Below are 57,970 nucleotides of genomic sequence, written 5' to 3'. Positions count from 1 at the left end.
AGGTCTTTCTAAGGAGGAAACTGGCCTCTGTTTAGGCTTTACAGACGTGGAGAAAAACCCGGAAAACTCCACTTGGCAGCCCGTCCGAGCAAGGCGGAAACCCACGACCGAACTTCCAGTGTTCAGGCTACGAAGACCGCTTGGCCACTGGTGGGTGCCTACAAGTTGTCTTTCAAAGTACAGTATTATCGATTTATTTAAAGGGTGGATGAAAAATAACTAGATATTAAGAAATCTCTACAATTTCTATAATTCTAAGGCAAAGACGATAAAAATGATTTCACAAGCACCTTATTAAATGGAAATATGAATGCATACTTTAAAATTGAATGTAGTACCAGCGCCATCCACCAATGACACATTTCCTCAGATCGTGATGTGGATGGACGGCCACTTCTCAGTGTGCCAGAAAAAAAAAAAAAAAAAAACTGGTTATTAGCTTAGAATAACAATTGTTGTTTGTTTTTGGACGGATTGTGTCAAAACGTCCCTTCATCGTGCGTACCATCTTTGTACAGCAACCACTGACTTCCATACCTCATAACTTGTAGCAATCTGCTCTCGTTTCTGAACAGACAAGCGATCGGCCATCTTTTTTTGCTATTGCTCTCTCTGTCACTGTGCACACCACCGCTGCGGGGATTATAAAATATCATTGATTGATGTACACGAAAACATAAATTTTATTATGATTTCATTATTATTGCAAAAATTATAGCGATTTCTCAATGCCCACTTTGAGCTTACTTTCCAAATACTCTGTACAATAAAAAGAAAAGTATTAAGCAATCTTATCTAAATAATCTATTGTAAATTATATACAGTATTTATAAATAACTGTTACTTTAAAAGGTAAAGTTGAAAAACAGAATGTACTTTTAGAATTATTGTCATATAATACACACATAAATAATACAAATACAATACATAAATAATAATAATTTTGTTGACTTATTTTTTTTCTATTAATTAAATATTACTTATTACTGAAAAACACCGTAAACTGTGTTATTTTCTGTATAAGTAGAACTATACAAAAGATCATTTAGTTTATTTCTTTACGAGATAATATCAAATACGTATATACAGGTAAATACAATTTTTCCAAGGAATAAACTCTAGATTTAGATCATCAATAGATATATGATGTTACGTACCGCTAATGAGTAAGACAATGTTCATAAAAATCTTAATAAAGTCGTAATGAAGTTGCACAAATTGTTGACTGTATTAAATTCATACATTTAAAATCTTATTTTACAAAAATTTGAGATCTTTCACTAAATTTTCTTGCATATAGTTTATTGGACTTTTTTGTGAAAAAGTGTTTAAGAAATATATAAACTGCACAATAAATTTTTAACTGCACAAAAGCTCAATTTATACGAGGGTAATCCCAAAAGTAAGATCATCTATTTTTTTTTTAAATACAAAGAAACTTTTATTGTTTTGCAAGTCTATTTAACATATGATTCAAAACTATAGAATAGCAGACCAAATAGTCAAGGCTTTAAGGCGTCAGCCTTACCTCTCCGAGAGATCCGTGATCGAATCCAGTCATATCGAAAAACCTAATAATTTTTCGGGGATGGTATGTTTCTGATGCATTTCATTGTGGGCCTGGCCTTTTTATTATGTTACATTGTGGGCATGGTCTTTGTGAATGGCCCACCAGTGGCCAAGCGGTCTTCGTACCCCGAACACTGGGAGGTCGGTCGTGGGTTCGCGCCTCGCTCGGACGGGCTGGCCACGTGGAGTTTTCCACGTCTGTAACGCCTAAATAGGGACCAGTTTCCCTTAAAAAGACCTCCCGGAAGGCATCCCCCTAGGCAGATCGCCCATGTGTTGCGTTGTCATAACTTAACAAACAACTTTCTGAATGAAGCCTGATATGGTCTTTTTATCAAGACTGTTCTTATGTAACGTAACGTAAGAACAGCCTGTCCGAACACAGCCTTAGTGTCCACACGACAAAAAGAGTAAAAAACAATGCTCACAGGGCGGAAAGAGTAAAATAAAAATTAAAAAAAATCCCAAAATTACAGATTTTAAGTTTAAATACTATTATTATAAATATTAATATAATTAAGCTATTAGTTTTAGAATGTTCTCTTCAAATTAAATTAAACATAATTTAGAATAAGATGGCAACACTGTGAAATCTGTCAAAACAATTCTTATTGTTTAGGCTACTATGACACTTCGCAGTTGCGAGTTAATGATAAGTTTAGCGTAAGTTTTTATTCCGCAATTATGTATAAAAATCTTGTTAAATCAAGAGTTTCAGCTATTGATTGTCTCTAATTAAACTACAGAATTTCATTTTCGATTTCTGTTCAGTTTTGAAATATTTAAATGTTAAATATATTTAATTGCAGCTGAAGTGATGTCTAAAAGAGAAGTAATTAATCAAGATACTGTAACCTGTTCAGTATGCCTTGAAATTTATCGTGAGCCAGTCACTATTTGTTGTGGACATGTGTAAGTGAAATGTTTTATTATAATGCGTAATAACTGTTATGTATCTTCATTTAAATTCATATAAAAGACAGATTCTACAGTCTGATACAAGAAGTTTAACAAGTAAGGTTTTGCAACTTGGTATTTAAATAGAAATTTAATATTGAGTCTAAATAAATAGACACATATACATACAGTGAATGAGATTAATTCAAAAATTCTTTAATAATTATTAACACCTTAATAAAATTGTACAATAAACTATGGCGCTTTTAACATGTACATAATAAAGAACACTCAAAATGCAATTCGGACACTCCTTGAGAGAGAAAAGAATAAAACAACAGAAAATGGCTTTTTAATTCCTTTGCTAGAGCTTTTGATATTCATATTTTGTATTCTATGTGATTAAAATTTTGTATTCTATTCAATTAACGTTGTTCCAATTCTGTACTTTAAAGTTTTGTTTTGAAAAAGCATTTCATTTGAGTTGCCTGATGATGATATTTATATGAATATCGAAAGCGCTAGCAAAGGAATTAAAAAGTCCTTTAACACCATTTTCTGTTGTTTTATTCTTTTTCTCTCAAGTAAATGTGTTGGCGTGACTTTATACTACGTTTTTACGTTATTTTATGAAATAATAGTTTTTTTTCAGTTGGTGTTCATATATTATTCCATTGTATTAAATAGAAAGATATTAATGTTATGATTAAAAAATAGTAAGAGAAATATAATCAACAATTCAAAACTGGGTATACGTAACAAACAGGGTAAATGAAACCAATTTCTAGCACAAGATTATGAGAGAGCAAACATTTATGACTCTTTTACAGTTTTGTGCTGGAAATTGGTTTCATTCACTCTGTTTAGTAATAAAAAAATAAATAATAATCAGGAAGGAAAGCATAAATTGTAACTTTTATCATTAGTTTTCTTAAAATGTTATTTGTCAAGTGTAAATTTAATTTAATTTATGCCATTTTGAGTTTTAATTGTAAGTTAATATGAATTTTTTATGTGATTGACTTGTTGAATTATTTTTTACAGGAATTATGAAAAGTATTTTATAACAATAATATTTTTATAAATTACTTGTAAAAATATATGTAATATTTGCAAATATATGTTGTATAAAATATACATCTTGATAAATGGTGGTACAGTACAAGGAAGCAACTGCACCCAGCCTATTACTATATCCATTTTATTTAACAGTTAAAATTTCTCTATATGTAGGTGTTAAAGTAAATTAGTCAACTGCCAAATAAGTATAAACCATTACAAATTGTAGTTTTCAAATATTTAGTAATGTAATAAAATATGCTTTTTCCTTTTCGCATTCGTATGAAACTAATGACTCAAAGCTGTCCGTGTGTGATTTGTTCAGTGATTTCATGTAACTGTTATTTATATATTAAATTTGATTGCTACAAGCCAGTCATTGAGAATCACAGCAGTAACTCCATGTCAAGTAAAAAAAGTCACCGACTGACTATATATTCAGGATTCAGAGTTGCCGATTTTTGGGGGTCAATTTCTCTGCCTCAAATGTCTAAAGTAATTCTGAATATATTGTTTGAAAGATAATTGGTTTCTAAGGTAGTGTGCAAAATTTCAGGATGTTCTATAAAGGAGTTGCTGAAATATAAGCAATTGGAAAGTGCAAATATCCTCAAAAAAAAAAGTTATAATTTCTCCTTTTTTTATCCAGCACTTCACATGCTCCTAGAGCATGTGAAGTGCTGGAAAAACTCCTGGGTCTAGAAAGCTCAAATTTTAAACTTAAGTCTCTCTTCATTATCAGTGAGGTGCTGGTAAAACTTCTGGATTGATAGGTTAAAGTTCACAAGGTCCCCACAGAGTGTTTTACTTTCATCACTTAATTTTAATTTCAATCAAAACTGCTGCAAAAATGGATTAATCAAAGCTAAGCCATGATCTAGAATCGCTTGAACTCCTCCTTAGGAGGAAAACAAGTCCACCATTGCATTTCTCTCTCAATTCTAGATCATTTCATATGATTCTAGATCTCAGTTAAATATTTTGAGGTAAATTCAAATTGGTGTCAAAGCCACTTAGGTATAACATATTTCTATCATGCCAAAATTTCCCTTATCCAACTCAGTTCAATTTTACAAGTGTGTTAAGTGACATTCGACTCATACTGTACTTTACTATCTTTGAAAATGTTTTTGAAGGCAAATTAATAATCTTCTGATAAAAGTTTTTGATTTAAATGCTATTACATTTTGTAAATTCAATTTGATGATTATGTTCAATTAAAATAAACTTTAAAAATAAATCAGACAATATATATATTTATAATATAAAATATAAAATAAGGATAATTACAACGAACATGAATTTGAATAAAGCAGAAGAAAAATTATTTAGAATATTATTTTTGAATATCCTATTTCATGAATAATTGATTAACGTATTAATATTTGTTACTCATTCACTTTTAGTAATTACTCTGACAAGATTTCTCATCAATGTATGGTACATTATTTCATCACAGTTTTTAATAGTTGTGTTGCATCATTAAGCATGCTTTCTGATCTGTCGTTAGTTTCTGTACTTCTGATTGTTTCTCAGTTAAAATGTTGTTTATATATTATTCGGAGACATTAAAATAAATCAGTTTTTCAGCAAAAATTAGGTATTGTTTAGTTTGATCTTTGGGCAATGAAAAGAGAATGGCAGTTCAACAAGATTATATTCTAAAAATGATTTGAAATAATAAAATAAAACTTGATTTATTTGAAGGAAGTGATTACAAGACAACTGCTCTCAGACTAGAGCTTGTCTTCCTGAACTAAATGGAAATAAAAAGAGAAAAACTTAATTGCTATGTTTCCACATTAATAAATTTACAGACGATTTTCAACAAGAATAATCGGATGCGTTATTTAAAGCCTTAATATTTTTATTCACTATTCATAAGATGAAAAATAATCAAGATGTACAGTACAAAAAATAAAATCCCTACTAATCTTTCCCTGGTTATCAAAAATAAAAGTATTAGGCCGCAACTCCACTAGCATAAAAACAGCCATAAGACCCCTCACCGTAAAAGCTTTTAATCACATAACCATGATATTGGGTTGTTCGGAAAGTTCGTAGCGATTTTTAAGAGAAATAAAAGAAATTGTTTTAAAACTAAAAATATACTTTTATTCCATTATGTATGCGCCATTGTTTTTAATGACGTGTTGCCATCTATGGGGGAGCTTCATGATACCCTCTTCGTAGAACTTTCTAGTTTTTCCCGCAAAAAACTGATCCACGTGGTTTTTGCAAGCTTCCAAACTATCAAAGTTTTTATCATGAAGGGAATTTTACAGAGAACGAAACAAATGGTAGTCCAACGGGGCAAGGTCGGGTGAGTAAGGGGGGTGGGGTAAAACATCCCAGCCTAGTTCCAATAATTTTTGGCATTTTCGTAAAGACGTGTGAGGTCTGGCATTATCTTGGTGAAACACAATGCCTTTTCTATTGGCCAGTTCTGGACGTTTTTCTTTAATTGCCACATTCAGTTTATCCAATTGGGAACAATACTTATCAGAATCAATTGTTTGATTTTGTGGAAGCAGCTCGTAGAACAGTATTCCTTTCCAGTCCCACCAGACAGTGAGCATGACCTTCTTTGGATGAAGACCGGCCTTTGGAGTTTTTAATGGTGATTCATTTTTCTTACCCCATGATCGTTTTCGGCTGATGTTGTTATAAATGATCCACTTTTCATCACCTGTCACTAAACACTTCAGAAAAGGGTCATTTTCATTTCGTCTTTCAAGAGAATCACAAATTGAGATACGATCCAGTAAGTTTTTTTCCGTTAAGTCGTGAGGTATCCAAATGTTGTAACGATTCACGTATCCGAGCTTCTTTAGATGTTGAAATACAGTACTGTTTGATGACTTCACTATGTCTGCAATCTCTCGAGTTGTGCAATGAGGGTTTTCATTCAATAATTTTTTGATCTGGTCCTCTTCAATAACAGGAGGTCTTCCTGAGCGAGGAGCATCTTTAAGGCTGAAATTACCCGTTTTAAATTTTGCAAACCACTTTTGAACAGTTGATTCTGAAACAGCACTCCCACCATAAACATCACATATCTTTTTTGCTGTTTGTACAGCATTTTTGCCTTTACGAAAAAAGAAAAGAAACAAGTGTCGATAATGCACGTTGTTTGCATCCATTTTTGCAATGAGACAAATTAAACGCTATTTGAATAATTGTAACGGTTTTTTGTAACGGACGCGTCTCAAGGTCATTTATCATAATATTCATTGGTTTGTACAATTCTAATCATTTTTGCATCAATCGGTGTCTCAACTGTCGGCTATCAAAAATCGCTACGAACTTTCCGAACAACCCAATATTTTACACCCGAGCAGGTCGTAAAAGCGTGTTGAGCAGTGTTCAACTTTTGAAGTGAATACGGCCATAAAACAGTACCATCCACCAATCAGAAATCAGTGAAATCTAGGTCATTGTGACATGGTGCAAAAATGGCGAAAAACACGCTTTTGTGTATGTTCTCTCGTGGCTATTCTAGAATAGATCTGGAAAGATTTGTCGAAAACATCCGAAAGTATTCATGTATCTATGACGGGAGGTATCCCGATTATAATAATGGATGCCTAAAACACGCGATATGGACGGCCAAAGGAAAATCCTTCAATTTTAGAGGAGTATATTATAAAAAAGCTAAGCTTATAAGTGCTGTATATTATCTTAATAATACGATAATAAAAGTTAATATATGAAAGAAAAGATATTATTTTTACTACATTTGTAATTATAGTACGGAAAAAACTCGTAGAATATAATCATTGTTTTTATACCGATATATCACGTATACAACCGTAATAGTACCATCGCTGTAAAAAGCTTCGCTAGCTGGACCTCCACCGCAAACCGGGCGCAAACGCAAATAGGTCACGTGATTAAAAGCTTTTACGGTGTGGAGTTTTACGGCCATTTTTACGCTAGTGGAGTTGCAGCCTTAACGTCAAAAAAATAAATAAATAATGACTTGCTGTTAAAATCTCATTTTGTGAGGAACAAGCAATTTAGTAGATTATCTAAAACACACATTCACAATTTTACTTTCTAAATATCTTTTAAAAGTCCAAAGTGATTCCACTCTAATAACATTATTCTTGAAATTCAGTTTTTGTAGTAATAGTTCATTGTTCTGTTTAGGAACTAAATTGAGTTACTAGAAAAATTGAATTTAAGGAATCACTGGTGGAATTTGGTGGAATCACTGAATTTCTAGAAGAAATTTAGAAAGTAAAATTTTGAATTCCTATGATTTAGATAATCTGATTATTTGCAAATGGCTTGTTCACAAGAAAACATTTAAATAAGTTTATTATTATAGTATTACCATCTTTTGAAGTTTTGCTAAATCAAAAGTATTCTTTTTCAGTGTCTAAGTTAAATGGTTATGTAGCAGCTGCTCAAATTAGAAACTCAAGAATGGAAAAGAACATATGTTTTCATGACTAAAAAATTATTTTTCTTGTAATGACTGTTTAATTTTTGATGATGGGGTTTAGCCTGAAGAAGGGTGACCATCCGTCCCTGTTTTTGACCCTCTGTTCCCAGCAAGAAAGTATCTCTGGTTTTGTCTTAGGAATGGAGTCTTGTCCCCATTTATTCTTTTTTTTTTGTTTCTTTGTGGTTAGTAATACAACTGTATTACTAACCACAAAGAAACAAAAATAATACAACTGTATTACTAACCAATTTTTTCTGTCAAAGGATGTGTCCATTGTCTTCAGCGTTTCCAGGTAATTTTTTAAAATGAAATAACCAATTTTTTGAGGAAATGCCAATAAAGCCCAAATTTTAAAATGGGAATGAGCAATTTTTTGTCAAGTTTTTAGTAGTCTTACCCCTGTACAACATACTTTTCCTGTTAGCAGTAGAGTTGTGCAGGTCATCTATCTAATTCCTTTTCAGGGGAAAATTTTGAAATAACATGACTTCTGATTTGCATCAGAAATTCATATATAGTTAATAGGGGCCTCCTGCTACTAAGCTTTCCATATCTGATCCATATCCAACTTTAATCTATCTAACTCCGTTTTTGAGATTAAGGAAGGATAGGCAGACAGCACTGATGACAGTGGGAATTTATAGATTAACAATTTTTTCAAATTGCAGCCCAACAAAAAATATAACTAGCACCAAACGCACCAAAAGTAAATAGCTATAAACCTTATTGGAGGAGAAAATTAAAATGTTCAGGTCTCAGTCATGCATATGTACACTTCACTTTGTAAAAGACTTTATTACAAATTGCCTTGGCACCGCAGTGCATTACCGAGGTGAGGTACAGAGAATATTTACATTTTAACATTTTTACTATATACAATGTAAACACAAAGATAATAGTCTATAAAAGCTCGCGTGTAGGTTACAACTGCAGAGATGACATTGAAAGTATACAAATCAGACCATATATCCCATAGATTACAGAATAAGGTTTAAAATATATACACTTTAGAAATACAAATCAACAAAGTTATTCGCTTTTGAATATAATACAGTTTAATATTTGAGAGCATATGCTTGTCAGACCAAAGTATATAAATAAACATAGCCAATATAATATTTAACAACAAAGTTGCTCACATTAAGAATATAGCATCAGAACAGAGTAATTCGCTTGGAGATTACAGTAACAAAACAACACTATCCATTATATTCCTATCTGACCATCATTCTTTTAAAATACATATTAACAAGTTTGTTAAAAGCTTGATTTATGTTTTTATCGTTGATAAGTACATTTAAATTGCATGGCCAGTTGGTATGAGCAGGCAACATGGTAATAATGTGATGACGCATGTCCTCGAGCATGGGGCACCAAAATAGGTAGTGCTCCACACCATCAGGGACATCGCACAAAAAGCAGTTCTGGTTTGAAGACTTGTTAAATCTGTAAAGGTAGTTCTGGAACCTTCCATGCGCTGTGTAGAACTGGGTGACATTATGTTGGATGAGATGTCCAGCAGTAGTAGAAACTTTGGGAAAGAAGTTTCTTGTTATTTTATTCTGAGTGTCCCAGATCTGCTGCCACTTGATAAGCGCACTTTCTTTGAGTCGACTAATTATGAAGCTTTGAGGGATTGCAGTGTAGCTTGGATTACAATTCATATTTGAAGCACACCGAGCCAGCTCGTCCGCTCGCTCATTCCCGCAGACTCCAATGTGTCCTCTTACCCAAACGATTGCAAAACTGTTGACATTCTTTGATATTTCTTTGAGGATTTGATTTACAATTGGGTGGCGCCAATTGTAGTTACATATGGATTGCGCAGAGGAATTGGAGTCAGTAAAGAGATTAATTTTCATACCACCAAAGTTATCATTGCACCATCTTATGGCTGAGAGGATACCCCAAAGTTCCGCTTGGAACACGGAACAGAATCTTCCCAACTTATATGAGGAGTGGTGAACTTCATTATTATCCTGATAGACAACGAAGGCGCTGCCTACCTGCTCTCCATCCTTCGATCCATCCGAGAAAATGGCCAGAGTTTGGTCTGCCCAGGGGTGACTGGCAATAAAGGGCCAGTTCTCTGGTGCTTCACTATACTTGCAGTGTAGAGTTTGCTCTATATTGTTATAGTTCTCATTGTTTATGAGAACATCCAAGCCATGTCTCATTTTCCATCGTTGCGAAACCATCTCGAGTTCCTGTGCAATTGGCAGTTTGCCTGCGATGACCTGCAGGGCTGCCGTGGAGGTTGTCGAGTACGCCCTACAAATCCTAAGGAGTGCTCTCCGCTGGGCGCTCTGTAGCTTCCGATGAATATGTACCTGGTTCTGGCCCTCGACCCAGACCGGGGCTGCGTATGAGATCATAGGAAGGAACACAGAATCATAGATCACACTCATAATTTGGGGAGAGAGCCCCCATTTCGTTTTCGCTACCTTTGTCATTTTATTGAATAGCAGATTAGTTTTATTACAAATGTTCTTGACATGAGGAAGCCAACTAAGCTTGTGGTGTAGCGAGATTCCCAAGTATTTTAATGTTGGTACTACCTTAACACTGGTGCCGCCCATTTTAATGGTCGGTACCCTTTTGTATAGATGTCGTGCCCTTGGTCTGGTAAAAATTATCTCTTTTGTCTTGCTTGGATTAAACTCAAGCCTGTTCCTCCTTCCCCAATTGAGGACCTTCTCCAGAATTCTGTTGGCCTTGTGTTCAAGTTCGGCCCTTGAATGTGCTGTTACCAGTATCATCGCGTCGTCGGCATAGGCCCCTGTCCAGACACCTCCAAAATTTTCATTTACAAAGCCATTGAACAACAAGTTCCACAATAGCGGGCCCAGCACGGAGCCCTGCGGGCACCCACGTGTGATATGCCGAGTATGGAACGTGAGCCCACTTGTAGTGTGACGGTACGATCATGCAAGTAGTTCCTTATCATGTTGAATATATAATTTGGACACTGGCTCTTTTTAAGACACATCAATATCATAGGCCACCAGGCCGAGTTAAATGCGCCTGCTATATCCAGACTGAGCCCCATAATGTATGGGTGGATGTTTTGCAGGGCTTTAATTTTATTAACCAGTGAGAAAATGGCATTCGTTGTACATGTCCCAGACCTAAATCCAAATTGCTGTACGTTTAAGTATTCTTCCTTCTCCAAATGCCAAACCATTCTATTCATTATTAGCCTTTCTAATGTTTTACCCAAAATGGGAAGTAGGGAGATATTCCGGTAATCTCCCGGAGAAGTGATATGGGCATCTTTGGTCTTGGGAATAAGTACCATCCTCGCTTTTTTCCAATCGGCAGGAAATATACAGAACTTTAGACAGAAGTTGTATAGTGTTAGTAGGAGATTCGGACGGTTTTCCCAAATTTTCCGAACAATGACCGCAGTTATCCCATCCAGACCCGTAGCCTTACGTGTTGCCAGCCTATTGACAGCTGCTTCAATTTCCATAACGGTAAAAGAATGCGGACTGTTATAATGCAATGGAGCACTACTCTGCTCCCTAATGGAGTGCTGGAAAGAATCATCGTCCGATTCGTTATCATCCGGGCATAGGGTCCCCATTATAAGATTGATTGTGTCCTCCATATTTTTCACACCACCATCAGACGAGCAGATACTAGTGAGGCAGGAGGGAGTCTTAAGTTTAGATGCGCAGCATTTGTAAACAAAACCCCATGGGTCTGTAGAAGCGGAGGAGCAGTATTCCTTCCATGATTTAACCTTAGCGTCCTTTATAGCCTCCTTATAGATGGCCTGATAGTTCTGATACCGTAACTTTAGAGAATCCCTGTCATTGTTCTTGCAGCGTTGGTAAGCCTTCCTGTTTTGGTTGTTTATTTTCCTCATGTTATCCAGATTTTTGTTCCACCAAGGTACCCCTTGTTTCCTTGGTCTATCAGTAGGGAAGCACTCATCACAGACTTGCGAGATCATTAGGATCTGGGTGTCAATGTAGTCCACAGCCTCACTCCTATTATTAATTGAGGGAGACAGATCTATCCGATCATCTAGGCATTCGAAGAAAAAGTCCCAATCCACATTGTTCGTTCTGTAGAATTTGATGTTGTTTATTGTGCTATAGTCATCTGTACAGCCAATATGGAAGTTAATGTAACTGTGGTCCGATAGACTGTCTTTAGTGCAGACCTTCCAGTTGTGCAACTTGTTAATTATACCAGTAGAGACACAGGTTATGTCTATCCAGGAATGCCCCCTGGGACCTTCGTACGTAGGAGGGGAATTAGAGTCATTAATAACAACCAAACCATTCACAGCCAGGAACTCCTCGATAGCCTCCCCCCTGGGGTCCAATTTCTTGCCCCCCCAAGTAGGCGAGTGGGCATTTAGACCACCAGCAATCACATATTGGCTATCCTTGAAGTGATTTATGATATCCTGTATTTGGTCCAGTTCATTAGTTATGTCTTCCTTGCCTGGAGCATAAACATTGATAATAATCAGACTGAGGTCCCCAAGTGTGGTTTTGATGCAGACTATTTTGTTCGTTGTATACTTCTTATGATGGAGTATGGCCACATTGTCTACTGCGTACCCTAAAAAGTGACGATTGACATGTGTCCCTGGATTTGCCAAAAAAAATCTGGTCACCCTACCTAAAGGCATCTGAACAATTTAGTCTAGTTATTACACTCTCTAAATATAGCATAACTGTTTTGTTATTTTAAAATAATTGTTAGCTATATATTCTAATATATAAATTACAATCATTCAACTGCTGTTTAAACCAGAATTTAAAATTTGATAATTTTATTAATTAGTATAGTCTAATGGTCTTTAAACTTTTAACATCTATGGAACACTGATGCTTGAATGTTATTTTTGCAGAACTGTAATAATAATATGTAAAAACGACTTTAGGGTTGTTTTTCTTTATAAATAATAAGGCTTCTTATAACGAGGTAAATTACAGTTTAGAAACGTTTAATTTTCAATATTTTTAGTGAATATAATGAAAATAAAAATTTCTTATAAATATCTATGTAGAACCCCAGGGTTTTACAGAATGAGGTTTGAATACCATTGGTATAATCTATTCAATCGGAAATTTTCCAGTTTCAGTTCTAAACAATTCTTATTGTGGATTGATGAATCATTGAAGCTTTTATACTGATTGATTCACTATACCAGAGATCACCAAACTACAGCCCGAGGGGCCGGATCTGGCCCATCGCGCACTGTGTCACAAACGAGCTAAAATATAATTATTTATATGGAAATATTATAGATTGTAGATAAACATACTATGTAGAAAAAATTAAAGTAAGTGTAAGTAAAAATGCCAAAATTGGTCCAATCTGATTTTTGCATCTGACAGTAATATAATTTTTAGGAAAATCAATGAAATAAAAATTTTGGCGACTTTTTATGACCTTGGATATCAGAGTGCTTTTTGTGTAAGTACTCAGAATGAAGTTTGTAAGAAAAGCAATTACGAGCTTGCTGCAGCAATCGTGTTTGTGTATTGATAATATGTTGGTTGTCTTTATTTTTTGTGTATTCAGTATAATGTATTGAACAAAATGGTTATGCGGCCCGCGCTTGTCATTCAGTTGTGTGTCCTGTGAAAAAAGTTTGGTGATCGCTGCACTATACTACAATCAAAAAGTTATCTCTTTCAACAGACTCCAAAAGTACACTTTGAAATTTCATTATACTGATGTTAGATCTAAGAATCTTACAAATTAGAAAATTAATAGTTTGAATTTTATTTAAAATTATTACATAGAAAGTTATTAAATTTTTGAATTATTATATAGGAGTATATAAATGTTTAAGTATCGTTTCTTTTACAATTGTTTTTATAATTGAAATGTTGTTAATGATTTTTATATTTCAGATTTTGTAAAGTTTGTATAACTTCTGTTGCTGACATACAGAAAAAGGAGAAGAATTCTTCTACTTGTCCATTATGTCGTGTGACTTTTGATCTTTCAAAAATAAAAAAAGCTACTGATATTCAAAAACAAATATCTTCACATAATGGATCATGTCCTGGCTGCCAAGAAACTGTAAGTTAATTTAACTGGTTACAGGAATACTTGCTTAGTGTGTAGTTTTAGTGTTTGATTCACTATAGTACAGTTTGTTGTGTGGTGTAGGATTCATTTAAACCACAGTGATTCACTAAAATGCATCCTAAAATATATAGAAGATTTAATGCATAACTATAGTTTTAAAAATAAATTTTAACAAAAAATAACATAAATGTAAGTTAGTTATAAAAAATGGATCAAAACCATTTTAAATGTGCCATTAACTTATACAGCTTTTTATTAAAATAAATTTATAATATATTATTTTAGAAAAGTACAGAGAAATGTGTACTTGCACATAAGTGTGGTACCTATTAAGTGATTAAAAAGTTGAAAACAAAAAAATACTGTCATACATACTGCTGGCAGCAATTTTGCATTTTTAATTGAGAAAAATTGTCAAAATGGCTAGTAGCACTTAATTTTTTATCCCCACTACCTATCTGTTCTCTTTTAGTGTCACACAATTTGGACTTTTTTTGTGCATATTTTGTAATTTTAGATAAAAAGTAAATTATTAAAAGTGATGCGAAAATTTTAAATTTAAGCATTAAAGTTAAAGTTACAACAAAAATTTAAAAATTTTTTTGCTTTAACTTTTATAAAATAAATTTGGTTTATAAATGATGATTATTCTAATAACAATAATAAGTCCACAGGCCTGTAGGACTGCCTCTTCAAAGGAAAATAGATCAAACGTGGCTGCAAAGCCACAGCACATTGTGAGTTTGGATGAGTGCAGAGGAATCTCTTGACATTGCATGAGGATGTTGGAAAGCCCAAATAAGAATTATGGATATCTGCTATTGTTAAGGTAAAATGTGCCTCATCAGTTCACAAGATCTCACAACCAAGCATCATTCACTTTCATTCTAGCAAAGAAGTTTAATGGAATAATCAGGTAAGTTTCCTTGTCTCTGTTAAACAACAGTTGAATGTGGTTGATCTTGTATGGGAAGAAATGCAAAACTTTTTCAGTATTTTTCACACAGTGACTATAGCACAACCAACTGCTGTGACATTGCATGTGCACTTTTGGAACCTGCTGTCGGTGCATTGAGTGTTACAAAGGCTGTGGCAACATCTTCCACTACTTGTGTAGCAATAGGCTTGTGCCCTTATTTTTATTTTACATACAAAAATCCAGTTCCTTCAAATTGAATGATCATTCTTCTGAGAGCACATAGTGTCAAAGAACCTCTGCACAATGGTACTGGAGTATTGGAACTTCATGTACACATACAACATCATCATTGATTTCATAAAACAGCTTTTAAAAAAAGAGCATTCCAGCAAAGTCCCTCTTGACCATTGCAGCTGATCTGTTTTAATGTGATTGTCATTTCACATGCCCTGACCAATTTTATAACTAGAAATTGCCTAGCATGTACCCATTATAAATATAGTACATGTTTTTGCGGTATGTAGTGCCAAAGTCTTGTAGAGGTGAGTTTTGGTACCAAATTTTTACTCGTGAAAATCCCTTTCACACGTCCTGAAATGTCAGCATACAAAATTTGGTTGCATTTGTACTGCTATTGCATTGAATGGAAATTTTTTAATTATAATTACCATGTATTTCATAACTGTTAATATATTTACAGAACTTATGAGTGAATCCTACTGTGATTAAATTAAAATAAATTCTAATTATTAAGATATGAGCTAATGATATTGTTAGTCCAAATTTCATAAAAAAAAATGCAAGTTTAGTTTTATATTTGCTTGAAAAATCTTGCATATTTGATTTATGTGATTTTAATTATAATCTATGTGATTGTAAAGCTTATTTAATTATTATTATTAACTAATTAAATCAATTCATGAAAATAAAGAAATTAATAATATCTTACTATTGAATAATATCAATATAATAATTACTATATATTTTATGTTTTTATTTTTATTAATATACATTTTTCACAATTGTGCAAGATTAGTAAAAAATTAAAAGATTTATGAATAAGTACTGTACAAGTAGATATTTTAAACATTTTATGGATCCTAATTTTGATTTAGAATTGATTTTTATAAGTTTAAACTTTACAGTTAAATTTTCTTATTAAGTTATTATAATAATAATAATTATAATACCTTTTAAATATTACACTAGATGTGTTTATCAAGATTAAGAACTCATATGAATAAATGCAAAAAAGTCAGTCCTAATGAGAACACACCATCTCTCCCTGAAAATATCACAATGCAATCTTGCAGTGCTGTACCCAATAGAAAGACATTTCCTTGTCCATATTGTGAAATGAAAAATTTTGACTTGCAATCGTTAAGAGAACATTGCAATAGAAACCACGAAATGGAAACAGAATCAGTGGTAAGTTCATTTGCTTTTTATAGTTATAATGTATACAATAACAAGTAATAATATAATCAATAATATATCAATATTATTATATATATATATCATAATTTCGTTGAAAGTGCTAGCAGTATAAAAGCTATTAATGCTATACTCAGTGAGTTTTCCTTCCTTTGATTTATTATTTGGCATGAGGATCAAGCTGTATTGTTAATCAATAATATAATTATAACAATAATTATAATTCGCCGGAATTATATTGTCTTAAAATACGGAATTAAAAATGGTGGTCTCTGTTTGAGCGAACTCTGTCTTCAAATTATTAAAAATAATTATAATTATTGAAACTGGCAATTTATTTATTAAAAATAAGTGATTTGCCGATTTCTTCAAGTGCAATATGTAAAAATCATTACAGCACAATAAAAGATCTCAAGGATTTTTTCTGTATATGACCTTTTTAATTTTTTAATTAATAAATTTTATAACAAGTTATTAATTTTCTTAATATTACTTACTACTATTCAAACTGTACATTTTGTTTAAAATTATGATGTTTGATTACTGCACATTTTTATGGTACATTCAATTGCACTTTGGCTTATATGAAGCAGTAGGAAAAATGATAAAATAATTCAATACTAACTTTTTGTGAGATTGAGCAATAGCATGAGTCATTAGATAAAACTATTTCTTATATAATTTTTCTGAAAAATGTATGCTGAAATTTGATTCTGAAGTTTCTTCCCTAAAAGTTATTCATAGATATTATATAATGAAAGATATAATGTCATTTAGTTTGTAACAAATTGGCATTATTTCCACATTAAATTGTTTTTTATTGAAAATCATTCAGTTTCTGTTCTTTTATGAATCAAGTTGCATTTTATTGTATGTAGAGACCAGATACATAAAATGAACATTTAATATTAGTGAGTTTACTTTAACTTAGTATGCTATTTTTTTTAATGAATAAATGAAAGAAAATATGTAAAAGATTTTTCATGGAAGAAAATATGAAAACTTTTTAGATAAAATACTAAAAACACATGACTTGTATATCAGCAAGTATATAACATTAAATATATATCAAACTCCCTTTAAATAGACTAAATGGATATTTCATATATATATGTTACAGTCAAAACCTGTTTTTAGTTAGAATGCGTTTTGACTAGTTGAAACTAGTTTATACTGGATGTCTTTGTTAAAACCCGTTTTGTCTAGTTAAAACTAGTTTTAACTCAAATTCATTTTTGACTAGCAGTAAATTTTAGTTTTAACTAGACAAAACGGGTTTTAACAAAGACATCCAGTATAAACTAGTTTCAACTAGTTAAAACGCATCCTAACTAAAAACAGGTTTTGACTGCAACATATAGAGTGATTTGGGGTAAGATGGTAAGCGGGGAAGATGCCTACTTTTTGATATTTTCAAACGGTGACGTCAGATGTTGTCATGTGTTTGTATGATGAATCGTTGGGCCAATATTGAGTGCAGAAAGCTGTAGTTGGCTACCGTTACCTCATTTTCTACATCCGAGAAGAATAAAAGCAAGATAAGAATGAAGTTTTTGTTGTGAAATGTTTCTAGAATCATTTTAAAACTAAAAGTTAAAATAGAATTTATCAAAAATTGTGGAATTAATGTGTGATGTAGTTAAGGTTCTAAAGTTTCCATTATGAGCTACCGCCGATCCCGATCGGACATGCTACACATACAACATAGGCATCTACCCTGACAAATGGAAAAGATGCCACATTTTTCATGGGGTAACATGCCTATTTTTTGTTAATTGAATTCCAATATGCCTATTTTTAATAAATTTTTGTTTTGTTGTTTTATTGCAGGATATGCATAGAAATTATATAAGGACTTCTCAAAAAGGTTTTTGGACTGAAAAAAGCTTTCAGCTAGCTATAGAGCATGTTAGAACGGGCAGAAACTTAACAATACTTATACTGTGGTGTTATACTTACTATGAAGTACTTTGTACTACATATACAATAAATTACATTTGGTTAAGATATTCAAAAATTAATTTTATGCAATTAGATTTGTTATCTTGCCCTAATGGCATTTGGCATCTCACCCGGATACTTAGGGTGAGATGCCTAAAATGCCAGACAGTAAAAAAGTCGTCATTGCAAACACAATATACAATTATTTTTCATATACTCCAAAGTTTTATTTGAAAAACATGCTCAAGAATATGATATTTTCGTTAGAGGCCTCCAAAACCCAAATTATCGTTATAATTTCCTTCATAAGCAAAATGTTAGGCATCTTCCCCCGAATCACTATACATAACTTTATTTCCCCAAACATATTTATGTAGCTAAAATTAGTTTTAACTAATGTTAAAAGATAAAACTAGTTTTATCTAAAATGAAAACATGTACAGCAGTAAATTGTCTAGTTAATTTACTGCTAAACCTGTTTTGTCTAGTTAAAACTAGAATTTACTGCTAGTCAAAAATGAATGTGTTAAAATCCATTTTGTCTAGTTAAAACTAGGTTTAACAAAGACATCCAGTATAAACTAGTTTCAACTAGTTAAAAACAAAAATGTATCATTTCAATGAAAAATTCTTTTTATCATGCTTTGTGTATTAATTTGTTGATATTAATTAAATTTATAATCTTTCATAACTTCTAAAAAAGAAGTGTTTGTAGAAAAAATTTTATATATCTTTCAACATAATTTTTTATTTGTGTATGTTTTATAGGTTTGTCCAGTATGCGCATCAATGCCATGGGGTAATCCTGACCAAAGAAGTATTCATTTCATAAGTCATCTTAATTATCGACATAAATTTGAATACGATACATTTATGGTGAGCGATATATACAAATAATTTTACAAAAAACTTTTAAACTGAAAATATTAACAAAGAAATTAATAATATCAGCCATATAAATGCCAATTAATAATTAAAATTATGAATTGGCATTTTCTATCTTTAATATTAAATTTGAAAGTTTTTCATCTTAAGAAGAAGCAGACTTTTTAAGAATGAAATTATTTCCTTAGTCAACTATTGTCAGCTGTTTAAGCTAATTTTTTATTGTGTATTTAATAAGGAAAAAATACAGTTTATAATTTTCAATAATATTCTAGACAACTACTTTGACAAAGATAAAAATTTTAAAACAAACTTTTTTTCAATCAAAATTAGCTGACTATAACAGATGATAAAAACTGTTTAAGGAAAAATTAAATTTAATTGATGTTGAATGAAATTATAGATATACTAATGCTGAAATGCATTTTTAAAGTTTCAAGAGATGAAAACAAAAGGTCAACATACTCTTGTTGACTAATAAAAAAATAAATTAGTCATAGCTGAAAATTATTTTAAAATATCAAGAGAGAACGTTGAAACTTTGAGATTGCATTTTCTAAGAATAAATTTCAAGAATAGTACATAAGAAAATAATGACTATCGATGCACAAATTGAAAAAAGTTCAGCAAAATTTTATTCTGGTAATTGAAACAATCAATTTAATAGCATAATTGATTGTTTTTGTGTGTACTTTTGCTAATCTGGCCCTCAATTACCTGGTATACCCTTAATTCAGGGTTGGTGAACCTTTTTGAGTCCGTATGCCATATAATGAGAATAATTATCCTTAAAAATGTTTATGCATGCCAAAGTTTTTGATTTTAAATAACAATATTTAAAAGAATGAGATGAATATGCTTTAATAATAATTAAATGTGAAACTGATTGAAAGCAATGATGAGGTGATAAATTGAAAGGATGATTGAAAAACAGTCCATTGGTGAAAGAACAAATATTTGGTGATATTATTAATGTTGCGTTATGTTAGTATCGGTTTAGGTTTGTTTTAGGTTAGGTTAGGTTAGTTTATGTTACGTTATGTAAAAAATGTACTTCAGACAAGCAGCTGCAACTAATTCGAGAAATGGAAGGGAAGGCTATACATGCTGTAATTGCAAAAAAAAATTGTTCTACGACTAAATGTTAGGAACAATATTTTTATTCAACGTTCACATCAGTGTATGCTGAATGCTTGTATAAGTGAGAAATAATGATATTTAGAAAATATTTCGTACATGCACGAAACGACTGTGTGAATGCCGACATTCACTGGAGAATGTTGACATTTGCAGGATTTCAGTCTTTCACAGTAACATATACATAGTTAAAAAAAAAAAAATAGCCATACTACTTGTTACATCTTATAAACATACTAAATTTTAATAAATTCTGTACTGAATAACAGAATAAATGTTTGATTACAGTCCAAGTCTTTGAAAAATAAATGAGTCTTGTGTCGAAATAAAGTTTGACACAAGATAAAAATATTCAATATTAAAGAGAGGAGGGGAAGAATTTGTGAAAAAATACTAAGTAAAAGTAAAGTATATTACTGTATTTGGTAAATATTTATATAAATTAATTAATCTAACACAGGTAGTAAGATGCAATTTTAAGAATAATTGATTCAAAATTTTTTATTAAATGTAATATTACAAATTTTAATAATACAATAATTAAACTACAAAGTAAGGCGATCACAAGAACAGATGACTTCCACGTCCGTTACACACATGTCCGGTCTAAAAAGTGGTGACCTTTCTCTCCTCTCTCCCCTGTCCAAGCTCTTCCTTCCCCTTCGTGACCCCTCAGTTCTCCGAATTCTTGACCCTCGCAGATGTGGAGTTAATGGGGAGGGGTGCTAATGAATAGCAGATTTTAAACTCTGCTTACACCCACCTTCTTAGCCTTGTCATCACCCCTATGATGATACAATTTTATATTGGTAAGGTGAGCTATCTTTTTAGTTCCATTTTCCGTTCTATACATCACATTTTTAGGAATGTTGTCGTAGTATATTATTTTATCGATACGATACGGTCCTTTAATGTTCGGATGTTTTCCCCTCATACCACTCTGAACTAAAATCCAGGATCCAACTTTAATATTTACCAATGGTCCTGCATGCTTCCTATCATAATATTTTTTGATAGATTCTCTATATTTCTTTCGTTGTTCCTCGGTACGCTCCTTTTCATACGATTGTAAATCTGTAATTCCGAATTCGCTGTCAGCTTCCAGCTTAACAACTGTTCGTTGCCATTTGAATAATGGAGAGCAACCTAAAAAAGAGTTGTAGCTTCGGTTTTCGTGGCGAACTGCAGCATCCAAGCAATTTTTCCACCCGCCTTTGAAATCTGGATAACAATTAAGGAATTTCTTGAGATCCCGTATCTTTCTCTCACACACTCCGTTCCCGGCAGCATGATAAGGAGATGTGGTTTTTAATGTGATATTCCTGTCTCTGGCCCATTGCTTGAAACTGTCCGATTTAAAGGTAGATCCGCAATCGCTGATGATAGTAGTTACATTATTGAATAATGGTAAATTATCCAAATAACGGATGACACTACGCACATCCTCCTTCATAGCTTTAGCATAAGTTATCCGTGTAGCTTCGTCTATGACCACTAGAAATGATTTAGTCATTCTTACCCCTTCACTGCGTTTCTGAAGCTCCGCAAAATCAATGTGTACCGTATTGAAGGGTATTTTCGATTGTGGGGGCAAATAGAGTTGGTCTTGACGGGGTCGGTATTTAAACTTGACGGATTGACATATCGGACAGGTCTGCACGTAACGTTGGATACTTTGTCTCATGTTAGGCCACCAGAACCGTGCCCTTAACTTGTAATAAGTCCTCCAAAACCCATCATGACCCCCACTGTCCGGATCATCATGATACCGCTTCATAATGCTGTTTTGAATATTTTTCGGGACAATCAACCGGCCATTCTTGGTCTTTTGCCACTTGTGTTTGTCGATTTGGTGGACTGGCATCGATTTCACGCGGGGACACAATCTGGAGATGGCATCTGCGTCTGTTAATTCTTTTCCAGTGCGATGGTTAATTTTCATATCATAGGTTTGTAAAAAGACTTGCCACCGACCTAACCTTCCTTTCGGTTCTTTTAATCCCATTAAAAAGGTAAGTGCTTGGTGATCGGTATGCACGGTGAATTTTCTTCCCTCCAAGAAACTTTGAAAATATTTAATCGCCTTGATCATGGCCAAGCACTCCTTTTCAGTTGTGCTGTAGTTAACCTCCGCTGATGTAAAAGTATATGATTGGTATCCTATAACTCGTAGTTGTCTTCCTCGCATCTCATCGGTGTCCCGCTGATATAATATAGAGCCGCTGCCATAATGGGAAGCATCGGTACAAAGCTCGAAGTTCAGTCTCCAATCAGGAGTTTGTAATATAGGATTCGATGTAATTCTTTGAATCAATTCTTGATATGCTTGCTCACATTCTTTCGTCCACTCGAAGGGAATGTCTTTCTGTTTAAGTCGATCTAAAGGTCGAACAATAGCGGCATAATTTGGAATAAATGCACGGAAGTGTCCAGTCAGTCCCGTGAAACACCTCACCGTGTGAAGATCATGGGGCCGAGGCATATTACGAACTTTTTCGATCGACTCTGTTGCCGTAGTTTTGCTAAAACCGTCTATAACTCTTCCCAAGAATTTGATTTTATTTACATTAAATTCTGATTTATTTAGGTTTATAACAAAGTTCGCTTTGTATAACCTCTCTAATACTTGATATGTGAGCTCCGCATTACTTATTTCATTGTCAGCCCCTGTGCTTATATCGTCGATATAATTCCGAACTTTTTCATTTTCCAACAGATCCCCCAGTACCTTATTCATAACTCTTTGAAATAATGCCGGAGAATTTTTCCAACCTTGAGGCAAACGAGTATACTGATAATATCCAAATGGGGTGACAAATGCCGTATACTTCCGAGTCTCCTCACTAATTCCAATCTGCCAAAATCCATCTTTTAAGTCTAATTTTGTAAAATATTTGCATCCTCCGAATCCATTGATAATATCGTCTATTAAGGGAAAGGGATGAGGATCCAATTCGGTCACTTCGTTGATTTTCATATAATTGTGAGCCAATCTGTAATCGCCATTCCCTTTGGGAAGAACAACACAAGGAGAAGCGTAAGGAGATGATGTTTCTTCTATTATGCCTTGTGCTAACAAGTCTTTTATTTTGGTCCTTAACCACTGATATTTGTCACGAGACAACCGATATGGTTTACATTTGATCACTTTCGTATCTGTTATATTAAAATCGACAGTGAACTTAGGGGGTCTGGTATAATCGGGTTGATCGATGCCCGGAAAATGCCGCAAAACGTCTTCTTTCTGTAATATAATTCTGTCGGTTTTAGCTAATAAAACTTCCTGCTTACCAAAATTCCAGCAGATGTTAAGTTTTCCCAATGTGTGAATCCCTAACAAAAGATCGTAGTCTATTTCCTTAACGATAATTGCTTCTATGAGTTGGGTACGGTCTCTAAACTTTATAGTAGCCAAAACACCCTCCCTATATACAGTAAGTGCTCCATTAAATGACTTTAAGACTGTATGTATAGGATGGGATTCTAGTTTGCATTTATCTACCAATTTCGGACTAATAAGGTTGACCGTGGATCCTGGATCTAGAAAAACTGAGCAATACACGTTGTTCACTTCCATTGAGAATATTCTAGGATCATTATGATCTGTGACTAGACAATGATCCGATTTTGTCAGAGGGATCGGTAAACCCTTCCTTACTCGTTTTTTGGACCATTATCAATTTCATTCACGGAGGTAAAACTTCGGTTATCATGAATATTATTATTCCTTCTTTCGATTTTCTTCGGTACCGAGTTTTTTGTAGGTACCAATTTGCTCAATCCGACACGTAAGTTTTCTTTGTCGTTTAAATTGTGTTGAAGAAGAATAGCTTGCATATCCGCCGGTAGTCCACGTATTACCATGGTGATAAAGCTTTGTTCCCCAATATCCGGATATGCAAGTTGAATACGCCGTTGTTTTTCAAAATAATATTCCAATAGTGAACCACCACGATATTCCCACATATCCGCTAATATGGAAAGTTGGATCCGATTCTGTCCGAACGCACTAAGAAAAGAGTTTTTCCATTCCTCCCAATTATCACCGACCTTATCTAATACTCGAGAATTGTACCATTTCACGGCAATTCCTTCCAAATAATTTCGAAGGTTACAGATCTTTTGTTCGTCTGTAATCCAATTGTGAGATGCACACGCGTGTTCGTATGAAATTATCCAAACACGCGCTTCCTCCGATTTTCCATCATATTTTTCTATGTTGATCGTATCGCGAGATGAGTTTAATGACATTTTTTCGATGGTTTGCCGAAAAGAGTTCATAATCTTCAACGTCTCGGCTTGTTGGTTCATGTACAGCTTTTGCAACTGAACCATTTGTGCCAACACATCCGACTTCGGGTCAGACGAACTGTCCGAGGCGACCGGTCGTATTAAAGTTTTGTTAAGATAGAGCTCACCTTCTGTCTCCGATAATGAAATAGATAGTGTTCGATAATTCGTCATCGTCCGGATAGCAGTTTGAAAAACCGACGAGGTCGAAATTGCGGGATGATTTTCGATTCCTTGAAATTCTTGGTCGATTTCCGTCCATTCGTCTTCCCCTTCTAGTTGATATCGGGAGATAATGTAGGAGTCTTCGGTCTTCTGAACCAAAAATTTAAAAAGCATGATTCTACTATATAAATACAGCTGTGTACTGAAATCCTGTCGACTGCGCCAATTTGTAATATTACAAATTTTAATAATACAATAATTAAACTACAAAGTAAGGCGATCACAAGAACAGATGACTTCCACGTCCGTTACACACATGTCCGGTCTAAAAAGTGGTGACCTTTCTCTCCTCTCTCCCCTGTCCAAGCTCTTCCTTCCCCTTCGTGACCCCTCAGTTCTCCGAATTCTTGACTTTCGCAGATGTGGAGTTAATGGAGAGGGGTGCTAATGAATAGTAGATTTTAAACTCTGCTTACATTAAATAAAAACTATACTCAAGAATTCAGATTATAAACAATTATTAATTAATATGGTAGAATGCAAGCATATTTATATAATAATTAATTTAAATTTTATTCAAAATATTTATTTGTAACATCTTTCAAAACAATTACATTGGATGATTTTTGTATAAAACCATGTAATACAATATGTTGGATTGGTATTGTGAGAGTCCGAATCGATCGACAAAACAAAAATTTTTAAATTTTGTTATTTCATATTATTTTATTATTTTCTTTGTTCTCTACACAAATTTTGGGATTTTTCCACTGGAGGATGTTTATATTTCCTTTCCCACCGTTGTTCTCAATCCGACACGTAAGAAAAATCTGAGTCAGAGGGGAACTAAAGACAAAATTCGCCAATCGGCGAGAAAAGTAATGCGACCAGATGAAATAAAAAGAGGGGGCGAGAGGACAGAGGGGTTGTTCGTCGTTCGTTGCTCCAGCCTTACGCTGAGCCCGAAGTCCTCCGCATCCTAAAGACGTCACATATCCACCGACAAGTCTGTCCTCGATGCTGTCAGCCACCCACTCCAGGGACCCACTGACGACCACTTCACAGAGGTATGATGACCAATATTATGTAAGCTCTCTCTCGGGTTAGTAATCCCCCCATATCAGTACGTACGACTAATATATCCATATTGATGTTGGCATTTGTAATCGTTCTCTTTTGTTTATTAATAAATTCTGTTTGTTGTTTACCTAGTGTCATTTATTCGAATATCACCTCTGTCTTATCGACGAGCCCATTCTCCTCCGCCACTTGACCTAACATACAGTTAAGTCCAACATCTCAGGACAATTAAACTCCAGACCGGAAACCGCCATCCTTGACAGTGGGCAGGTCTTGCCGACCTGTTAGCCGAAAAAAGGAGGTATGATTTCGTCCTACTCCCTGTACCCACAGTATGATGATTTGAATCTTTGTTATATTGTACTGTGGTGTACTTATGGGGGTGAATGGGTGTTGTATACTCCAGAGGCTTTAGGAATAAAATATAAACTAAAAAAAGAAATTGTCTTAAACATCAAATCTGAAATTACATTTTATAAATGAGTAATTCAATATCAATCATTTATTTCACTTCTTACAATAAAAAATTAATGGTCAGTTATCAATTGCTTACTATACTGTATGACCATAGATTGTTGTAGAAGTAAGATTATAGTTTGGATATAGAGTTTGTTCTTGAAATTTCCTTTTAGAAGTATCAAAAACATTCTAGAATGTTTGTCTGGAGGGTATATAAAGGATACTCATTTGTTGACAGCAAGCCAGTCTAATACTAGACGGCAATCTGAATGATAAACACATTCTCCCACAGCAACCAGTGTTGGGTATATCATAATGTAAATTCAATTACTTAATACAATACATTTGATTAAAATAATCAGAAAGTATTATTTACAAATAAAAATATATAAATTGTATATTATACCAAAAACTTTCTCCTCCAAAACCAGAACAACAAAAATTTAAAATCCTATAGTATTCAAATTTGATATGAACTTTTTTTTAAATTTCGACCACCAATAATGAGTCAAAAGGCCCAAACTACTTGGATTAAAGAAAAATACACCTCTAAATACCTCTAATAAAGCAGAAAACAATAGACATATTTTCCCAAAATAGATATTTAAAAGAAGAAACCATTATACATTTTAATTGTAAAAATTATAAGATATTTGATAATGTTTCTCAATTATGTTATAATTAAACAAAGTTTTAAGAATTAAAATGAGTTTAATAAAAAAAAAAATAATCGTTATATCACTAACAAAATTATTATTTTTAATAGGATTTTGAAATAGACGAAGACACGGCTTTAAGAATGGCTTTGGAAGAATCGCAGCATGTAACTTAAGAATTGAAAAACTCTTCCATTAAACATCACGACTATTAAATTTTTTATTTTGTATATTTGGAATTGTATTAAAAATGTCTTTAGATCTGTGATATAAGATTTATTACGAAATTGTTAGTTTTTTTTTTAAATGGAAATTATTGTATAATCATTTGTTTTTATTAAAGTAAATTACAAAAATATTAATTTCTACATTCTACTGTAAATAGTGCTAAATTTTTTATATTAATAAAATGTGGTATACTAAAATTTACTTTTAATCTATTTTAAGTACAAATATATTTAATGAAGAATATGTATAGTTGTAAAATATTTCAATTTTTTGCAGCTGATCATTTTGTATAATTCAGAAGTTTGATATCAGTGATTTTTAACCTGCAGACTGTAATAAACATTCAAGGATTCATATCACTAAAAATTAAAAACGTCCAGTAGTAGTATTAGAATTAACAATCTATATAAGTTGGTATAAAATAGGAAGTATATAGTGCATAGTGTTATGACGAGATCAGACATCTTAATATTTTATTACAGCTTTTATTGGTTGCAGTACAGACAGATCCTGAATCTTTGATTTCCAATCACCTCTGATACAAGTTTCCAGAATAGTCAGATTCATTGATACCGTATATATTTAATTAGGCATCATTTTTTAATGTTTGACAAGCACATTCACCATACAACTGCCTGCAATCTTACTCCTTAAAGCAACAATCTTTGCTTTTTCTTTGAGAGTTAATTCAGTACCATGTGCAACAAATTTTATTGAACATATAATTTCAACAACTCTCACAAAAACCTTATTGTGCCGTGATGTTAAGAATATAATATAGGCCTGAGGTTGAGGTGTTTTTAAACTTTTGGAATGGAGTTGAAATAGGTAATATTTTCTAGTCTTAATTCAAATAAGCTAGGGTACCAGGAATATTCACAGATAAATAATGATACTGTTAAGAACATTTTGGTGGCTTAACACTTCTGCACACTTAAATGTTTTTTTTTAAAGAGAAGCCAGCTTTAAGCAAAAGGCTGGCTTCTCTTAACACTTATGCAGCATTTTCTTCACTTTTTGTACATACTTAACATGGCTTTATCAGGTGTTATGGTGAGTTTGTATAGTGTATGGCTTTTAAATAATAAAATTCATCTTCAGTCACAATTCTTTTTGCAGTATTTGGCATTAGATTTTATGATCAGTTTGGTTTGGCAGGATATGGCAATCTACTGAGGGGAGTTCTTCTGACTTTCTTTGGGAAACTGATTCCTATTTAAATGTTACACATGAAGAAAACCTGGAAATTCCATGTAGGCGTTGGTGAGGCACAAACCTGCAACTAACTACCAGTTCAATGGTTTTATCCACGTTTTTGATTGAAAGGATATATGCACTATGAATTATTTCCAGAATATGTAATGCAATTTTTATTTTAGCTATCTGATGGTTTCTGTTAGCATCAAACAAAAGCATTTGATCTTATTGTAATAATGAAATGTCCATCTAGTTTTATTTTAGTTAACTTAAATTTTTTTTAAATGGATTTCTTCCACCAGTTTGGCTGTAAAATGTTATAATTTGAGTATTGCAGAAGCGTAATTGGGATGGTGTTTGAAGCATTTCACCTAATGGCACACCAATGGCAGTCAACATGTTATATTGCTTTGTTTATGAAGAACATGTTACATCTTTATGCAGAAAAATGATTTCTTTAAGTTTGACAACTATAATACAAGCAAAAACAACTATAATTTACTTAAAAACATTCAATATTTTTGTAATGCAGTATAATGGAGACAATCACTCGAAACATCCATGACAAATAAAATTGCTGTATTCATCCTTTTGTTGGTACATTTTTCAGAAAAATAAATGTGTAATAACAGCTTTTATGTAAACTGTCAAATTCAAATTAAAAAGAAACAAAACAAAAAGTTAAATTTTTTTATTGTTTTATATCCCTTGCCAGATTTGAATATTTCAAATATATGTAATTCCTGAGCATTTTGTAAATCTTAATCATTTTACAGAGTTTTAATTAACAGACAAGAAATTTTACATTTAACATTTGTCCTAAAGGAATTCAGAATTATTTTCATAATATTCAAATAAAATGTTCTAAATAAATTTTATGCATTTTACAGTTTTTTATTCATTATAACATTGTGAAATCTTTACTTATACTTTAAATTTTTAATTAAAACATTATATTTTACAGCAACATTCCTAAGGGACTAATGATAATGTAAACTTAATTATATACAGATCATAAATATTTTATATAAAAAGGTGACTTAGAAAATTTAAGGCTTTCATACAGTTGGCAATAGAATGGAATGGAATGAATCTTTTGATTTTTGGTGCAAATAATTTACATTTGTAAACTGAACACTAGGTTTAGGAAATCTTCATAGGCAATGGTGATCCAGCCATCTTGGTCAGTGTCATAATTCCTGAAGGCAGCAGTCAGAGTCTATATCAGAAAAATAAATATTTCACGAAATTTTAAGACAATATAAATAATTTTGGTGAAGTAAAATTTTTTTAGTATACTGTACAAACATTTCATAATTTTTTATTTTTAACTTTTAATACTAAACATTATTAAAATGAAATATGTTGAAATTTCAATTAACCCATGATCTCTCTCAAGTTTTTATATTTACTTTCTGGTAATTAAAATACTTCGTGAATATTGAAAATACCAGAGTCCCCAATTTTGTATAAAAGTTTTTAAAGATGGAATTAATATACACATATGTCTGCCTAGTTTGCTTTGCTAATTCTTTCTGAATGCAAAAAATTGCCTATTTTCTATCATGCAGAGTTTTCTCACAACAGTGAAAATATTTTGAATTATTGTAATATTTTTTATACTGGTAGTATTATTCCGACATTTTCTTTACTAATTTTAGGTAAAATAAAAAAACATTTTATTTCCTACCCAATATACATTTTTATCATCCAGTTCAAATTAATCTCAACCAATCAATTCTGGGAGATTTTGACTGTCTTTCTAAAACACTGTTAGATTGTAAATAGGAATGATTCTACATACAGCTAATCAATCCAAGAGCGCGTTACAAAACAGTCTTACGTAAGCTTTGTGTGTTATATATAGGGAATTCGATCCCAGCCTTATTTCTAATCCCGGGATTTCGGGATTATATTTAGTCAATCCCGGGATCATTTCGGTATTGAGGGTTAATAAAAGAAAATCTTACAGAAATCAGCTCTTTAATCAACAAATCAAAATTTAGACAAAAATCAATGTATTTTACAGTATACACCCAGCTAATCTAATCACTCTAACTAATAAGACTTAGACAAACCAGACTTAAAATCACTCGGTCTTCATATTAAAGTTATTCTTTTTCAAGCATCAGTGAGATCTCTTAAAGGTTTTTTCAATTTATGTAAGTTTAATGTAACAAACTATGCAAATAAACGTTGAAAATTGACAAAAATCTCTCTTAACATTGACTAAACAGACGACTTTCATGTAACAACCTAGTTAGTAGGTAGTAAAGTTTCTTAGCAAAAAGTATTTCAAAATGATATTAATCAGTCACATTTTTCTTAAATATAAAGAAAACTAATCTAATAGGAATATTCTAATTTGAATTGTGAAAATATGATCTGAGAAATAATGATGCGTCCAGTGTCTTATCACCAAGTCTGCTTCTCAAGTTGTTGCACATATATGCTGCAACAACCAGAGGCTGGTGGGAGCACTCACTTAAGGGTGATGATATTCTTCCATTGAATGACTTATTAGAATTTTTGAAGGGTCATGTTAGAACTCTACGGCAAACCAAAAGTGCTTTCGACTGCACCAGAAAATCGATTGGCACCCGCGAAAATTCAAAAAATACAAAAATCAAGTAGGCATATATTACCAGGTAACTCAGTGAGAACTGCTTGCCTATCATTTTAAGAGCACTGACACTGAATGTTTCGCTTCATGCAGTCTATTTTGCAACTTTTTTAAAATGACGTCAATCCCAAAAATCTCGGGATCAGGAAAACAATCCCGAAAATTTTGGGACTAAAAAGTGGTCGCGATCTCGGGATCAAAACCTCTAGTTATATAGCAACTTCTATTGTAGGAAATTTTGATGTGATTGTAGTTGGAATGTTAAGATATTGCAGCGTGACAAAATATTTCTTCTATATGCAAGAGTTCAGAAAAAAGAAATTTTACAGGCTGGCAAAATTTAAATTTTTGTGAAAACAAAGCATCTTGGTTCAAAAATATTGTGAAGTGATTATTATAAAAGCTCAATAAATTAGGATGAAAAATAAAATTCAGTTTTTGCATTTACTTTCCTGATAACCTGGATGCAATAGGTGAAGACTAGATAGAAATTTCACCAAGAAATAAATGGTACAAAGATATTAGGAACAATTGAATCTGAAAATAATGACTACTTGTTGATATTAAGAAAGATAGATAAGGAAATCCATAAAGTTAGCTTTCAAAGATAGAAGGGCTATGATATTTCTTCAACTCTTCAACAAAGCTGACCAAACTTTTGTGAAATTTAATTTTAATGTTATCCTGATTTAGATACCATGATGCATAAGACAAGTGTTGAAAAGTAAATATATGCTAGTGTATAATGACATACAGGTATTTTACTTTCATCTATTATGAGAAAACTTGACAGGAAAGAAGAGAAGAAAAAAAGAAAATGAACATTTTTGAATATGTGAGGTTGTTCAATAAGTTTTTTGTCATTCGATTAAAAAAACATGATTTTATGGTTTGAAATACATTTTATTATTCAATATAATCTCCCTGAACTTCAATACACTTGTTCCAGTGATCTTCTAATTTATGGATTCCATCCCTGAAGTGAGAATTTGAAGACTTGAAATATACTTCCATGGCTGCTATTACCTCTTTGTTCGATGAAAATCATTTCCCATGCATGAATTTTTTGAGATGTGAGAACAGCCAGAAGTCAGATAGAGCTAAATCTGGCAAATAGGGTGAATGTTGCAACAATTCGTACTTTAATTCACTGATTTTCACGATGGTTTTTTTCAGCTGTGTGAGAGGATGCATTGTCTTAATGAAAAATGATTTTTCTTCTTCTGTAAACCAGATCTTTTCTCACAAATTTTTACATTCAGCTAGTGCGAAAGGTTACAATAATAATCTGAGTTTATTGTTTTACCAGTTTGGAGGTAATCCACGAACAAAATTCCTTTTGCATCCCAAAAAACATGCTAACACCTTCTTGGCCGATTTCTGGACCCTAACTTGCTTCGGAGCCAAAATACCGGGTTCACACCACTCCTTAACTTCTTGTTTTGATTCAGGATCATGGTGGTAGACCCAAGTCTCATCCACAGTGATGAAACAATGCACAAAATCCTTTTTATCCTTTCTAAAACGGCTCCAAATGTTGCTGAGAAAGACATTCGAATGTGTTTTTGTTCCACTGTTAGTGAATGCGGCACCCATTGTTCACACAGCTTTGTGTAACCCAAAACTTCAGCCAAAATATTGCTCACACTGCCTAATGAGATCACTAGGGCTTCTACTAAATCTCTCTCGGTTAATCAATGATCTTCCAAAACAACATGCTGTATTTTTGCTATGATTTCTGGTGTTGATGCACTTTTTGGACATCCTTTACGTGGACAGTCTTCAAGACTTGTATGACCACATTTAAATTCAGAAACCCATCTTTCTACTGTTCTAATTGAAGATGAAGAGTCTTTATACACTTAACAATCATTCATGAATTTGTTTTGGTGCTACACTTTCCAAAAATAAGAATTTTATCACTGCACGATATTCATTTTTTTCCATTGTAAAAATACAGTGACACGTCAACTTTGAACAGCTGTAAATATACAAATGAGTTGACAGATCTACATGAAACTTCACACGTGTTCATGAAAAGGTAGTACCATTTTTAGAGAAATAAAGCAACGAGCCTAATAGCGCCATCTCCTATTGAACGACAAAACTTACTGAACAACCTAGTATACAGCTATATTACGACACATTATGCATATTTAAAATGTTTAAACTAATCTGCAATGTTTGTAAACTATATATTTTTAAAGACTAATACAATAAATTTGATTACTTCTAGAGTTGGAAAATTTAGAAATAGTAGTTCCAATAAAACACTTTCATAATTTTTAAAAATGAGTTTTGTTTAAATATTTTACAGCATAAAAATAAAGTATTTTTACAGTAAAGATCAAAAATTACAAAACTAATTCTGATTAAGTACAAATTTGGTTTAAAGAACTTGTCACACAGGAACTTCATGCAAATAGTATAAATAGATTTTATTAATTTCAGGACCAGCTATACATTTCAGGTGTTTACATCTCTCATTAGTCCTCTCATTTAAACCAAATTTGTGCTTAATTGAAATTACGAATACAAGAACAATAAGCAATAGAAACAAGAATGAACTCCATGAGAATTACAATAACTGTTCCAGAGAAAATATTACTTCAAATAATTTGATTAATCAATTAATAGAAAACGGTATTTTCATTTCACGAGAGAGTATATTGCAATAAAAAACAAATTAAAATGTTTACCTGTAAATTTATGCAACACTGTATGAAATCATCAAAATTAATAGCTCCTTTATTATCCCTATCGAATTTTCTCATGATCATGGAATAAAAGTTATTAGAAAGGCGATATCCTGTTGGAAAAGAGTCATGCATTTAGATATAAATTATAATAGAAGGAAAAAATGTAAAATTTTAAATGTCTTATTTTGAGCAATGCTTAGAACTACTTTATAAACTAAACTATTAAAGAGATTTCAAAAATAATTAAATATAAATTTTTTGATATTTAAAGTAATTTTTTGTTAATTTAATAATGCCATACATATATAAAACTAAATTTTGTATAAAAATCACTTGCAATACAAGGAATTAAAAATAAAAAGAAATAAAATATAAGTTTAATTAAATTATATAGATAGTTACACAACTCAATAACTAGTAAATGCCCAGATTCAATCAGAGGTCTCCCAAAATAGCAAGTTATTGTCAATCACACCCTGGCCATCAGGCCAAATACAGTTAATACTACATATAGTATTATTTATTATATTAAAAGTAAAATGAATATAGTAGTAAATTAAAACAAAGAAATTAGAGGTTTGTTTAATTGTTCATTCTCTTTCAGTACTTTTAAATATGTGCTAACTATAAAAAGATTTTTGAATATGCTACTTCTGAAATTTTTATTGCTAGTTTTTCTGGCCTGTTTGGATATGTCGGGCCCGTCCCTCACCACCCAGCCACCCCATTGTGGGCCTGGCCGAACCCATAATGAGCTTGCATAAAGAGACCCTCTTAGCACCTACTGGATGGAGAGTTAAAAAGAAAAATTACACACAAGATAAATTTATGTACAGAAGTTTTAAGATTTTGTCTTCGTCAATGTATAATTAATATAACTAACTTAAAATAATTACATTTAAACAATATTTATACTGTATTTAGTGAATCTGATAAATTTATAAAGACCCACCAAAATTTGTAAGAGCAGTTTGAAGTTCTTTTTCATCAATATTTCCTGAATTATCTCTGTCAAAACTTCTGAAGCAATTCAACCAATCAGTAATGTATCTCCAAAGTGCTGCAAACTCCTCAAAATTGACTGTTCCACTGTTCCTACGATCAAACATTCCTGAAATTAAAATAAAATGATTTGACATAAAAGTACTAAGATATTTTTTCAACTAGTTAATTTCTTTCTACAAAATCATTGTTTTGTTTACATCATAATTATCCACAAATCAACAAATTCAATATCCATTTCCCATGAATTAAGCTTTCACTAACTTGAATAAAAATATTCATCAAGTATGGAAATATTTCTCAAACTCATGATCATACTCATTTGGAATTTCAAGATACTTATGGAAATATAATTTTACTAATGTTCAAAATAACCACTCAGTCGGTTTAACGAAACACAAAGTTTATATTTACAATACAAATGTACAAAATAGTACAAATTAGAGTTACAATTAATTATGCACAAACACTAATTCAAGCGACAACCGACTATATCCATACAAGTTCGTCGGAAAAACTCCTTACGATCTCCGCAAACAGACTTATGATTAACAACACCTCCGAGTCAGGAACAAGTTCGTACTCAACCACTGGAGTTCACTTCCACCAGATTTCCGTAACGTCCAATGAGAGAGATAGTTCGCACTCCGATAACAATGATCCAAATCCCATCCGATCCTATCCGATCTCTGTTCCCGCCGAAAGTACTGCTTATATAGTGGCCGGTGTTTGAATCCCCCGCCAATCAAATTCGAATGTTTCCACAACGTCTGGCCAACGGTCACTTTCCGCCGGCCAATCATCCGTCTATCGTCGATTTGAAACACAACGGATCTTTCCAACGGACATTTCTAACGGCCATTTTTAACGGTTTTTCCGTCAAGAAAGTTTGTTAACTTAAACCAGGGCGGGAATCGCGCGCCTAGGCGATTCCATACCCTACACTATACACACATTTTTTATTAAACATTAAAGATACATAAAATTCTAATTAACAAATATCAATAGAAAATATCCTAAATTCAATAAGTTCTGATTTATGAGATTATCCTTAAAGAGAGCAGTTTGTCTGTTTAAACTGAGATTCTTAACATCCTATCAATATCAAACTTAAACTGATGATTGTTCTATATGTTCAAATCAAAGATGTATTCCTTTATAACTTTGACATATGTTTATTTTCCTCTTCTAAGTTTTATTATCAAAAACCTTATTTATTATCTACAGTGAAACCTCGCTTAACCACTCAGCAATGAGGGACGTATATATACGTTGAGGGCGATCGTGTGGCAATGGTGAGGGACGTCTATATCCGCTAAATTCTTTTGGGAGTATCGTCAAAAACTACCACGGAAAAAAAAAAAATCACACAAAAAATGAATTATGTAAATAAAAAAAAAACTTTTCTTTACTAGACATAACTGTTTACAAAATCTTTTTCCGAAACGGTAATGAAAAAAATCGTGTGAAAAAATACTTAAAAAATTTCTCAGGTATATTCTCCACTACTAAGGGATAGCACCATACCTGACTAACCCACTGCTGAAAGGTTAACAAGCATAATTCGTTCCAAAATCTTACTCGTAATGTGAAACACTCGTTAAGCGAAACAATTTTTTCCATAGAAATTAATGTAAAATATGATTATGCATGCCATGCCGAAAAAAATATTCAAATATTTTACACATGTATCGGCATCGTATAACATTTATCCAAAGAAAATTATACAATATACATTGTTAAGGAGCGTGAATCGTCATCATCTTTTCTTCTAGCGCAGAATGATCTGACCTGGAATACGAATTTGACTTGCAGAAAAAAAAAAAATCAGATAATATGTCTAATAAACACATATTCTTCGTATTTTCCATGATTTGTTTTTATTCCTTGATGATCATATGGCAAAGGCTTAACAAGACCTATCATTCTGCAGGACCCAGGATTAAATCAGGATGGGTGAAGAATCCCAGCAATTTGCAATGGGTAGTCTGTCTGTCTCATCTCTCACCACCTGTCACCCCATTATGGTCCTGGCCAAATCCAATGAGTGTAAAATGTGTGGTATACTTGCAGAACCAATTAACAGCATATATTGAGGGTTACTTGTATAACAGTTACTCAAAGTATGAAAATGTTTTAAAAACTTTGCCTTTTTTAACTTTGTGCTTGCTTAAAGACTATCAGTTTTTTATCTTGTTGACTGATATGTCATTGGATAAGATACTCTCTTCTCAATTAGCCACATTATTTAGTGCTAAGGAAAACAAATCACATGGCTGAAAAAAATGAATTATATTCAAGAAATAGTTATACATAGTGAATAATCCTTTCTACCAAATAACGGATTTCAACTATAGTCTGAGATGTAGAAGAAAAGATTCATTGAATATTTCATTGGAAATAAAATGCCAAACACTGTAAAGAAAATTAGGAGTGAAGATAAATTTCATTATTTGGAGGCTATACCATCTACTGGTAAAAGAAAGTTGTTATGCCTGAGCAAGCTGTAATGAGTATGCACAAGATAAAAAAAACAATAAACATCCTATGCTATTATTGTTCAGTATTTCACATAAAAACCAGCTTCTCTTTTCAAAGTGCTTTGACAAAATATTGCCAATACATTTGTATTATTATTATTTAAACATTCTGTTCTCTGATGCCAAAGCTTATTTTTCAGTCTTATTTCAGATTTCAATTACACTTTTTTACTACAAATGTGTGTATTTCCAAAGCCGAATTCAATGCTAGAAATAAATACATCTAACACATTTTGCAAGACTGTTTTACAAGATAATTCATAAGTGGTATCAGTAATTTTTGATAAGTAGATCGACGACTACAATTTAAACTTTACATTTGCTTGTTTAACATGTTGGCTGTAAAATGAATCATAAAATCCTGATTTTTTAATATGAAAATTTTTTAAATATGCATATAATCAATAGAGCAATTTTTAAAAACAGATTTTTATTCATTAGTTTCTAATTAATTTTTGATTGTGTGAACACAACATATATATCATGTTATAATAAAACATGTAAGAAAATAGATTTATCAGATAGCTATTTGAAATTAAAATCTGAATTTTTAGTATGTAATCATGTAAATATTATCAAAGTTAATTAAAACAGCACTAGCTAGATCAGATCATTAGACTGTCAGATTTAATGATGATCCAATATAATTAAGCTGAATTGCCACAAATTTAATCTTTATTGAAATATTCTAAATTCAAATCCAAATCTAAATGTTTAGACTATTACTGTTCATGAAAAATTTCTTATGTAACAAATATTAATTCCTGTATAAATATTTTTTCTTCCTGTTAACTGCATCATGAAATATGTAACTAAACTGAATGATTAATATTTGGTTTACTACAAATGATGATTACAATTGACAACATAAAAAACATTTGATTTCAATTGCATCAATAATGACATTTGAAAAGCAAATATATTTATTATATTTTTATCAATGATTTGTACTTTAACTTATCTTATTCTCCCTATCAAAAACAACATTTATATTTTAAAAAATTCTTTTTATATCTAGGAGTTTTCTATACAAATTAGTTAGGCTAATACATATTTTCATTTGTTTTATTCTTGTATTTTATAAACTCATTCAATAAAATTAACAGAAAATACAAAAAAAAAAACTAGAACTTAATTTTAATTGCATACTTGATGTAAGGAACTGAGTCCGAACGTTATTTTTATTTTATTATTATTTCCGTTTTATTATCTTTTGTTTGGGTTTATGTTTATTTAGGACGAAGGTTCCCCACCACTCTCTTGTTAGTAATGAAAAATGAAGATAAAACAACTCACAGAGAAATAAGCGCCATAGGAAACATCTTGCGCACTTGCGCTGCCCGGCGGAAGTAACAGTCCGCAGAAAAAAAATGGAGGGGGAGTCCCCACAATCACTAGTAGAGAAATACTTGATAAACATCTTAACACGTTGACTGCCATCTACGAGATGACTCGTAGTTACCGTTTCTGCCTAGGACGCCACCTACGAGTTATATCATAGTTTGTTTCCTTGCCATATTTGTGCAGCTACGATGTAATTCGTAGTATATCAGTGTAAATATGAATAGATAATTTTTTGTTCTTGCCCCTGAAGCTAAGTTTAACTTACATGAACAGAACATTTATTAATTAATGAACAGAAAATATAATCATAAAAAGTTTATTCAAAATCAAAAGCAAAACGATATTTTTATTGTTTGTGATAATTTTTAAAACAATCTTCTACGCAAAGGGCTGGCTTCTCAAGACAGATTGGACAGAAATAACGCGTTTCTCGGCGTTTTTTAGCTTCGGTACAAATTCGACATGGCTTTGTCGGATGTTGTTTTTTCTGAGTAGATGGGATACTCTGTAAATAGTGAAGCTTCTGCAATTTAATTTTTTTTGAAACTGGTTGAATCTCTTCTCCAATCAACGCTTTGACGAATGCTTCTCTAAACTTTTAGTTTAGAGAAGCATTCGTCATAATGAGAAGCATAAGTTTTATTTTAGAGAAAAAGAGAAGCATAAGTTAGCTTATAGAGAAGCATAAGTTTTATTTTAGAAGAAGTTGCTTTTTGAAAGAGTTTGTGCGCATTATGTATATATATTTCTATAATATGTAATGCAACCTTTTTGGGCCATCTAATAGTCTTTCTTAGAGCTGTGTAGTACGATAGCATTTGATCTGATCGTCAATGCCAGACATTCCATGATTATAATCTCGAATTATATTCGGTTTCATCGAACATTTTCCATTGCGATTGAACACCTCTACCATTTCAACAACGTGCATGTTTGAAATGGTAAGGACTTCTCGTTTGTCTTTCCATTTACATACAGTAACAGGACCATTTCGCTGCCAAATAAACTCCCCCATCCTCACCAAAAATTTTGTCAGATTCTGAATCACTTAGATTAGTGTAGTAATCAAGTTGTTTTTTAGTCAGTGGTCTTTTCTTATCCATTTTGGGATATTTATAATTTGATTATAAAAATAAATAAAAAATAACACTCTCAAAAAAGACGTAAATGTGATGTGCTCGCCTCTATATCCGATTTATTACTAATGAATTTAGACGCACATCTCCAATTGGCTGTAGCGAAGTGACAGGACGAATCGTGTCTGTGCACGAATTAACTCTTAGTTTGGCTTTAGCGAAGAGCTTTCTGTTACATAAGCCAACTACGAGATAATTCGTAATACCTTTATTTTAAGAAAAACACATTCTATATGCTATTTGATTATTACTATATACTCTGATTAGAGTTTTTGATAATATAATATAATTAAATTAAGTTGGCGTTTTACAACAGAATCCTAAAAAGTCACGTGGCAGTCAACGTGTTAAACATCCCAGAAAATTATGATAAATATTTTGTAAACGGTTTATAAGCTTTGTCGGAAACTTAAAGCTGCCAGAACAGAAAGTTAATGTTAGCAACTAAGTATGTAAATAAGAGGAGTAACCCAGCTCAAGTGTGACGTCACCTCACAGTATAAAACCCGTACGTTAACCGAAGAAGGAGAGGTGATTTCCAAACCGAGATGAATTCCAAATCGAGGCGACTGTGAGAGCGAGGTTAATTCGAAAGCGAAGTATTTTCTGATAGAAGTCCAGATTGATAATTGGACGATCCAAGGTGTTAAAGAGGAGTTCGATTGATGATTTGACGATATCGAAAGTATTGAGGAAATAGTTTTCTTCGTATAGTGAGGTGACGGATAGACGTTTAATTAGTAAGAGATTTTGTTCATAGTTTCTAAGTATTTGATTTGTTGAATTTCAAAGGAAAATTACTATTAAGTTAAGCTAAGTAGCTGAGTTTATTGTCGGGTTGACTTGTTGATTTTCGTTAATAAATTTTGTTTGGAATTATTGACATTTGTACGTAGTACGTTCTAGTTATTAATTAAATATATTTGAACTTTTGATTTGACTTGGTATTTATCGTTATTATTACTAATCTTTCGGTGCACGCTTAAAAGCCCAGGCCTGGCAAACTAATCTCGAATCCGCGTAAAGTACCCGTTAGGTTAATGGAAGTTTCACCGACCGTAATTATAGTCGGTTTCCTAAGATACTAAAAAAATAGTACTTTACATTGATAATGTGAAAAAAAAAAACAATTATTGAAACAGTGAAATTGCATAATCTAATATTTTTGAAAGTAGAACTGATATATTAATTTATTTTTTTCAAGATTATGTAGACGTAGGTATATCAATAATAGTCTGATTACTGATGAAGTTCCAGCATTTTATAAAGAAGTACACACACCTTACAACTTCTCCAACAATTAAATTTAGTTGATCAAAACTAATGTTTTTGGGCTTGATTAATAAGCCTTCATCAGGTTACAGAATAAAATTTAAATAGAAATTCTATTTTGGGATATCTACTTAAATTTCTGTTTTCAAAACTATCTCTATATAAATTTTGTTGCTGGAAAAGTAAGTAAGGTGTGTTTAGTGCAGGTCATAGGTTGCGCATTTCATAATTTCAAGTGACCCACTTGAGTTCAAATAAATTCAAGATATTGTGGAAAGATTTGTGAAAGTCAGAATATTATGATCATTCCATGATATCAACATGTTGGGCTTCACTTCCTACAAAGTTTTCATCTCTGAAAAAAAATGGCTTTGCCATTTTGTTCGCATTCGGTTCAACTTATGTGAGTAAATATTTTCACATATGAAATTTATTTTAAGTAGGAACAGGAGCAGCTTAACTACCGAAAATTTAGATGGTTGCATTTGTCTCAAACAACAAACTATAAGCCAGACTTGACTAAACTGACGTCACAAGTTCAGCATCAGGGGAGCCATTGATATCGAAGAGAAAAATAAAGTTCATTCAGTTATGTTTGTTTTTATAATAATTAGAATTATAATTTTAATTTTTATGTTTAAAGTTTAAAGCATATTGTAATTATTTTTTCAATAAAATTTATCTTATTATTCATCAAAAAAGACTGTTTTAAAATGAAAATACCACTGACCCGAAACGTCTTCTTAATACACACATTTTTGGTTGGTTTTGACCCACAGCCAAAAAAGGTTGCCGACTCCTGGTTTAGTGTCTTCATAACAGATAAATTCATAATTTTAAATTACATCTCTTAACAATTTGTTAAAAAAATAATGCATTATTTTATTGACTTCAGACTGATTTGAAAATTTTAAAAACATTTTTACATTAAGTATATATGTATTAATTTCTAAAGAATTAAGTTTTTTTGGTTTTTCATAAAAAAAATTATTTCATTCAGAAATATTACTTTTTTTTAATATTAGTGTTTTATTGAAATTATGTAATATGTTTACTTCTATTAGTTCTGATAATCTACTATATTAATAAACACAAAATATCATTTGAAGACAAAGATAGAGCATAGATAATACTGGTATGATAAAACTATTTAATTACAAATTTAAAACAATCATGCAATATGAAAACAAATCTTACCAATCATCATCCGAACAGTTTCTGCATTGAAAGGTTTCCATGTACCTATAAAATACAAAGATTTTAGATATTGATTAATATTTTTATTTTGATAGTGCATGTATAAAAATTAAAATTAAGCTTAAGAATTATTCATTTTAAAAGTAATACTAAATGTTACATTTTTCTAATACTATTGATTTTTGGTGATTATCTTTTTTAATATTTCTTCTGTCATTTCTATGAAAATAAGAAATTGAAATTATTTTAAACAAAAATTATCTAATATTTCTGTATTCTCTTCCTATGTTTAATTAATCAAGATAATTCTAAAGTGAATTTTGGCATATAAATCAATTTGAAATACATAATTTTCTCCAAGTAAATTTAACTTAAAGCGGCTAGTTATAGGATTGATTTAGCATATGTCCTGTTATAAGTAAATTTAGCATGTAATTATTAATTTGCTAAATTTACATATCTACTTATTTATATTAATTTTATATTTTCATTTACAAGATGTGACAATTTAATTCCCATAATGCACCTTTAAAAAAACACACATGAAACTGTACACTAGTGGTTATTATCACCTTCAAAATTATCTCCTTGTGCATCCATACATTAACTTACATCCATATATTCCCATTTCTGGAGGAAGGTCTGAAACTTCCTTTTCAGAATACTGTTGAGTAGTTATCTCGCATTCTATAGGATATCAGTTACATTAAAAAATATTCATCCCTTCATCACATTTTTTAATTTTGGAAGTAGCCAGAAATCAGAGGGAGCAAAGTCTGGTGAATAGGCAAAATGATCTAATTGGGTAATTAATTGCCTTTTCTTGCAGAAAGTATCTGACTGTGAATCTACTGTGACTTGTGGATCATTCATCAGGACAACACACCTTGTCAGACCATAATTTGGGTCTTTCTTAAAACAGAATCTTAATCTCTTCAGCACTCTAAATAGCATTGTTCGTTGACTGTTCCTGTTCAATATATTCTTGAGGAACTGTTCTTATTTTCAGTTGTCTGCTTCTGGGATCATTAGTCACATCTCATCCATCTTTGAATCTCTAACACCACTCAAACACAGTTGACTTTCATATCATCTTTGCCATATACCACTTTTCTTGATTTTCACAAAAAAATTGATATTAATATGCTGCTCTAAATTTCAATAAATAATCAGTGTTAATCCATCTCTATATGATTTCTCCTACTACATCAATAGTGTGTGGTAAGTTCTTATGAGAGCCAAATCTAAGCCTTCACGGTATATTAAAGTAGCTCTTTGTTAATTAAAGTAGAGAATACCAGACATTTGGACTAGAAAAGATTCCCAGTGCTTTGTCAAAAGTATAAAATCATTATAATTAATCTTTAATGGCTGATTCACAAAAACTTTTTATGAAGCATCTTAATTTATTCTAAATTCACTACCGTTTCTAATACTAGAAATATTGTAATCTTAATGAATATTCAAATCTGAACTCAAAAGCAATGGAAATAATGGTTAAATGACATGTTTCTATATGGGTTTGTCAGTCAATATAGCTAGAAGTTGGACTTAATTCAGCATTATAAAAATAAACAGTTCTTTTTCCTGAGATTTTTCCAATCAATTATTAAAAATTTTTTATTCATTAAAATAAAATCAGTTAAATTAAAACTATACAAATAAGTAATAAGTGTATAAGTAAAATAACAACAGACAACTGAAACACAGGAAATAAAAATTGAATTCAATTATAAAGAAAGATTACAGCTTTTGAAAAGCCTGTATGACAAAAATATAGTTATGCAATCTGGTTATAGGTGTTATGTTAATAGAATTCTATATTACTTTTGGAATTTATAATCAGAAAATAAAAATGAACTGAAATCAAGGAAATAATTTTTATTTCCTTGAATTCCTTAGCCTCCATAAAATAGTTATCTCTATACATGAAGATTTTATGATACTGGTGATTAAGAAAATAATACCATTGGTTTTTTCAATACTTTAATCAAAAATCATTTTTAGTATTTGATTCCTTGCTGTTCTCTCTCTTTTGGTTGTATGTTCTTTGAAATTAAACACAAATTTGCTATGGAAAACTTATCATACAGGAACATCTTTTTGATGAAAACAAATTTAATAATATACTAGATTATAACTTAAGAATACACAGGCTCAACATCAGAGTCAAAACCCACAAAATGAATGAAGCTTACCACCCACTAGTTGACAAAGTTCAATGTATTTTACAATTTAGGAAAATTCCTTAAAGAAAAATGAAACAATTCTTATTATATTTATCAACGTGGACTTAAATTATTAATAGGACTGTTAAACTGGTGTAAGCAATAACGCAGGAAGTTGGGTACTAGTTCTCATGGAAAAACAGTCTTTCTTTATTTAGCCTCCTGTACACATACTTTGGTTTACAACTGTGTGTTTTGGGCTATTATGCCCCTTATCAGCAGGGTTACAATGGCTGTTACATATAACTACAAATAATGAAAGAATAGACCAACAGTAAATTTTTAAAAAACAAATACAAAAATTAATTAATATGACATAAAAGGCTTACAATATGCGAGAATCCAATTCTTGACAATGATGGGTTTTTTGATGGTTTTTTTAAACTTACACATTATCCTTTTCAATGTTCAGCATGGTCCTACAATATGTTCGCGTGTTGAGTGCACTATCGGTTTACTTAGGCATTGTCAAGAATGGCTGTCCATGATTGGTCAATCAGTCTGCCTAAGTTGTTGTTTATTCTATTTTTCTCCCTTACAATGTTTATATGCTTGTACAATTGTCTCTTATAATAACTTAAGTATTATTAAAATAAAGAAAAAAGAACCAACTTTATTTTGCAACCATTTTTATTAGCATGTTCAGCTATGGCAGAATTTGTGTAATTTCTTCTTATTGCTCGTATATGTGCTTTTATTTGTGTCCCCAATTTGCGTTTGGTTTCTCCGATATATGTTTTACTAGGGTTACAACTGCAATCAAAAGAATAAACTATGTTTTTTTCTTTTAGTAAATCAATTTTTTTGGCTGATTTATAATATAGATTTCTTTTAAGAGAGTTATTTCTCTCTGGTACTACATTTACTATATCTTAAGTGTGTTTTTGACTCGTTCAAATATTGCTATTGCTTATTGCTCGTTCAAATATTGTGTTATTGCTTACACCAGTTTAATAGTCCTATTAATAATTTAAGTCCACGTTGAAAAATATAATAAGAATTGAAATAAGGACAACAAGGCAATAACAACTATAAATTAAATACATTTATTAATTCAATCAATAGCATTAAAAACACAAATCAGTTTATTGAAAACCTCCAAAAAATTACTGTAAATAAAGCCTGGATATAAAAATTATTTACTCTACCATTCTATACAAAAAGTTCATATTAGATATATTACATAGTTTAGTATGTGACAACGGGACAATTCAATTTGTTGAATTTGTTTTAGATAATGATTATTTTATTTTGTAACAGAAATTTTTTTTTGGACAATTAGAAGGCCTCTTTATGGGCTCTTGCATTGGTCCAAAACTTGCTGAACTCTGCATAATAAAAATTGATGAAATTATTTTAAAAACCTTTGTGAAGTAATATTTTAATGTCGTTATGTTGACAACTGTTTCATTGTTTACAACATAAAATTAACAATGTTTCAAATGATACTTCACTACATCAATAATATCCAAGGTAACATATGCTTTGAAACAGAAAATGAAAATAATGGTATGTTGAACTTTTTAGATATCACAGTTTAAAGATTTGATAATTTCATCACTCTCAAAAAGTACTGTACATTAAGCCTTGTGACATCAGAAAAGTCACCAATTACTATTCCAGTGCACCAATGTATATAAAAAAAAGAATATATTTAGTATATACGTAAACAAAATTAAATTATTTACAAGTGATATAACAGATCAAAATTTAGAAACTGAACATATGTACCACTCACTTTAGTTAAACAACTATCCCAACAGAATTACTGATAAATGGCTTTAAAATCACAATAAAAACAATACCTAAAACAGAGATAATTTATAAAAAATTAGATTACACTCTGGTAATTTTTGAAAACAAAAAAATATTAAAATCATGCATTATTATTCTAGCCCCCACATTGAACAACAAAATCCAAAATTTCTTCAAAATCAGAAAACCAATTAACAGAAAGATATAAAGAAAATTATTATTTAACATTACATTTTCACATGTACAGTACTTATCAACCAGTATATTATTACATAGGTGAGACTGGAAGAATGTTAAAAACCAGAACAAGAGCATATATGAGATGTGAAGTATAATTACATTAATTAATAAAGCAAAACCTACATGCAATAAAATAACTGAATAATTTAAATCTCAATTCTTTAAAAACCGAAGTAATAGATGAAAATTGTTTACAGATCTATCCATCCTACTTAGTTTGTCTATCTCTTTTATGGAGCATATTTTTCTATGTTGCTTACGTAAACTGACCTGACCAGCTTTTGGTTTAGCTAATACGGTATGCTCAGTGCCCTCTCCTGTTTCCACATCCAAGGCAAACCTTACCAACCTCTAGCCACATTATAATGTTAAGCAGCAAATTCCAAACACCATACATTTTTGTTTTTATTAATTTACCTTATATATATGCTGGTAGGATTCTCATAATCTAGGCTACATACTTTTCAGAGGAATTTCTTTCACAGCTATGATTTGTTTTCCCAAAGAAATCTGTAAAATCCATGCAGTTGTATTGCAAGTATATTTTGAGAAATTTATTAATTTATATTATTTATTCAGGCGACCTCCATATATAATGCAGTAAACAGTAATAGTTTTCTGAAAGCAGTCTACTTGATTACATAGCAAGGTGGACTGCCAACCAGAAGGATCAGGATATTAAAAGTTAAAAATACAGCCTCACCTCTAGTTCAACCTTATTTGATGAATGACACGTTTACTTACAGATATGCACATTTAAAATAAACTAGGATTCTAGAGAGAATTCTCCAGATTTCTTAAAATACCAGATATTTTTCCAGAAAATCTTGAAATACTGGACATTTTGGTTCCCTGACAAACTATTAGGACAATAGGAAAAAGTCAAAATACATAACTGTTCTATACAATATGAGATGTGTGCACTTATGTACTTATTTAAATCCTATAATAAAATGACCAAAGTTCAAGAAGAGGAGGGGGAAAAAGGAAAATTCAGTGCTGCTAACTAATTTAATATATCATTTTAATCTATAAAATTATTAAAGTTGAAATATTTTTATTTTAAATAAGTATGCTCAAAAAACAAACTTATCAATTGTCCATCATAAAAAGAAATCAAGATTAAATCAGAACTATCATATACAATTTACTGTTATTTATCTGCCAGTTATCCTTTTTTTTTCTTTATAGTACATAGGAAACTGTGCAGCTGTCTAGTGTAGTATTTTCCAACTGAAGAGAAATTGCCCTTTGATCAAAAATAATTAAGATTAAGACTAAGGGATTTTTGTAACTTTTAGGCAATTTTTTCTTTATTTGAATTTTGTACAGTTAAAATGTACAAAAAAAAAAAAGGAACAAGTGAATCATTTGATTGGTTATTTTTCATTCAAATGAATCAATTACTAATCACAAGCCTTCTTATATAAATGGAAGGTTCTTTTTAAATCATTTAACTGATACTCGAGTAAAATAAATATTGTAATGTACCAAGCATGACTAATGAACAACAAAAAAACCTCAACTAAATGTCATATTTTCTAAGTTTTTTCTACAAAACTTGTCTCCGAGCTATATATTTTAAAATTAAACCATTTACTGCAAAAACCCAAGTCATATAAAAATTTAATTTTTGTATCTACTATGAATTTATCATATTATAATATTAAGTTCAGATACTTTTCAACATAAATGCATTTACTTGTAAAAAGAATTTAAAAACTATTACAATGAATTAAACGTTTTTGTACAAAAACCGCAAAACAAGCATTAAAAATTACAAGGCAAACAAATTTGATTTATATAAGCAAACAGCAAATTTATTCAAAATGAAATAATCTACCAGACACTATCAGCATTCTGTTCTAAAATGATGGTTTTAGAAGTGAATTTTCATTCAATATCGAGACAATATTTTTTAATTCAAGGGGGGAAAAAATCAGCACCCAAAACGATATTTAAAATTAGTGTTTCTCTCTTTTAATATATGAATGGATTAAACAATGCTCATATTCATTAATAGTATTAACAACACAAAGTAACTTGATGAAGAAACAGTATTTATTACAGTATCATCATGACATAACAAATCCAAGCAATTCACTAAATATATAGTGTATTATATATAGATTATAAGGTTCCTCTTGGGAAAAAAAAATGAATGTATTTAACAAATAAAATAAATTCTGTCAATGTGTCTGGCCTAATGAAAGGAATATAAAAATTTTGAAACAGAATCTCACGAAAGGCAATGACTTTTGAATTTTATATGCTTTTTTTTTAATTATATTTCCTGCCCTGTCGGCACTAAAGAAGCATTTACAGCAAGTTCATTGGCTGCGTTGAGTAGTATTCTGCCGAACGCCCTCTACAGTAGCGCTTTTTCAGAAAACATTTGGTGTTTCGACGTCACATTTGGTGGTGTCCTTCATTTACGCTACCTATTGCTACCAGAAACCGACCGACGAGGCTTTTTGTTCCAACGCACCCATCACTCATCGTTCAGCAGATTCAAGTTGCTATGTAACAGCTACCAATTTCCTCAGTTACAACTGTCGAGTCTACCAAACGCAGCCATTACGGATTTGGCCAAATGACATATAAAATTTATTTACTTGTAAAAAAGTAAATGAATTTTATATGCTCTCAGCAGTTGAATTTCTATAATCAAAATTTCATTGGATTCTTAAAATTATCATTAAGAATAAAATATGTCAAAATTGGTTCAACCCAATTTACATTATGGGGTCACAGTTCTTACCATTAGATAATGCTCGTTGTAATTCAGTTGCTGTAATACTCCCGCTTCTATCAGTATCAACCCTAATTTAAAACGAATACAAAAATTAAACTAACTCCCAAATAACATTATAAATTTAAATTCTATGTCAAATTAAATTTGTTCTATTTACCTTTGAAACAAACTCCATAAAAACTGTCTGTCTGGTTGTGCTTGCTGACCGTAATACGACATCTTGCATCGATTTTTAAACTTAAAACATCAAATTAAAAGTTAAAAGGAGTTAAATTCAGAATCGATGTCTGATATAACACCTTATCAACGTCACGTGTTTAGATCATCGAGCATGATGTAATCTGCCAGCGATGACGGAATGAAATAAAATAATCCAAATAAAAAAAATGAAAGAAAAACTAATTTTTAAATTATATTAATTATATATATGTTTATTTATTACCAATAAAATAAATATAATTATAAATATCATGAATAAGTTTTAATTATAAGTTCGATTTTTAAATTCTAAATTCTGATAGAATCTAAGAAGTGAAAAATTTAAAGTTAAATTAATATTTTAAATACGCCTTATGTTATTTATCTTCAAATATAATTATCTATTTTTTAAAATTTTTTTTGAATGATTGTAGAGACACGCAAATAAATGATAAACGATGAGATTTCAATCCCCGATATCGATTATATTAATATTGTATATCGAACGCTTGTAATACAGTATATGATATTTGCTTGGACGTATGCTTGCATTAGAAGCTGACTCAAGCTAAGAAAAGCTGATTTTGGAATGCAAAGGCTGAGAAATAAAAACATAGAGGCTCCTAAACGCTATGACAGTGTTTTTCAAGCTTTTTTTTATCTCACTGTACATTTAAACCTATAATTAAATTTCCGCGGCACAAATTGCCAAGGAAAAAAATCACGTGATTTAAAGTTGTACAGTAGAGATTCGTAAATCGGAACCCCGGTAATCGGCACGATTTTCAGTCGGACTGTGTCGTGCTGAATCGAACACTTTTTGATACTAAATTTACTTCTAAAGTATAGATTTTCATGTTTTTATATTCTTCAATATATTTAATTCTGTATTGTACAAAATGCAGAAATAATTTTTTAACGATACGATAGCCTCGATTATTATTATAAAAAATTTTCGTTAGGCTTAAAATCGACGAAAATTCAACACAAAGCGACACGCAACGGAGAAAAATTTGCAACATCGGACACGGTTAATATATTTTTTCGTACATAATCCGTAATCGGAACAAAATCCCTAATCTGAACAACCCCAGTCCCCAATTGATTCCGATTTTCGGTTCACTACTGTAATTTGTAAACATTCTATCACCATATTACTTGCCACTTAACATAATTCTGGCAGCCTACTGCTCTGGAGGATCCGGAATCGAATCTGTTTGAGTCGAAAAATCCCCAGGAATTTTCCGGGAGGATATGTCCGTATATGTCGGCCCCCACCACTCAGCCGTTCCATTGTAGGCTGGACTTGCCGAAAGAGCGCACAATGCCCACAACTTAAATATTTTTGTCTATATTTATTATAAATTAAATAAAAGAGTATTATTGTTCCTTAAAATAGCAGCAGGTTATAATAATAGTTATTTAAATTAATAATTTTCATCAGTAAAGCAATTAACACTAAGTCTTAATTTGCATTTAAAAGTGGCATGATAATTGACTTTAGAAACCTGCCCAATGTACCGTTATTTCTAAGTTAAAAAGTTAATTTGAACTAAATACCGGCAGTTATAGATACATTTTTAATTTAAAGAAAATTTTAGTTAAATAAAATTAGCCCAGTGTTATTCAAATATAATTTCGCTTATGAATATATGTTATATATATATAATTATCTATATTATAGGTATACGTTTATTCATTATAACAAAGAAAAACTCGTATAATCAATTTAAAGTGAGTTTTAATTTTGACATGTACAGTACAATTATTGTTCTTTGGGCTTTTTCCAAAATAGGTTATTACCATGTAGCTTCATCGATCTCCAACAGCCTTACAGCCGTTCAGTTCTAATGACTACCTGCTAAGAATACTTTAAACTTCCAAGATGGCCAGCTATCATAGAAGAGACCGAAATTCTTCATTTTATATATGAAGACCTTAAATTTGCTTTAGGTATGGTTAAAGAGATCGCAGCTCTTAATGCATTTACTTCAACTGGACACCTGTTCAGTCTTAAAGTGTTAAAAGGAACATTAATAGCGAGGTTGAGGCCAAAGTTTTAAACGCAAAAGCGTGTAAGTCGGACGTTCAGCGCCACGTTCCTCTAAGCCTAGAAGTTTGACAATGACGTTTGGAATGTCGATAATGATTCCACTTGACTTTCCAAACACCATTGTCAAACTTGTAGGCTTACAGGAAAGCGGTGCCTGAACGTCCGACGTACACGCTTTTGCGTTTAAAACTTCGGCCTCAACCTTGTTAATATACCGTAGTATAACATTTTTTTTTTTTTTTTTTTTTTTTTTTTTTTTTACAATTAAAGGGTTGTAGACAAAAAAATTTGCATAACGAATAAACACACACCGCATCAGCCATTATTCAGCATCATCGAAACACGTGATAACAAGTTTTTTTCCCCTCTCCGAAATGGCATCATCGTTTTGTTCATCGCTCCCCAACGGTGTGAGTAACACCGTTTAGAAACGTCCTCATAATTTGTAGAAAGATTGCGGCACTCTAAAGCATTTATTTAATCTTTATTCTCTTTGTCACAATGATAGGTTTATATTTGCCTTACCTACTAGGCATTTTAATAGCTAGTAAGAAAAAAGTAAAATACAGAGTAACAGTACATTGTACTGTATTATAAAAAGTTAATTATATATGAAAAATATTACAAAAATGAATAATTCCTTATAGCCTGTAGATAACAGTGGCGACAATATGTTATCAAATTTTCTATTCGTTAGTTGAATCAAATGGTTATAATCCACCATATTCAGTCCAAAGCATCATGGAACTTTCGATTAACTATGGCGGGTATTTTGAATAGAGTAGTTTGTTTTTAATTCGTTTATAAAGTTATCTAGAAATCTCTGAATGCATGTTACAACAGGTATTTTAATTACTACATTTTTACGATTACATTAAGAAGAAGGCAAGAAGGTTTCGGGCCTTTCTTCTAAAACCCGGTGAGTGCCAACGTGAGGATAAACAGGCCAACGGCACTAGCGCAATAATCACCTCAGCTAACATTTTTTTTTTTTTTCCATTAGATGGTAGTCACTTTCCCTATTCGAAAGTCAGGATCATCCTTGTCCTGCTATCGCACCACAAGGAGAACGTTTCCTTTATTTAACTTTCAAAAAATTAAATTTCCTTTTATAACAAATATAACTAAAAATATAGTAAACAATTAAACGTATATACAAGATTTTTTTGTCTTATATTTTATAATACCAATTCCGACAACTTGTCGGTATTTAGGCAAACGGAGGTAGCTTGTCTCCCTAGCCCTAACAGTAGAATTTTCTTCGGAAAGGTCTTAAGTTCCTGAGTAAGATTTTTGTTTCGTATTAGGTTGTACTGTATAAGTCTGAGTTGGGTGTATTACAGAACTGCTGGTATAGTAAGAAAAGTTCTTGTATAAGTAACAAAGATATATATATATATATATATATTTATGGTACGGTTTTTTTATATATATTTAAAAAAAATCAATCTTTTTAGAAAACTTCAAGGGTTAATACCGAAGACAATTGTCGTTTTTTAGCTATAACCGCATTTTATCAAAGACAAAACTACTAAGGATTACGCCGTTAGCCTTTATTACACTACAATGCATTTCGGGTGCAAAATTTGTTTCACTTGCACTCCTCATCAGGTAATACACATCTACAATAAGAAAACATACAGATGTTACAAAATTATTACAAATTACAGCATTTAAATGATTTATATTATAACGAACTAACCTCTTTTGCTAAAACATACAGCGCTCTTCTATATCGATGTGCTACCCTCCAGGCATTGTTCTAACAGCCTTTTTGTCTGTTTACGTGCAGGCCCGGATCCAATAAGTGCGGGGCCCGATTGGATTTTTTTTGCGGGGCCCTCTATATATTAAATATTTAAATAAAATGCAAATTATATATATATATATATATAAAATGTCATGGATCATAAGATAGGTAAACTTCTACATACATTAAAAAATAAAAATGCACAAAATACAAAAACAATTACACTTTATTGAATATAAATTTACATATTTCTAAGTTTTTGTTCTGTAAATTCTTCTAAAATAGTTTGAAAATCCAATTTCCTTGCTTCTTCACTTTCAATCGACATAATTGCTAAACTATTTAATCTATCCTGAGTCATTGTCGATCTCAGATAGTTTTTAATTAGTTTTAGCCTGGAAAATGATCTCTGTCCAGAAGCAACGCTCACTGGAATTGTTAAATATATTCGGAGAGCAATAAACAAGTTTGGAAATGCCGTTGCTCTGTCATTTTCCGATAAAAATTTGAACATTTTAAATGGATTTTCAAAAAATTCTGATGGAAGGATAGATTTTAAAGCTTCCATTTCTTCAACTAACATTTTTCCATCTATATCAGCTTCCTTCACTATTGGTGCATCATTTTCTGTGAACCTAGAATCTGTTAGAGAAATTTCTAATTTAGCTGCATGTTTTTCAAGTGCTTCTTTTTCCATATTTTGAAATTTTCCCAGAAACCCAAATAAGTCATTATGATTTTTCAATTGTTCAAAACGATCTTTTAGTGATTCTGTAGCTTTATCTAAAACAAAATTTAAAAAAGATATCTTGTATGCGTTTATCGGATCTACAATAGGTTCATCATCGCCTTCAGAATTGAAATGTTTCTTTCTTTTCCGAAGCCTTTTATTTCAAATTCTGTAGATATTTCCAAATCTTCTGCAAGAGTTTTTGCTTGAACTAAAACTTGTTCGAATCCAGTATTTCTGTAGTCGCTTAACCATTTTAAAAGTTTTTCAAATGAAGAAAGTGCAATGGATACATCTACAGGTTTACTTTGAAGTTCCTTGCTTACATAATTGACTTGGAACAGTAAATCGTACCAAAAAACCAGTGATACTAAAAATTTATAGTCTTTCATTGCATTTCCAAGAGATTCTGCCTCGCTTTTAATCTGTGGATCTTCGGTAATTTCTGATATTTCGAAAAGAGCATCATAAAATTCACCTATTTGGTATCTCACTGCTTTTACGCTTTGAATCCGACATTCCCACCTGGTATCGCAAAGAGGCTTCACAGTAAGTTCTTTTATATATTTGAGAAGTATTAACCATCTTTTTGAAGATGCCGAAAACAAAACATATAGGCGTCGGAGAATACCAAAGAAGGTTAAAGCTTCTGGACAAATTTTTGCTACATCTCCCGATACTAGATTATAATTGTGACAAACGCAAGGAGTAAAAAATGCCCTTGGATTTTCTTTTAAGAGTCTAGCTTGAACACCGGAGACTTTACCCTTCATATTCGAACCATTGTCATATCCTTGCCCTGTTATGTTGTTGATGTCAAGCCCTAAACTTTGAATTTCTTTCTTTAACACAAAAAATAGATTTTCTCCTGTGCTGCTCTCTACATGTATAAATTTGATAAATTGTTCATATATAGCGATATTCGAGCCTGGTAATGTTCCATCCGAAACATATCTGATGCTAAGAGACATTTGTTCTTGATGACTGATATCTGGAGTACAATCCAGAATCACAGCAAAATATTTTCCATATTTTATTCTATCAATAATTTTATTTTTTAATTTGTTGCCTATTAAGTTTATTATTTCATTTTGTACTGTTTTGCTTAAATAACTTTGGTGTATTTGTTTTGTGGCGATTCTTTGTATATGATCCTGCATTACTGGGTCAAATTTTCCAAGTAATTCAAGTATTCCTAGAAAAATTCCATTTCGTGCATCGCCTAGGTTTTCGATGGATCCTCTAAACGCGATATTTCGTTCAGCTAAAAACTGAACTACAGAAAATAATCTTTCAAATATATTATACAAACGAACTTTTTCTTGGTTCAACAACTTCTGTTGAACATTATCTATTGTTTGCTCAGCAGAAAGTCTTTTTTGAAGCTCTGTACATTTTAACATAGCTACCAAATGATTTTTTGATTTTTCATGTGTGGCTAATCTATTATATATATTTGGCCAGTTATTAAATCCTACAGTAGCTAGTGCAATTGAGGCACCCATACTGAATAGCCGACAATAAAAACAAAATATTCTGTCTTCTGATTCAGAGTATATTATCCAAGGACGGCTTATTATTTCACCATTCGTAAGCTTTCTTTTCAGATGCACTTTTGAAAAGTGTGTTCCATCCTCTTGCCGCGGAAACTCATTTAAGATAATTTTTGTAGGACCTTTTTTAACTAAATAATCTCTTATTTGTTGAGTAATAATCCCGGGCCAAGAAGCGGGATCATCAGTTATATTCAGTTTTTCCATTTTCATTCCAATATTTGCTTCTTCCGGTTCCGGTCTGTGTAATTGTGTTTCTTGTTTATTTTTTACCTGTTATTCTGTATTTTTATCATCATTTTCTTCTTCACCTTTGTCATCATTATCTATTTTTAAAAATTTGTTCAAAGCACCTCTGAGTTTTTCACTTTCGATTTTCCTTTTTGCACTTAATTTCCTTTTTAGACTACCACTTTTATATTTTCTTCCCACATCTCTTTCTCGTTTTAGTGGATTCGACATCTAATGAAAAAATTAAATGCATTTTTAATCACAAAATATACTTACATTTTTAATTTTAAATATAATTTCTTGTTAATAAATATTATGTAATACAATTAGTACTTACCTTTTTTAACAATAACAATTAGTAATTGTAGTCACAAAATACGACAATAATAATTAAAACGATTAGAAGAATAGAGAACTGCAAATGCAATAAACAATTGACATTTGATAGTAGCTACATCTACTTAATAGCGAGCGCAGCACAACGATGACTAATGCCAAAAAACGAATGTGAGTGCGCCGAGTAAGACGCATATAGAATAGAATAATTGAGAGAGAAGATAGTACTATCCGATTAATTAAACGTTAGTCAAAAACGACACTTACGGGTATCCGTTTTCTATATTATAATGTATATATATTATAATAAACACAATAATAAATCTAATCCATCAATGCGAACTTAAAATAAATATATTTTTAATTATTTGAATAATTTATAATTTATCTTTTATCGTCAAAAGCAATTTGCTTTAAATTTCGAAAAATAACTTTTTGTTAATTTTGGTGGTGATGCGGGGCCCCTTCAAGTGCGGGACCCGATTGGGCCCAATCGCTTCAATCGCCTTAAATCCGGGCCTGTCTACGTGCTACTTTGCCCTTACCACTTCCGCTCACACGTCATCTATCTCCATTCCATTATTTAAGTTAATGGTGTTGTGTGCATTCTCTTATTCTATTTTTGAGTTGCCTTCCTGTTCACCAGTGTAAATTGCTGGATTATTGCACGTACTGTACCTTTAATATAAGGGAATGACATATATATTATCGTCTTTTTTAGTTTTAAGATCTGTTTTTTATAAATTCTGTTATCCATTTTTTAAAATAATCTACTAGGGTATGTTCTACTGCATCTTCTACTTTAGATGTTCTGTTCCATATCTTTGATAGTGCTGTCACAAAATGATTTCTTTTAATTGTTATAGGACAATATGATTTATAGTTTAGATTTTTATCCACATTGCAGGTTTTTTTATATGGTTTTATATTAACTATAAATTGCGGAAAAACGTTCTTATGTCCAGATAATTAATTTCATTTTTAGTTTTTATTTCGCTTTCAAATTTTAAGGTATTGCTTAATGTATTCGCATAGTTGCCAGTGCCGTCTTTAGGGGAGGGCCTACGGGCCCGGGTCCCGAGGTCGTAGGGGCCCCTGAATTCGAAAGTAATAAAGTTACAAAGAAAACAAGTAGGTTACTTGAAATGAAGAAACCATTAATAATACGATTGAAATTGAACTCCAACACGTAGTGTGAAGTGTTGAGTATAGGATGAAAAATCTCACTGGCTAAAAAAAAGGTCAAGAGATTTTCTGGGATATGTTAAAAGGGTGATAGCACAATATCCGTAACCGGTCTCGCCAGTGCTAGCTGCTCCAGCGACCCCTATGTCTGTAATCTAGTATTGATTCTATTTCTTCACGGGGCCCCCCCAACATTCTTCTGGCCCAGGGCCCCTTACGTTCTAAAGACGGCACTGATAGTTGCATATTCTATTTTCATTAGTTTGTGGCTGTACGCCATGTGTTTGTATATAGTTTATATTTTATTTTTATTTTCATCTCCTCACGCTATTATCCCCTTTCTTTTCTTTACCTATTGTTTTTCCTCTTTGGAATGTCTCTCCGAAATTCCTTTCTTATATGGTCATCGTATATCCCCTAAAACAAAGAAAGGGTGCGCGGGCCCTGAGGGGTCGAGTACGAAACCAGAGGGCAGGAGGGTCGTGAATATGAGAACAAAAAGGATTCGGACGGGCCCTGACGCGCAATTACTTGATTGCCCCTGTAAGTCCGCTTCTTACAGAAACACAGCTTCCCTATCATCAAATGTCACGGCACGCCACTGTATTGCAATGATCTTTTTTCCCGATCTAAGCCTGGAGAAGACTGGTTACGGTGCTTAAATTGTGTGCGTTGGGCTCACGCTTCCTTGCGCTGACGTTTCTAAAAGAA

General features: G+C 31.7%; 3 protein-coding genes across 3 annotated transcripts; 1 reads left to right on the top strand and 2 right to left on the bottom strand.

Annotated features, from left to right (window-relative positions):
• Positions 1-2,182: 2,182 nt before the first annotated feature.
• On the top strand, positions 2,183-27,436 carry LOC136978916 (E3 ubiquitin-protein ligase RNF166-like). The gene is made up of 6 exons (XM_067274750.1): positions 2,183-2,232; positions 2,379-2,481; positions 13,861-14,032; positions 16,170-16,388; positions 19,104-19,211; positions 27,118-27,436. The coding sequence occupies exons 2-6, from the start codon at positions 2,387-2,389 to the stop codon at positions 27,181-27,183; spliced, it is 660 nt and encodes a 219-aa protein (XP_067130851.1). The 5' UTR covers positions 2,183-2,232; positions 2,379-2,386; the 3' UTR covers positions 27,184-27,436.
• A 1,672-nt stretch (positions 27,437-29,108) lies between these two features.
• On the bottom strand, positions 29,109-49,587 carry LOC136978915 (programmed cell death protein 6-like). The gene is made up of 6 exons (XM_067274749.1): positions 49,381-49,587; positions 49,230-49,291; positions 42,246-42,290; positions 34,707-34,865; positions 33,755-33,864; positions 29,109-29,651 (listed from the first exon to the last, which is right to left on the bottom strand). Exons 1-6 carry the CDS (start codon positions 49,440-49,442, stop codon positions 29,550-29,552), a joined length of 540 nt encoding a protein of 179 aa, XP_067130850.1. The 5' UTR covers positions 49,443-49,587; the 3' UTR covers positions 29,109-29,549.
• A 4,465-nt stretch (positions 49,588-54,052) lies between these two features.
• LOC136978930 (zinc finger MYM-type protein 1-like) lies at positions 54,053-55,459 on the bottom strand. Its single transcript, XM_067274767.1, has one exon. It carries the CDS (start codon positions 55,457-55,459, stop codon positions 54,053-54,055), a length of 1,407 nt encoding a protein of 468 aa, XP_067130868.1.
• Positions 55,460-57,970: the final 2,511 nt, after the last annotated feature.

The sequence above is a fragment of the Centruroides vittatus genome, unplaced genomic scaffold (assembly GCF_030686945.1).
Source record: "Centruroides vittatus isolate TY-2023 unplaced genomic scaffold, ASM3068694v2 contig_564, whole genome shotgun sequence".
Classification (NCBI taxonomy): domain Eukaryota; kingdom Metazoa; phylum Arthropoda; class Arachnida; order Scorpiones; family Buthidae; genus Centruroides; species Centruroides vittatus.
This window is presented reverse-complemented; position numbering and strand designations above follow the sequence as displayed.

Coding starts and splice junctions, on each gene's coding strand:
- LOC136978916 (XM_067274750.1), top strand. CDS start 2,387: ATGTCTAAAAGAGAAGTAATTAATCAAGATACTGTAACCTGTTCAGTA. Junction 14,033..16,169: donor GTCCTGGCTGCCAAGAAACT/GTAAGTTAATTT, acceptor ATATTACACTAG/ATGTGTTTATCAAGATTAAG. Junction 16,389..19,103: donor AAATGGAAACAGAATCAGTG/GTAAGTTCATTT, acceptor TATGTTTTATAG/GTTTGTCCAGTATGCGCATC.
- LOC136978915 (XM_067274749.1), bottom strand. CDS start 49,442: ATGTCGTATTACGGTCAGCAAGCACAACCAGACAGACAGTTTTTATGG. Junction 49,292..49,380: donor TTATGGAGTTTGTTTCAAAG/GTAAATAGAACA, acceptor GTTTTAAATTAG/GGTTGATACTGATAGAAGCG. Junction 34,866..42,245: donor AACTGTTCGGATGATGATTG/GTAAGATTTGTT, acceptor TTTTAATTTCAG/GAATGTTTGATCGTAGGAAC.
- LOC136978930 (XM_067274767.1), bottom strand. CDS start 55,459: ATGGGTGCCTCAATTGCACTAGCTACTGTAGGATTTAATAACTGGCCA.